This window comes from Equus quagga, chromosome 5 (assembly GCF_021613505.1).
Source record: "Equus quagga isolate Etosha38 chromosome 5, UCLA_HA_Equagga_1.0, whole genome shotgun sequence".
In the NCBI taxonomy this organism is placed as follows: Eukaryota; Metazoa; Chordata; class Mammalia; order Perissodactyla; family Equidae; genus Equus; species Equus quagga.
Genome location: NC_060271.1, coordinates 108,451,068 through 108,523,156, shown reverse-complemented (window position 1 = coordinate 108,523,156; position 72,089 = coordinate 108,451,068). Strand labels below are relative to the sequence as shown.

Below are 72,089 nucleotides of genomic sequence, written 5' to 3'. Positions count from 1 at the left end.
GCAGCTCTGGAAAAGAATATAGCAGTTCCTCAAAAAAACTGAAAATAGAATATGATCCAGCAATTCCACTTCTGGGTATATATCCAAAAGAATTGAAAACAGAGTCTTGAAGAGATATTTGTACACCCATGTTTGTAGCATCATAAGCCACCCAAATGTCCATCAATGGATGAATGGATAAACAAAAAGTGGTATAATGGAATACTATTCAATCTTGAAAAGGAAAGAAATTCTGACACAGGCAACTACATGGATGAACCTTGAGGACATAATGCTAAGTGAAATAAGCCAGTCACAAAAAGACAAATACAGTATGATTCCACTCTCATGAGGTGCCTAAAGTAGTCAATATAAAGACAGGAAGTAGAATGGTGGTTGCCAGGGGATGAAGGGAGGAGAGAATGGGGAGTTACTGTTTAATAGGTGCAGGGTTTCAGTTTTACCAGATGAAAGAGTCCTGGAGATAGATGGTGGTTATGGTTGCACAACAATGTGAATATACTTAATGCCACTGAACTGCACTCTTAAAAATGGTTAAGATGGTAAATTTTATGTTATGTGTGTTTTACCACAGTGAACAACAACAACAGACCAAGAAAATAAAAAATAAACTCAGGAATCTACATCAACTATTATGTTAATTAAAAGAAAAATGTAACATCAAATATGAAGGAAGGGTATAAGAATAAAGATGAGCCTTTTGATTAAATACAATTACCTTTTTAACAAAAAATATTTTTCATTAAGAAAAAATTTGCAACAAACTGAATAAGCATAGTCATGGATAGGCATTAATATGAAACTGGCATTTGGAAACTAATGATGTTAATTATATTAAAAAAGTGGAAGCAAAGGGAAAGAGGGCAATAACTAAAGAAAGTAGCAGGGACAAGGGAACATCATTGTCTGCCTGTTGTTATTTATTTTTTATTTTGTGGCATGGAAGATTGTCCCTGAACTAACATCTATGCCAATCGTCCTCTATTTTTTGTATGTGGGATGCCACCACAGCGTGGCTTGATGAGCAAGGTGTAGGTTTGCACCTGAGATCAGCACCTGCGAATCCCAGGCTGCTGAATGAGAGTGTGCGAACTTAAGCACTATGCCACCTGCCAGCCCATGCCTGTTGTTATTGGTTAGGCTGCACTATGACAGACTATGATGAGTCAAACATTTCTTCATATTTCTGGTAGGCACTGCTTTGAATAATCATAAGGTATTTGTTTTCAGACATTTAATATTTTATTGAGAACTTAGTATACTGCTAGGTCCCTGCTCTTGTAAGGATCATGTTATCAAAGTTTTCTACAAATGTGAAGTATATGCTAAAAGTGGTGTGTGTGTACTATAAAATAATAGTATTATGTAATGCGCTGCATAATTTAATAAAGATAAACATATGAAATACTAGCACTTAGAGATGTGTTTAATCAGGTTGTTAACTAGCTACTATACCATGTTTCCCTCATATTTGCTGTCTAAAAACCTTGAGTAACAATTTTTATCCTATATAAATGGCACACTCCTGAGTGTCATTTGGTTCCTGAGCCATTAGCTTATTTTCTGACTGCTGTTCATTTTCTCTAATCTGAGAGTAGAATTGAAAGAAGGGGACCATTTTCCCACAGAGTGGGATGATGATGCGCACTTCATCTATGGTCGCTTCCTTTTGCTCATCAAATTTCCTCCTGCCCCACATTCTAAAATTTTAGCTTTGCTTCTTCCTAATTTGAAGTATGGATCTAACCCTAGCCTATTAGAAGGATGTTCTTGGAGGATTAAACAAATATATTAGGAAAGGCAATTATTCTATCCCTTTTGCGTTCTTACAGATCTCTAAATTCAAACTTGAGTGTTCCCCATAATAGGTATGTGATTTACTGAGTGAGAACCACAGAAGATCAAGTTTTGGCCAGTGACAGAAGGGGATTAATCTTACTAAAATTGTATGCCGAGTAATTTAAGCTTCTTTCAAAAGGAAATTTGGGTATACTCTTGGCCTGCCGCTAATGATGAGCTCTGTTGAAACGCTTTTTCAAATTCTAAAATTGAAGGTGGATTAGTTCATCTATTTTATTATGCTCTGAACAATGGAGTATAGATAAACCATAGGGTTGAAAGGATTTTTTATGACCACAATCTGCACTGTCTTAGAATTACTAAAACATTTGAAATGCTTTGCTAATGTTTTTAGGCATATAAATAAAACAAACAGCATAAATTCATCCTAAATTTAAACCTAAATTTAAGCAAAAATAAAGAGGTATATATAGGAACATATGTGGTTTAAGGCTGAATTCAGGTTATGGTATTAAGTTGCAACTTTGTATTATTATTATTAGTAGCTATATGTGGCATAGTCAACTTGTTTTTTTAATGACCGTTGCTATTTTCTGTGAATTTGTGTCATTTTTGTTTGCTTTCTTAAGGTTCTATTTTTGAATCCTGTGGAAAGAGATTTTAGAGTCTTTCTTCCTCTTTCATTTGAGACTGCTGGGCCTAACCTGAATCTTAAAAACAAGAATTTTTTTTTGGTATGACTTGAAAATTACTCTTGCAATGATTGTTCTTTTATGAAAAGTCAGAAAGGGCTTAATTAACAGTCACGATTAATACTGCTTCAAGATTACAAAATCCAAAGAAAGAGTGCTTTTACAGTTACGTCTGATTACAGTCTGTGTAGCCTCATCAGTAGGAAAACATCACAAGTTCATATCATTAAAACATAGATAAATAGAATCTAATATCTTGGAAAATCCATAAATGACCCTCAAAACAAAAGACAACCAAGCACCTCATTCTTGACTTTGGAGTATATTAATTTACATTTTAGCATTTAAATTTTTTGGAAAAAAAATCACTTTTTCCCCTTCTAATCGATATGGTATTAAACATCTGATTAAAGGAGAGAAAGCAACACAAAAGGAATATTCTGCTTAAAACTTGAAAATAAAATAACTTCAAAGGTATTTGGTTTTACCTTCAGTAAAAGCTTACCTCAGAATATTAAAAATTAGATTTAACTAGCTACTTATATTTTCTCCTTTGAAACTGGAAAAGCCTGTAGGTTGGAGTCAAAGTACATTGCCTGCAGTTGACTTGGTTTTCCATGCCCCTGGACAGGTTACTTAACCTCCCTGTGCTTCAATTTTCTTATCATTAACAATAAGGATAATGACAATAGCTCTCATCATACTAGTATATAGAATTAGAGAGTCTTAAAAAACATATTATTGACACACTTAACCTCCTTGATCATATTTTTAACTTACACCACAAAAATTTAGCTGGTAACTTTGAATGGAAATAGTTCTTGAGCTAACAGCTTTTCAGCTTTCACATATTGTCATTAATATAGTCCAGAAATTGGTGCTTTGTCACCTTATCTGATCTTATAAGATGCAAAAAAAATTAATATAGACAGCATTTGTTGAGTAAAAAATCAAAATGTATATATCTATAAATATACATACATCCACTGTATATATATATACTCTCCGTAACAATGGGTTAATTGAAACTTCACATTACAGTCCGTTTTGGTATCGTGTAGATCAGAGCTGTCTGTTCTGTGAGCTGTAGAGAGAAGAAGTTTCTCTTTGGGTCTTCATCTCTTGATTCTCTCTGCCCTCATCTCCTTGAGAGGATTAAAATTCCGTACTACAGATTCATTTCTTTGGATCTTAAAGGCTTTTGGTCTTCGGAGCCTGCAGAGAAAAACTGATAAAAAAGCAGGACAAAATTAGTAAAGGAGTGAAAGGAATTTTGTTTGGAGGCAAGATTAGGGTTGGTAAAAGGAATTGGGGTTTATGGGGAATGTTCTCCTCCCTTCCCCTCCTCTGAGAGGAGAGTGAACTGTTATTCCAAAGCTGGGAAGGGAGAGGGCCGGAAAACCAGAGGAAAGATTTTCTCCTAACTTCTCCACCTTGACTTGACCTCTGATCTGGTGAAAGGAGTTGGGAAGATTTACAGGAAATCTGGATTCCTGCGATGTCTAGGGAATAGCGAAAGTCTGTACTGCAGAAGCAAACGTTTCACTTTTTCCTTGTTATTGAGAGTGGTGGCGGGCAGATCTGGGCAGGGATATAAGGTGGGCCTCTTGACGTTCTCCGTGGCTGTTAAAGGAACAAGGGGTAAGGTGTTTCAGTTTGAGGCTTGTGCAGGGGCAAAAAGTCACGGGAAAGATGGGACTTTGGAATCCAAGCTGCCTACTTCCTGGTTTGTCTAGGCCTGGCCTACTTTACCAATCTTTTTTTTACCATGACCCACAGGGCCTTACAAAATAACAACGTGGTTACTAATGTTATCATTAATCTGATTGTATGGTTTTGGTTGATGTATTTCTGAGGGTGTGTGATTAATGCAGTAGCTCTCGGCCCTGCTAGAATCACCTGGGGAGTTTTAAAGAAAACTGATGTCTAGGCCACATACCAGACTAATCATATCAGAACCTCTAGGGGTGGTACCCAGGCATCATTATTAAAAAAAAAAAAAAAAAAAGCTGGGCTGGCCTGGTGGTGCAGCAGTTAAGTTCACACGTTCTGCTTCAGCGGCCCAGGGTTCGCTGGTTCGGATCCCTGGTGCGGACATGGCACTGGCTGGCAAGTTGTGCTGTGGTAGGTGTCTCATATATAAAGTAGATGTTAGCTCAGGGCCAGTCCTCCTCAGCAAAAAGAGGAATATTGGCAGCAGATGTTAACTCAGGGCTAATCTTCCAAGCTTTAACACGGCCATTCTCAAATGTTTTGGTCTCAGGATTCCTTTATGTTAGTAACAATTATTGAATACCACAAATAGCTTTTGTTTATGTGGAGTAGATCTATTAATATTTATTGTATTGAAAATTAAAACAAGTATTTCATAAATATTTAATTATGGATTTATTTAAAAATCACAAAAGCATCACGTTAAATAATACATTTTTATGAAAAAAATTGCTACATTTTCCAAAACAAAAAGAATTTTGTGAAAAGATTAGCATTTTTGAACATTTACAAAAAACTCTTTAATGTCTGACTTATTAGAAAACAACTGGATTTGTTTATGCAATCTGCTGTGATGTGTTATTTTTTTTTAGATTGGCACCTGAGCTAACATCGTTGCCAATCTTCTTTTATTTTTATTTTTTATTTATTTATTTTCTTCTTCTCCCCAAAGCCCCCCAGTACATAGTTGTATATTCTAGTTGTAGGTCCTTCCAGTTCTGCTATGTGGGATGCTGCCTCAGTACGGCTTGATGAGTGATGCTAGGTCTGCGTCCAGGATCTGAACCGGTGAAACCCTGGGCTGCCAAAGTGGAGGGCACAAACTTAACCACTCAGCCATGGGGCTGGCCCCACGTGACGTGTTATTTTGGTTGAAGTGTATGAAGAAAATTCAGCCTCACACTGACATGTAGTAGGAAAAAGAAGGAGTATTTTAATAGCTTCTTCAGATAATTATGAATAATCCTATTTGTTGTTAAATCAACACATGGCAGGGGCTGGCCCGGTGGCACAGCTGTTAAGTGCACACGTTCCGCTTTGGTGGCCCGGGATTCACCGGCCCGGATCCCAGGTGTGGACATGGCACTGCTTGGCAAGCCATGCTGTGGTAGGCATCCCACATATAGAGGAAAGGAAGATGAGTACGGATGTTAGCTCAGAGCCAGTCTTCCCCAGCAAAAAGAGGAGGATTGGTGGCAGATGTTAGCTCAGGGCTAATCTTCCTCAAAAAAACCAAAACATGACAAATGGTAATGTCATAAAAGTTAGTTGCAATGCAGAATCTGAAACCATATAAATAAAATTTTTTATTCCATTACATTAAAATCCAATGGTCTCTCATATTTTGAATGAATCTTTTCTCTGTGATTGGGCATTGGGCATTGAGCATTTAGAAATATGGGTTCACTGAGTTATGCAGATATTCCAAATGTTAACCATTTCATTATATATTATAAAAAACTCACATTTGTTAAAATAACTGACCTTGTCAGAAAAGTTGTTACATATTAGGAAACTGTCAAGCTTATGGTAACAGATACAAGTTTTCCAAAATTCCAATTTTCACTTGAAAGATCCAGTTTCATCACTGGCAACAAATACTGTCAGTTATTTTCTTTGAAGGCATGGGCACACTTTATTCGTTTTCAAACAAATGTCTGCCAAATATCCAAGTCTGAATAATCATAGGTTATCAGTCAATTACTCTTTCAAATAAAACTAGGATTTTATGAAAAAAGCAGATGGTTCACCATGCATCTCAAACAATTGTACAAGCGCTTTTCCTTGACACAATTGTCCTTCAGTATGCAGCACAAGTACTTTATTTGTATCTCCCATATTGTCATGCAGAATATAAAAAGATTCATACTCTCAACTTCTGCTTTCAGTCAAGGTGGAGTAATAGGGACTAGATTTATCATCCCATCTTGGAAAAAATATATCAAACAATGATGTTCAAATATTGGAAAATAGGCATTACAGGAGAGTGATGAAAGGGAAACAAATGAGATGAGCTAGACACTTTCTCAGCTTTAGAGAGTTTCCAGGATACAGTACAGGTAGGAGGAATCCAAACAGAGCCAGGTGGTCTCTGTGAGATGAAAAAACAGAGTTGAGAACATGGGAAGGTCAGGTGGCTTGAATTTGCAGGACAGAGTATGGGAGGAAAGAGAGGGAGCTTCATGGAGAGAGCACTTCAGAGATCAGTAAAGGTTTTTCCAGATATCTTCAGCTGAGTGCAATCAGCATTTACATGTGAGGAAACTACCCAAGTGAGGGAGAGAACTTCCGAAAAGGAGGAGGCATAACAAGCTCCAGGGAACAGATAGGATCAGGAATATTTTATGTTTCCACCAGTAAGAGTGGAAAAACCTCAAAATACAAGGGACAAAAAGTAGAATACCCAGAGAGTACTGATTCAGTAGAAGGTCAAATTACACTTGGATTACAGGCTGCTCTGCTCCAGCCTAACAAAACTTAAAAGCAAGCCTCCAAAGGCTCAAACTATTTTCAACCTGTGTCTCAGAGTAAAGTTCAAGAATATTTAAAGGAATGCAAATATGCCCAGCACCCAAAAAAAGTAAAATTCACAACATTTGGTGTTTTTTTCTTTTTGTGAGGAAGTTTAGCCCTGAGCCAATGTCCACCACCAATCTTCCTCTTTTTGCTCAGTAAGATTGGCCCTGAGCTAACATCCATGCCCATCTTCCTCTACTGTATATGTAGAACACCCGCCACACAATGGCTGGATAAGCAGTGCATAGGTCAGCCCCTGTGATCCAAACTGGTGAACCCCAGGCTGCCAAAGTGGAGTGCACAAACTTAACCACTATGCCACCAGGCTGGTCCAACATTTGTTATTTAATAAAAAAATTATCAGATATGCAAAGAAGTAGGAACATAAAACCCCTAATGAGGAGAAAAATCAACCAATAGAAACAGACGCAGAAATGACACAGATGATAAATTAGCAGATAGGGATATTAAAACAGTTATCATAACTATATTACATCTGTTTAAGTAGGTAGAGGAAAGGTTGAGCATGTTAAGGAAAGACATGGATGGTTTAAAGAAAATCTAAATAAAACTTCTAGAGAAGGAAAAAAGCAATATCTAGGATGAAAAGTATGCTGGATGGAACTAACAACAGATTTAAGCACTGCAAAAGAAAAGATCAGTAAACTCGAAGACACAGAGATAGAAAATATGCAAATGAAATAGACAAAGAAAGAAACATAAAAATAAACAGAGCATTGATGAACTGTGGGAAAACTTCACAACTTAATATGTGTGTAATTGGAATCCCCAAAGGAGGAGGAGGGATAAAAATACTTGAAGAAATAATGGCTAAAAATTTTCCAAATTTGATGAAAACTTAAAACCCACTGATCTAAGAAACTCTATGAAAACCTAGCACAAGAACATAAAGAAATTTCCTCTCAATTAGTTTAAAAAATAAAAAAAGAAATTCCCAAGGCATATGATAATCAAATTGCTTATTAAAAACTATGATAAAGAGAAAATCTTAAGACAAACTGAGACAAGTTACTTGCAGAGGAACAAAGATTCAGATGATAGCCAATTTCATCAGAGATGAAGCAAGAAAATATTGGAGAAACATCTTTAAAGTCCTGAAAGAAAAATATCTGTCAATACAGAATTCTATACTCAGAGAAAATATCTTTCAAAAATGAACACAAAAGAAATTTTTTTTCAGCATACAGAAATTGCCACCATACATGCACTACAAGAAAAGTTAAAAGACATCCTTCAGGCAGAAGGGAAATGATACCAGATGGACGTATGTATCTACACAAAGGAAGGAAGAGTATCAGAAATGGTAAACGTGGGTCAATGAAAATGATTTTAGAAAATCTTATTTTAACCATCTCTTTGAAAGATAATTGCTTAATGCAAAGATAATAACAATGTATTGTGGGGTTAATAACATATTTAGAATTAAAATATCTGACAACAACAGCGCAAAGACTAAGGGGGGAGAAGAAGTACAGTATCGTAAGTTTCTAATGTAACTATACATTAAGTAATATAATAATTCTCGATGGGAGATGGTGATCCATTAAAGATGTATACTGTAAATCCTAAAACAACCACTAAAAATAAACCGGAGCTATAGCTGACAAGCTAACAAGGAAGACAAGTGAAATAATAATAAATAATCAATTAATTCAAGATAAATCAGAAAAAGTGGTAAAAATGAACAAAGAACAGATGGAACAAATAAAAAACAAATAGCAGAGTGGTACATTCAAATTTGACCATATCGATAATCATATTAAATATAAATAATCGAAACACCTTATTTAAAAGCCAGAGATTGTCCAATTGGACAAAAAAGCAAGACCTAACTATATGTTGCTTATAAGAAACCCATTTTATATGTAAATAAGAAAATAGTTTAAAAGTAAAAAGGATGGAAAAATCTATACCATGCTAAGAGTAATCAAAAGGAAGTTGGAGTGGCTATATTAATATTAGGAGAAAAGTAGATTTCAGAGCAAAGAATATTACCAAGTATAAAAGGGGTCATTTCATAATGATAAAGGGATCAATTTGTCAAAAGAATATTGCAATCCTAAACATTTATGTACTTAATAAGAAAGCTTAGAAATACATGATATAAAAATTAATAGAACCAAAAGAAGTAGGAAAATCCACACAGAGATTTCAACACCATTCTCTTAGTAATCAATAGAACAAGTAGAAAATCAGTTATTAGACGGGAGATTTTGGGAACACTATGAACTGCCTTGACCTAATTGACATTTATAGAACACTCGACCCAATAACAGCAGAATACACATTCTTTTCAGAGCAGAAGGAATATTTACCAAGATGGATCATATTCCCGGCTATAAAACAATTTGCAAAAATTTTTAAAGGATTCATCCATACCAAGTCCCTTTCCTGATCCTGATGGAATTAAATTTGAAATTAGTAACAAAAAGATGTCAGGGAAATCCTCACCCATTTGGAAACCAGCACAATCTAAATAACCCACGAGTGAAAGATGGATATGTTCATTCTCTTGATTGTGGTAATGGTTTTAAGGGTGTGAACATATGTTAAAAGGCATCCAAATGTATACTTTAAATATACTCAATTTAAAATATTTTAACTATATCTCAATAAAGCTGTTAGAAAAAGACGTGTACTCAGGGGTTGAGATTTAATAATAACCACAATTTTTATTGTTTCGTCAATGGTGATCTTAAGTGAGACTGACTCTTTTTCTTTTCTTTTTGTCTTTTTTCTTTTCTTTTACTGTGCACACAATGAAGAATTCAATGACTACGAGTACAGTTTTATGTTTTTTGATAGTGCGGTTTTGTGACCTGTCTCAGTAAGTGCTAAGGTGTCAGCGATTTTACTTACCACTGCTTTTGCAACACCAGCGCAAAGTTAATAGACTAAAAAAGCAAATCTTGCTTATAAAAATTGATTTGACCTTGCAGACCTCCAAAAGGGTCTCGGGGAATCCCCAGGGGTCTATGGATCACATTTTGAGAACTACTGTTTTAATAGAACTTTCTGGTCATTATTGCTTCAGTCAATGGTGTCACTTTAAAGATAGGACTAGGTGTATGAAGATCCTGCCATGGCAACTGCATGGGGAAGATCTTTTTTAGCAGTTGGGTCCTTGACACGCTTCAAATCGCAGTATGGTATGTGTACTATAGTAAAGATGAAAACCGCTCCACTTATAACTAGTACTATCAGTGCATACGCAACTAATTTTTTTTCCATGATGAAAAACAGAGACTGGAATTGCTTACTTATGGGTTTAGTCATGGATTATCTTCCATAGGAATAGTCAGAAGAAAGGAAAAGTCGCACTAAGGAAAAAAAAATAGCAGTTATAAGGGATTTCTGAAAGTTTCCAGAATGAAGGAGGGGAGAAAAGAAGAATGAGTGGAGGAAAGAGGAAGAAGGATATTTAGTGTATGCGGCGTGAGAACAGATACAAATAAAGAAGGGAGGGATACATCAATAGAAAGTAGTGTTGGAATTGTAGATTTATGGAAAATTGTCAGAAAAGCCAACACTTGTAAAAAAACCAATTTACTAAAATCAGCTTCACTTACTATGTAAAATGTTTTAGATTTGTACGAGATACATCACACGGATGCATTTGTCGTGGATAAAGAGACGCACTGATCAGATCCTTCAGGGAAGGACTTTTGCTCCAGCTGTTGGAGTGCTGTTGGCAGACATCTCTAGCTGTTAGCTCCTTTGGCTGCAGAGAGTTGCTTGCAGGAAGTCACCCCATGAGGTGGGGGCCTCAGCCATTTTGGCTCACTGTGGGACAACTCTGACAGGCGATTTCAGCTCCGGGGCTCCCCATGGGGTTGGGTGAGGCTGTTGTCGGGGAGTGGACTTCCCTGCTGACTTTTCCCTCTGCCTGGTCCTGTTCCTCCATCTCCTCCCCTCCCGGGTTGGTCCCAAGGGCACTCACTCCCTAATACACATCCTGCATGCTAAACTCTCTCAGGGTCTGCTTCCTGTAGATCCCAAACTGCAACGGCATCTTATTGAATTAAATATAACCCAAATGGGAGAAACCCAGGGAATAGAAAATCATCCTCAAATTATGTGTTAACATTGTAACTGAAGCGTTTCCTTATTTCTTATTTTGAATTGCTTATACTTAGCATGATATTATCTTTACCATTTTGTTTCATATAGGTTTGCTATTTTCACCTTCCCATTCTTATAGAAATCATACTGTGGAAAGAAAAAAAGATAATAGGGTAAGAAAAACAATTAGGTTGTTTCTTACCTGGCCACTCAGGAGACCCACTATTTCAAGGTTGGCCTACACAGCAAGACAGAAAATATATTGGGAGATGTGATAGCGGTTTTGTTCTGAATATTGTACCAATAGAAAGTTTTGAAGCGGTCCAATTATCAGAAGAACTGTCCATGAACGTAATAAAGAAGCTATTTAATTTTGGTTAAGTCTGAAGATTTAAATTGTCATTCAAAACTCTCAGACATGAATAGGATTAGTGATTTTGAACATCAGGAAAGTAGATATTTCCATCCTGTCTTCCTGGGTAGCTCCAGAGGAGGGCAGAACAGTGTATTCCCAGGCTAGCCCTCTCTCTTTTTAAATTCATTCTTACAGCCAAGCCTAAGAAGATAGAGTGGGTGAGCCTTCTGGTTGACTCCATTACCTTCAGACCTTTGCTCTCTGCCACGCCCTGATCCTCACCGGGGAAGAAGAAGAAGATGGTGGAAATAATTGTCCTGACAATTTAGACTAGAAACTAACAGACAAAATTGAGATATTCTTTTATCTTTTTCTAGGATTATCTCTCTAACAGCGATCTTTGATGCCGTACAAAGTAAATACAGTTGTGTTTAGCTTTTCATTTTAGGGACCTGCACTGGAGAAGATGATCACCTAAGGAGCCACTGTGAACATTTTAGATTTCATTTCTTTCAGATAATTACTTCAACCATACTTCTCAGTTTGGGAGTATGAAAGTCTGTCTCCTATAGGGCAAGGTCAAGAAAAAAGAGGAAAGATATGATGGGCTGTTAGAAAGGAAATATTCTGGGAGTTCCAGTTCAGGCTTTGTGCAAGCAAAGTCTCAGTTTCCTTATCTGTAAAATGGGATTAATGTCTACCTCACGCGGTTATGAAGATTAAATAAAGGAGTATCAGAAAAGCACCTAGGACAGTGGCTGGTGCAGAAGTATTGAGTAAATGTCGATTCCCTGTCCATCCCTTCTCACAGAGCTGTGGGAAAACACTTCATAACCCCACTGGGTCTGATGAACCCTCCCGCCCCTCTCTATCCGTGGTTACAGCTTTGGAGATCATAAAAATGTCTCTTCCATGTCTCTTCCTTCTTTCCTTTCTTCCTCTCCAAGACAAGGAAGTGGTCGTCTCTGTTCCCTTGGATTCAGAAGCTGTGCCTCCCAGGACAGCCCAGGGGAGGAGAGCAGTGGCTTCTGCCTGCGCAGCGCAGCGGGGAGGCGACCGGGAGGCGATGGGGAGGCGGGCGCAGTCGACCCAAGGGTGGAGAAGGGGGAAGGCGAAGGACGCGCGTTCCCGGGCTCGTGACCGCCAGCGGCCGGGGGAACCAGTTCCCAGACAGCTTCGGAGAGATGGCAGGCGGCGGGGACCGGTGCGTCGTGGGCACCCTACACCTGCTGCTGCTGGTGGCTGCCCTTCCCCGGGCGGCCTGGGGGGTCAGTCCAGGCGCCGTAGCCTGGACCCAGGAGAAGGTGAGGGGCTGCTGCTGCGTGGTTGTACCTGGGCGGCTCTTGCCGGGTGCGGGGACGGCGGGCCGGGAGAGCCCCACCTAGGCAGGATGGGAGGCGGGGCAGAGCCGCGATCCCTGGTCCAGGCAGCCGTGCCCGCATCAGGAGCCCGGAGGAATTCGGCTCTGCGTCCTCGCCACCGTGCCTCCTTGGCCTCGGGGCTGCTTTGGAGACGCCACGGGAGCTGGGTGATGTCACCGGCCTCCCCTGACTGTGGTCTGATGCGGGTACTGATAGGCGCAGGAAGTGTGCCTTGCTGGCGGCCGCCCAGCGGGGAGGCTAGGGCGCATCGCCGCGCAGCCGCCCACTCGGGACCCGCGAGGCCAGCGGTCTCAGCGCTCGGCGGCCGCCAGGGTGCGGGGCGCACCGTGGGGGCGGGGGGCGCACCGTGGGGGCGGGGGGGGGGGGGGGGGATGTGCCCACGGCTCCCCCACCGCTGCATCCAAGGACGCCCTTGAGACGTTGAAGTTTCCATGCAGTCTCTGGATGGACATGTAATTGTTTGTCTATTTTAGATTTTTAAGCGGAGCAGCTCAGAACGAAGGAACTTAACTGGAGGCCCGCTTTACTTTAAAATATATATATTTTTTTCTTAAAAAGGAGTAAAATGAAGTTGTCAGAGCAATGTATCTAGTTGTAGGTGAAAATTTCATATAAGGAACTTAGGATAAAAGTGATTTGCAAGTTCCCTGTGTATGACGGAAAGAGGTTCACGATTATTTCCCTTTCTTGTGTAACAGTTTTGAAATCATGACATTGCTAGGGACATATGCAAATTTAATGTTATTGGAGTAAAATGGTGTGCTTTTAAAGGTACTAAGAAAAGCAGCACAGTAAACGGATATAAACTCCGATAATGTTGAGCAGATCTTTTGAATGCTTGCAGTATGCCTCTATTTACTCACATGTTTCAAATACACAGCATGCTAGTAAATGCAGGGGCCTTGTGTTGGCTCACAAGCCCACTCTCATCCAGCCACACACGTTTATGAATAGCCAGCTTCAGTTCTCTGGGTTATGCTTAATTAGCTTCACCGTTCAGGGGCCACAGCATGCCCCCACTTACACACGGAGACCGCCAGCCACAGGCAACCTGGTGAGGATGAGGGAGGTAGACTCAAGAATAACTTCATTATAAGGAAAACAACTTCTTATGGGGGTTCAGTAGGAGTAACATTCATTGAGGAACATTGAGTTACATACTACTTAAATCCTCTCCTTCACTTGGCGGTGGGTACCTTCCTGGTCAGAAATTGGGAATGGGGCTTTAAGAACCAGAATGGGAGCCACGCCAAATCTGTCTTTACGATACATCTAAATGGATGGGAATGAGTGAGATGAGACCTGTTTGAAAGAACTGCTCTGAAGGGATCATTTGTAGGCAAGATGAATTTGTGGGTTGGAGAAGGTAATGGATTCTTAAAATGTTTTAAACTAATGAGAATTTAACTTTTGAGAAATGTCTTTTAAAGCACAAATCCCTTTTATTTTAAGAGGCTTCTATTCGCTATTGTCTTGGGAAATGATGCTTTCAAATGGTGTAAGCAAATGACACAATCAGCCACGACACTTCCCGATTTCTGGTCCTCTCCTCCCTTATTCTGTAGGACTTCATAAAATTTCCAGGTGGCCAGTACAAGTTTGCAGCCTGGGAAATGAATAAGTCCACTCTAAAATAAAGGCCTTCCTGTTCTATATGGCATTTAACATTTTAATCATGTGAGGTGTGCCCTTGGTGCACTGGTCTGGCGAGAGGTGAGGTGTGGTAAAGAAAGCATTGATTTTGAAATCCATTTTCTTTGCTTTGAAAAAAAAGTGTGTCTCTTCTAGTGGCATTTAGTATGTAAAAACAGTTCAACCTTAATTTATGGTTGTGTTCAGAAGATTGTGAGTTGGTTATTTGAAACCTGCAACCAACTTTTCCATGGAAGCAACAGTATAAATTGTTAGATTTGTGGGTGGGCCCACAGGTGTATATTAAGGAGCATTGGCATCTGGGTACCAGATAACCATCTCACAGGAATCTCACAGTGCCCCTGTGAGGAGGGTATGTCTTCCGCCAATTTATAGATGAGGAAACTTAACCACGATTACACTAGGGAACTGAAGAGCCCTCATCTTTCCTTTCTTCCTCCACTCTCTTCTTCAAGGTAGATAGATGAGTCTTGGCTGATGGCGCAGGGAACAGTGTCCAGGTAGTGAAGGAGTGTAGGGCTGTGGGGGAGGGTTGGAGGGTTGGAGGGCCAGAGCAAGGGATCGCTTCCCCTTTCTAGGTCAGGGTGGATCTTAAATGGAATTCCAAAATAGGTAGTTTGTTTTTGGAAACTTCTCTTCTCTCACTCCCTATTTCCCCTTTCTCTCATCTCCCTCATAGAGCTTAAATGTTGTTATTCTGGGGGTTCATCCATATTCCGAAATTACTTCTCTGAATCCTGCCCCCTGCCTCCTTGACTCCTAATCCTGTTCCTTTAGTACAAACTCATTCCTTTAGTACAGCATTGTCAACCAGCTGTTAAAAGGAATATCATTAAGTCAGTCCTCCCTTAGGTGGAGTGACTGATGGCTGTTAAGAGGGCTACATATGTTTTTAAAAAGGAAGCTATTAGCTCCAGTACATTAAAGTATGGCTTCTATTGAAGCCCTTCAATTATGAAGTTAACATGTGCTCATTTTAGAAAACTGGGAAAATACAGAAAAGTATACTAAAAAGAAAACTATAGTTCTCCCATAATTCCACATTCAGAGATAATTGCTGTTAACCATTTTGTTGTTTTTATTTCTAAATAAATTTGATGTTGGGGCTGGCCCGGTGACATAGTAGTTAAGTTCACGTGCTCTGCTTTGTCAGCCCGGAGTTCAAGGGTTCAGATGCCAGGCACAGACCTACCCACTGCTCGCCAAGCGACCGACGCTGTGGTGGCATCCCACATACAAAATAGAGGAAGTTTGGCACAGGTGTTAGCTCAGGGGTGATCTTCCTCAAGCAAAAAGAGGAAGATTGGCAAGAGATGTTAGCTCAGGACCAATCCTCCTCAAGCAAAAATAAATAAATAAATTTGATGTTTTAGTTCTGTCTCTCTCTCCATATATATGTGTATGTGTACATTTGCATTAATAGAGATGGATAATAATTATACCAATCTCACAGGTTTTTGTGAGAATTGAATGAGCTGTCCCTGTACAGACCTCGGCACAGTGGCTGGCATATAGTAAGTGCTCCATAAAGGTTAATTGTTTATTTTTAAAATAAACACATGAATATTTATTTCATACTAGAGATTGTGCTGTATATACAGTTTTATATCTTGCTATGTTGATTGACAGTATGAGTATTTCCTTGAGCCAATAACAGTCATTGAAAGCGTCATTTGATGATTGCAAAATCATCTTCATTCCATAATTTAACTGTCCCTTTATTGTTGATATTTAGGTTATTTCCAAACTTTCTCTATCATAAAGCTGGGACCCAATGTATTTTAATGGTAGAATTTTCGTTTATTGTAACAAAGGTGAAGTAGAAACATTTAAGTCATATTGGGGATACAGGGGCAGATTTTTTGAACAGAGGAACCACATATAGGAGAGCTGGTCTCACCTGGGAATCCTCCTCCAGGGTCAGCTCTGGCAAACAATTACTGCTGTCTTCAGCATTTCACATTCTTCTGCCCCCGGAGCCGTATGTATTCTAAAAGTCCTTAGTGTTCCCCTCTTCCATGGTTCTAAAAGTCCTTAACCATCCACCCCTCCACCCACCATGATTCTTATGGAAGCAGCAATGGAGACTCCAAGGCAGGGACAGGGAGGTCAGTGGTAGGCTGGGTGTTGGCAGGGGAAGAAAGACAAAAATGTGCCGTCTTTGAGCTTCTACATCGGCAGGTAAGTACTGTGACATCCATTTTACAGATAAGGAAGCTTTTCCTAGTCCCAACTAGTAAGTGAGGGAGCTGGGACCTGACCCTACAATGTAGTGTTCAAAGCCCGTACTGTTTTGCTTTTAGATAGAGGGCTGGTTGCATTGAAAGAAGACAGAACTTTATCTTATTCAGTTCCCAGCTCTTCCATAACTGCATTTGTAATGTCAGCGGCATCTGATACACAGAAGGAGTTCAGTAAATGCTGGCTGTGTTGGATTTGTAGATAGACACAGGTGTTAATCTGAATGCTGTCTGGGAGATGTTCATATAGGATGGAAACTGGAATTGCACTGGCTGCACTTCTGTAATGATCCCCCTTTAATTCAGTGGTTTGGGATCTCAAACCCCTCCACACGCTGAGCCAGCTCTACAAATTATGTAATTAAACTCCTCTTTGGCCAGGCACCGTGTGATTAACCTAGAGGAGATGCTTCAGGATATCTGGTTCACACTTTTTTAGCTGAAAGATTCTTGTCACCCAAAGCAGACTTTTTGTCCTTTCTGCCTGGATGAAAAGACAAGGCAGGGGCTGTAACAGAGACTCATTCCTCTGAGAATGCTTGTACCAATGGAAAGTTGTCTACGTGCCTTTTAACTGAAATGAACCTAGAATAATTTGAGGTTTGCATCTAACATCAGGCCCAACACATTTTTGCCTCATTTATTTTCCTTATGCCCAGTCCACACCTTCTTTCTAGGTTTCTCCTCTTACTCTTTCCTCCCCCCTCCATATAGATTTTTATGTTTATTGATCTCTGAGAGTGAGTCTCCATAAAAATCGAACGGATGCCATTTAGATTGGAAAAGTCAAATGCTTTTGCATACAGGGCTTTAATGAATAGAAAGGCTTAAGTAATTAACTGAGTGTGGTCGTTTCTCCCTCTCTGTTCTTCACTGACTGGGAAGCTTTTCTCTCCGCCATTTCACAGGAGCATCTTTACTCCCAGGAAGGTGAGGAGAGGGAGGGCTCTTTGCTGAAGTAAGTTAATTAAATGGTTGAGCCCAGGAGATTGAGGAGCAACATGTGTAAGTCTCTGTATTCAGGAGCATCAGTGGCCTGTCTGCTGAGCTTACCCTTTATCCATCCATTCAACGTTTTTTGGTGCTGTTTGTCAACTATGTTTCATCCACAATAACTGTTACAGCTAGAGATACTGGAAAGTTATTTATTTTGTCCCTGTTTTCTCTTAAATCGCTTAAGAACTCTTTCAAGCCTCCATAAATCGCACATTTAAACGTGAGCTTGATTTCCTTTCACTGTGGACATGAAGTGAAGCATCTCATCCACAGTGATCAGCCAGGCTCTGGGAAGGAGGAATGGACAGTAAATAGAAAAGGAGTCACTGGTCAAACAGCCTTCCTGACACAACAGTTCTTTTTTTTTTTTGAGGAAGATTAGCCCTGAGCCAACATCTGCCGCCAACCCTCCTCTTTTTGCTGAGGAAGACGGGCCCTGAGCTAACATCCATGCCCATCTTCCTCTACTTTATATGTGGCATGCCTACCACAGCGTGGTTTGCCAAGCGGTGCCATGTCTGTACCCGGGATCTGAACTGGCAGGCCCCGGGCCACCAAAGCAGAATGTGCACACTTAACCACTGCACCACCGGGCCAGCCCCAACACAACAGTTCTTGATTGTCACAGTGACTGCCCTGGGCCAATGCAACTCTAAATCATCACAAGCATCAACTGTCAGAAATTCAAAAAGAGCAAAGAGCACCAACACCGAGCTGCAGCCCTTCCTGGCCCTTTGCAGCACGTAGTTGCCTCTCTCTCCTGTCTTTATAATTGCTGGTACAGTCAACTGATTTGATATCTATGATGACTAAAATACCCATTTCACTTTATTATTATGTAAAGATAGTTTTAGAAGGATAGTTCATCTGTTGATTCCTTATTTGATTAATTCACCCAGTATTTTTCGAGTGTTCAATATAAGCTGGGCACTGTGTGGCTCTGGGGAGAACGTGGAAAATAAGAAAGAGAGTTCCTACCCTCATGGAGCTGACATCGTGTATGAAATCAGATGTTCAACAAGTAAACACACAGGAAGTGGCCTCCAAGTTGCAACATGAAATGAATAGGAGTTAGCTGGGTGAAGAGGAAGAGGAAAGCCTTCAAGCTGGAAGGCATTGCAGATGCAAAGGCCCAACAAGGCAGAGCCTCACGTTGCTTCAGGGCCTGGAAGGACACCAGGGTGACTGAAGCATGGTGAGCTGGGACAAGTGGCCCTGCTTGGAGCTCCTGAGGCAGGAGAGACCAGACAAGCTCCTGTTGGCTGGGTTAAATAATAATTAACCATGTAAGTCTTCTGACTTCTTGCCTCCATGTTCTTCTTTTCCCTTCCTATATTTCTGTTGTTTTGTCTTTTAGCTTCACCTTTCTTCTCAAAGTGCTGTTTGAGAGTTAACGTGAGGACTGAGATCCTGGAGGTACCAAGGAATTTAAAGGCAGCAGTGGCAAATTTATTAAGGAAATATATTTAAAAATGTATTACCAGTAAATAAACACAAATGTGAAGATGTTCAGGCATGGCATCAACATTCGGGAGTAAACTGGAAGTGTGTCTAGAGGAAGCAGGGAGGCAGAGCAGGACTGGCATGGGATTGGGAATGCACAGAACCGGCGTCTTTTTGTGGACCTACCCGTAAACTCTCCTACGCCCTCGGGAAAATCAGCTGATTTCTATGAACCTCAGTTTCCACTGATATACATCAAAAAGGGTGGACTAGGTCATCTCTAAGTGGCCTTTCCAGCTCTCAATTCTATATCTCTTTAGTGTTTGATAGAAGATAATAGAACTAAAACTTATTGAATATTTACCATGGGAGTTTACATAGATTACCTCCCTTATTACAATTATCCTAGGAAGTAGGTGTTATTACCTCCATTTTAGAGATGAGGAAATTGAGCCTTAATGAGGTTAAGTAACCTTGCCAGAGTTACAGCCAGTAAGTGATGAGGGCTGAACTGAGAGGGTCTGTCTGAACCCACAGCTCATGCTCTTTGCTTGGTAATACCGGAGAGTAATGATGAGGCATATCAAAGTGTAGATAAATATAAGTAATTAGGTGGTAAGTGTTCTCTAATTCCACAGTTTCTCACCAGCCTCACGGAGTGTTTCTTATGGAGTGAAAATACCTATGTGATTACTTAGACATACTCAACAGACACTGGTTCTTGAAAGAACTGTAAAATAGACAAGCTTCCTCCAATTTCTGTTTTGGCTTCCAAAGAACTTAAAACCCTTAAGTTACCTTCATTGTTCCCCTTAGGGAAGAGATCATCTCATCAACCACTCACTTCCTTGTGGAGAGGAGTAACGCATTTGTCACTGAGTGCCTGATAAACCTGTAATCAATGAATAATTCATCATTACTAGTATCATAAGAAAATACAGCATGTGTGAAGTAGTATCCAAAATGTATATTTGAATATTATATTTACTTAGCTGTTTAAGTTAAGGTTTACTTAATAATATATAAGTGTACCTAAGAGTTGGAGCATTAATAGAATATTAAAATAATTTTAACTGAAGATAAAAAGTGTACTATTTAATGGGTTATAGAAGCATTAAACTCTGGGTGAAAGGAATTGCAACAATCGTGTAGGTTAGAGCTGTTCAATAGAAATATATATTGAGAAGCACATATGTAACTTTAAATTTTCCTGTAGCCACGTTAAAAAAAGTGAAAAGCAATAGGTGAAATTAATTTTAACAATCTATTTTATGTAACATATCAAAAATTATCGTTTCGACATGTAATCACTATAAAAATTATTAATCTGCTGTGTATATTACACTTAAAGCACATCTCAATTTGGCTAGCTATATTTTAAGAGCTTAATAGTCGCATGTGGCTAACGGCTACCATATCGGACAGTGCAGATCTAGCTCAAACTCCTTTATTAGTTTTTTGAGAGAAATGAGAAGTTAAGGGAACTGTCCACGCTTATGCAACCTATAAATGGCAGCCAGCAGCTTTGAATCCACCTTGTCCGACCTCAAGACAGTGCTTATTCTGTAACACCACACTGCCTTTTATAAAACAGTTATGCGAACAAAATATATTGTTTTGTTGCCCGTTCTTTTTTTAAATAGTGGGTTTTCTTAAGAACAAGAGATCAATAGTTGTTTTTTTTGTTTTTGTTTTTGAGGAAGACTGGCCCTGAGCTAACATCCGTGCCCATCTTCCTCTACTTTCTATGTGGGACGCCTACCCCAGCATGGCTTGCCAAGTGGTGCCATGTCCCCACCCGGGATCCAAACCAGCGAACCCCGGTCTGCCGAAGCGGAACGTGCACACTTAACCACTGCACAACCGGGCCGGCCCCAATAATTGATATCTTTAAACCTTACTTTTACAAAGCAATTGTACCAAAAATCATTAAACGTTACACAGGAAATGTGATAAATATTAATTTTCAAGTTCTAAGAATTATGTTAATTTTATTTTTAAAATAAACTGCCAAAACAATTAGTTTAACTTTCTAGGTCTAAGAGACCAGTTTTAAAGTTGAGTAGTTTAAAGTACCTTGCGTGACATAAGAGCTATCCCTTTATTTTGAGATTCAAAGCAAATGTTTTTTAATTGCACATGTCTCAGGGTGAGTCTTAAACATGTTATGAAATGATAGCCAGTTCAATAATGTGATTCAATCCTCAGAATTATCACCGACCAGCCACTTTGAATTCCTCATCTCTTCGGCGCGTGGCAGAAGGCACCAATATTTCTGAAATGTGGCAAAATGACTTACGACCCTTGCTGATAGAGCGCTACCCGGGATCCCGAGGAAGCTACGCTGCTCGCCAGGTGAGAACACAGCACACAAACCTAAAGCTTGTTAAATAGTATTCGCTTTCACATGAGAGATAATATTATGTCCAAAGTGCTGAGTTGTCTAACATTCAGATATGTCATGTCATCTTATTATTCACCAAAATAAGCAACCCAGAAAAGCAAACAACTGGGAGGAAACATCTGTTCTGAATTAAGTGATGCGTATTAATCTAACTCAATTTCTGTGTGAAATCTCTCCCCGGGGTACAACAGCAGACAGGGTACTAAGTACTCAACTCTTGATCATTTCTATAACACACCCCCGGGGCACCCAACCAAGTTTTCTTGGACTCTTAAACACCCAACATTAACAGCCTTTTACAGTCCTTGCTTGGAGGTTCTGGGCCGAGAGTGAGGTATTGTCCTGTGAGGCCTTCATTCTCCATTGGGAAATTGTACTCATCCTGGAGGGAGAGTCAAGATCAGTAATAAGCTACTTTCTCCAGTGCAGTGCTTTTCAAACTTCTGATCCATGGTAAAAAAATACATTTTAAATTTTATCCACACAAACATAAAGATGAAGAAAAATAATAAAATCAATGGAAAATCACAAGAAACCAACCCAGGCATGACTACTAAGGGTCCTGACTCTTCACAAATGGAGGTTAGGGTTGTTCAACCAGGTGAAGGACCACAACCAGATAAGTTTGCTGAGAACAAAAGAAATATGAAATGGATAATGGAAGAATGTAGTTATAAAGACCAGCTATAAAAGGCTGACCAGCTGCAAAAACATGGATTTGATTGCTGTATTTCTTCCTTATTCAGTTATGAATAAGTTTGAGTGTGTCCATTTTATGTTAGTTAAATTTACATAAATGTAAAAAAATAAAAGATTGAGTGATATGTAAAAAAACATTTAACTGACGCAAAAATTTCATGAAAAAATACTCTTATTACCTACAGTTTACTCTGACACTGTTATTAATATCATATTAATATGTTAATATTACTCTGATATTAATTCTATTCTACTAGTTTAAAAAAAATGCTAATCATGACTCACTAAACTGATTTCAAGACCCACTGATTTTACCACTGCAGTTTGAAAGACACTGCCATTGAGGGGTGATTAGGCCATAAGCTGGGTCAGATTTTGAATCTCTATCTGCCTCCTTAGTGTCAGTCTTCTTATGCAATCTGAAACTTTGCCTCTGAATGACTGTTTTTTGTAAAACTAGCCCCATTTCATGGGGCAACTTGAGAAGGAGTGGGGAGAGACTGGCCCCTCATATCTAACTCTGAGAGTACTTCATCTGCCTAACTCTTCAGGCAAAGACCTTGGCACTCCACTGCTGTGACAGAGTGACAGCTGCAAGGCGCAGTGGCACAGGTGTTGGGCTCTTCTTTTCTGTCAGGTATATGGCTTCTGCCCCTCAAGGCTAACAGACAGCCACTGTCTGTCTCTCCATCAGCCTCTTGTCTTCCATCCAAACAGCTCCTGCTTCTCCTAAGGAATTAAATGGGGGAGATCCAAGGAGCGCCTTACTTCTTACCAACCTTTAGGCAGAGTAATGAATAATAACGATGATGGCTGACTTTCACTGAGCACTGTTTTTAGGTCAGGGACTTTATGGAGTTCCTTGCATGGATCATCTCATTCAGACCTCGCAGCAATGCTACCATGTAGGTACTATTTTTATCCCAGTGCTACAGATTTAAAAAGACCTGAGATTTAGGTGTATGAATTATCTTGTTCAAGGTTGTACATGTGGTAGTGATGAGGCCAGAACTTGGACCCAAATCTGCTTGACCTCTCCATCCTATCATTGGAAAGTGGTGGCTGGGCGGAACCAGCTGTATAGTGTATGCTCATAAAAGTCTCCAGCTCTGGATCTTCTCGTGCCCAAGTTGGAGAGTGAGACACATGCCATTCGGTTCAACGATATTCCCTGGGCCTCATCTCCTAAGCATTTTCTTCTCCCCCTTTTTTTTTTTTCTAAAGATTGGCGCTTGGGCTGACAACTGTTGCCAATCTTCTTCTTTTTTTTTTATTCTTCTCCCCAAAGCCCCCAACGCCCCAGTACATAGTTGTACGTTTTTTAGTTGTGGGTCCTTCTAGTTGTGGTATGTGGGACACCGCCTCAGCGTGGCCTGACGAGCGGTGCCATGTCCACGCCCAGAATCCAGACCAGTGAAATCCTGAGCCGCCGAAGCAGAGCGTGTGAGCTTAACTACTGGGTCACGGGGTCGGCCACGGGGCCGGCCCCATCCTAAGCATGTTCTTAATAGAAGTGTAGGGCACTTACTGGGGCTTTCCAAAATCCTCAGTTCCTCATTAGAAAAAGATCTAGGTGTATAATACTCACTCAACTGACCCTTTTTCATTTCCCCATACCATTTGATCGGAAGGCCGTATATACCCAGAAACATATGTGTACTTCAGACCTGAGGTTCCTTGCCTATGGGCCTCTAGAAGTCCATAAACACAGTATTGCTATTTTGATCTTTATTTAGCTTTAACAGAATATATATCATAAATAATATACATAGACACTGTTGTGATTAAAAAATACGTATTCATTGAAAAGTGTTACTGAACCCATAAAAACATTTTCCATGTCATAGGCGGGTGGAGGCAAATGAGAAATTTACTGACAGTATTTTGGGACGTGTTGAGAACTGCTCCTGGGTTGCCCATGCATGGTCTACCTGACCTGGCAGTAATCCTTACAGGATGTTAGAAATCTCACTTAAGAGATTCAACTTTATAATTTTTTGAGAAGAAAATCACCATGAATTTTTAGAGAGCTGTCCCCTGAGCTGTGGAAGATAAAGGGTTTCTGCTCTTGAAGATGACATGGATGACACTTGAGTTCTTATGAGGGTGCTAGACTAACGGCCTTAAGTGAGTAAGATTAGTACCTTTCACTCAGAACTAAGTTTAAAAAAGATTGGTGGAAAAACTTTTTCCTGAGCCCTTTTTGAGCACTAGATCAGATGTTTTATAATTTATAGAGTTCCAGGGTTGTAACTAGAGAAAACTCTCAAATCTAAAAAAAGTGGACTTGATATAAAGTTGATTGTTGAATTAAGTTTTGCAGTTGTCAATAAAGATGCGCATTGCTATGGATTCTCTTTCAGAGAATATTATAGGAACAATATCCATTGGTCTGCGTTTTTACTGTCTCTGATCAATGAGCCTAGAGGTGCCTATTGGATTTTTAGAATATCTTTATTTGAGGAGATAATTTATTTGTAAAATAAATAATTTGAAGGCATGAAATTTTGAGGTATTTCAGTGACTTCTATCTGATATAGGAATAAAAAATAGATTAAAAAATTAAGATGATAAAGTCTCACTAAGGTGCAAGCCAGAAACTTTGTCTAAAAGAAGCAACCTGGAAACTTCATGGTTAAAATCCCCTATAGCTGCACAGAGCATCTGAGAAGCTGAAGCTGGCCCACTTCAGCAAAAGGCGTGTATATCCCTGAGTGGAGGGCCCAGACGGAGAGCCTCAGCTCGGAGCCCAGGAGACTAGTATGTGGTACATCCAAGAAGGAAGAGGTCCTTGACATCTCTAGCGGCGAGATTCAGCATCCTGACAATGGTCTGTGCAGATTGGTGCAAATACTGCAGAATCTGCTTCCTTCAAACAAATCTGGTCTACTAATGTCATTGATTCTCAGAACCTGGAGATGAGAATTTAAGTTTAATTAAATTAGACCCAGGATCATTCACTAATGTTAACCTAAAATCCCCTGGGCCTTCCCCCTCTGGAAGTAGAATGTTATATTTACCTTTATCTTTCTCTCTCTTCCTCGCTCACTCTCTGTCCCTCCTTGTCTCCACCTCTATCTCTGTATTCATTTCTTTTTTTCTCTACTCAATCTCCATCTATCTCTGTCTTCATCTCTCTCTGTCTCCATCTCTCTTTCTCCCTTCCCCACTTTAAAAAATAGATGTATAGTGATCCAAAATGCAGCCTGTCTTCTAAATTGCACTTTAGCATCCCTGGTGGACCCAGGCTTTTGCTACCGGTGTAGGGAAGTGCAGCTGCTTTTGACTCCCTCCCACAGCCAAGCACTTCCTGCCTAGGGGCGTTTTAGTGAGAAGGGCAGTAGTTTTTGACGCCTACTCTAGAGAATTGTGGTGGGAACTTGCAGACTAAGCCCGAGACCAAAAGCACATCAACAAGGGATATTGGCAATCTAATTAGATTATGCAGCCAGTTTGATTGTTTATAAAGAAATTAGTTGCTAAGATAAATAAAAAACATTTATACTGAATAAAAAAGGTTACTTCAGGGAGAACTCTTTTGAGGGCATATATTGATGCTTTTGTGGAATTTAGTGTCAACATAGACATCAGAAATTATGGCCAAGACCTGTTTAGTAGTTGGGAAATGAGTTTGTGTGTGAGGTTTCAGCCGAGTAAAGCTAACAGATATGTTTTTAAAATCCCAATTCACTTTGTAAGCACGCAGGCTATTGGTGCTGAAGACATTTTATGGAGCTGTTCATCATCTGGATACCAGATGTTCTGGAGTATATGGTTTTTTTTTTTTTAGATGACCCCTTTTATGGAAAAACTTCTATTCCCCAAAGTCTGGGGATAACTTATTTTCATATTCTGTGGAAAGCTTATCTTAGATGCACAGTGATTTCTCTCTGTTCAAACTGCTAATGTTCTACATTATGTAATTTTATATATTCTCACTGAGAATAACTTCTTAGTTACAATCAGCCCATATTTATTGATAGCCTACTGTGAGCAATGCCTAGTACTAAGAATTGTGGAGGTTAACAAAGTAAGTGAGAGAGGGATGATGATTTCAAAAAGTTTATAAACATTTTTTTTTATTATATGAAAAGACAACTTGTAAACTTGTAATAGGAAAGGCAAGGTATTGGGCCATAGGCTATTTAGGCCAAAGTCCACCTCTCTACAGAAAGCAAGGGGTGACTAGCTGGCGAATCACGCATTTATTTGGCTTTTGCAGGATTGACTGTGGAATCACTGTCCTCCTCTCTGGTTTAGTTCTGTTCTTCCTGGAAGCTTCCTGCCACAGTTTTCCCAAAGCCCCAGCCTACGTGTCATGTCATGTTAGTTAGGGCAAGCTGCATGAGACTTGGCTGGGCTAGAAAGTCTTGTATTTCCTTAAGGAGAAAACTCTCCCATTTTTTCCAGTTATTATAAGTTACTGGTTTATCATCTCAAGGTCCATCCCCACTGGATGTTAATTCTGGAACAAATTGCCAGTTATGTTGATGGTTAGTTCATTGTTTGATTAAAAAAAAATTCTTCAAGGCAACTTACAAAAACGTTTATAATATTTCAAAATAAAATAAATGGAACCTAGAGAGAAAATGAGGCAAAGGGAAAATAAAGATAAAAGATAAATGGAACAGCAATGAATTTACTCATAACTTCTCACACCACAAATTCTAGATTCTTAAAGAAGACACTTTCAGTCCCTTTTCCATCTGTTTCTTTTCCATCTGCTGCTTTCTCCTATCAATCACCATATTGCTCATATGGGCTAAGGTGACCAGGAGAGATGGAAAAATCAATTCTTTTTTATTTTTTTACCAGCATTTGCAGTGGCTCTAGACTTGCCTTGGGTGCAGAAGGAAAGCTACTTGATATGTCATTATGGTTCATAATTCCGTATCGATTCTTAGAGTGGACAGGACCTCAAATATCCCCCAACCACCCCCTTGTTATTGGACTCTCTCTACATTATCCTTAGCAGGTGAGCATCAGTATATTTTGTTAGTGTTTGTTACGTTATGAAATATTTGCTGGACTTGGGGCACATGTTATGAACTTGGGACAAAAAGAGCTACTGTTTGCAGCTCTTGCCCTCAAAGAGTGGGGCTTCCACTCTAAGAGTGGAAGCTGAGACCTGTAGGACCTTGGTATATCTGATTTCTCAAACATGCCTTCCTAGCCTCCTAGAGATATTGAGAACGGACTTTAGTAAGTATTGAACTGGATCTCTATCTCCTGACATGTAGAAATGTCCATGAAATATTGTTAAGTAAGAAGAACAAGGGGGCAGAGTAATGTGTAAAGTAGGATTCTATTTATATAAAAACATACGTGGCCAAATATATGTGTTTGTGTGCTAGTATATATTCGTATAAACAAGAAGGGTGTGGAAAGATACACATCAGACTGTTAACGTTGGTAATAATCACAATTGGTTGGGATTGACTGGCAGCGGGAAGGTTAGGGGAGAGGGAGAGGATTAGTTTTTCCTTTAAACATCCTTACTATTAATACAATAAGTGTGTATTGCATTTTTAACTTGAAAGGCATCACATACAATTTTAAAAATATACTTCAATGAAAAGTGTCTAGATCTGGACTTTCGGTTTTTGTTTTGACCAGCACATCATGCAGAGAATTCAGAGACTTCAAGCTGACTGGGTCTTGGAAGTGGACACCTTCTTGAGTTGGACACCCTATGGATACCGGTCTTTCTCAAATATCATCAGCACCCTCAACCCCACTGCTAAACGTCACCTGGTCCTCGCCTGTCACTATGACTCCAAATATTTTCCCGAATGGAACAACAGGGTGTTTGTGGGAGCTACTGATTCAGCCGTGCCATGTGCCATGATGTTGGAACTTGCCCGTGCCTTAGACAAGCAACTCCTTTCCTTGAAGGTATCTGTTTCATTCTTGTAGATTCCTGGGATAAAACACATTAGCAGTAACTCAGAGAGAAGTCTAGAATCCTTGGGGGAGTGAGAAGCCTGTTTAGAAAGGTAGACTTTCAGCACGTTTTGCACTAATTTGTTGCAAAATGAGATGAGGTTGAATGAGTATTAATTGGAAGATTACATTATTTGGAATGTCAACCGTGGGCAATAAACCTAAGATACACGACAATGAATTCGTTAATTGGCACCTAATTTCTTAGTTTTGAATACACATTAAGTTAAATACAACATTTCTTTGCGAAAAACAAAGAAGGTGGAAGGTTGGTGCAGGCATATGTATGGGAACTGTGTTTATTTCTTCTTGTTTATATAGCCATGAAACATCACAGCCTTCTAATCTGAGACGTGGTAGCTCTTGAGTGGAGGGGAGGGAGTTGCTGCAAAGTGGTTCCAAAGTAGAGGGTGGGTAATTCAGATATAGCGAGATGAAAAGCATGAAGTAGAAATGCATTATTGTTATTATCTGTCAATCTCGGCTCAATTTTATGTAGCATAACAGAGCTTTTGTTACGTTTCAGCTCAAAATACTTCTGGGACTCTCAGATGTTATTTCAGTCTCTGTGTTCTTAAAGGTATATTGGAAAAAAGGGCTAAACGAGATGAAGACGTTTTGTTCAGATATCACTCATAACCAAGTAAACATAACAAAGCAAAGACAAGAAACTTTGTTCACAGGCAACACATGTCTTTTTTTTCCCTCAGAGCTTTATGAAGGGGCTAGCCTTTGATACAATGAGGGTAAAGAAGTAAAATGTTTATCTTGTAATGGAAGCAATAGGGAGATTTGGTTCTGTTTTTGCCGGATATGGTATACTTGAAGAAAACAAGAATTATTTATAACCTCTTGGTATCCTTTTCACTGTTTTCTCATTTGGTTTTGTTTTCTGAACCTTCTGTAATATCTTTGTCCCATGCTCTGCCCTACTTTTAACTAGCACCCTTCCCCAGCAATTGGGTGATGCAGTTCAGAAGCTGATATAAAAGTTTAATTTTTCCTATTTGCATTCTAGTGTAAGGACATGAAATGAAATGACCCTCATACACTATTGGTGGGAATGCAAGTTGGTGCAGCTACTATGGAGAATAGTATGGAGGTTCCTCACAAAATTTAAAATGGAACCACCATATTATCCAGCAATCCCATTTCTGGGTGTTGATCCATATTAAAAAAACTGGTTTAGAATGCAAACTTTGAGAGTATTGGATTTATTCTTTCAGTTGTACTTTAACTGTATTTGTATTAAGGAGTTATTTCAAGTTCTTCAGCTGTCATGGATTGGGAAGGTAGGTGGTGGTGGAATGTGACCTGGGAGAGCACTGGATGGTAGGCTGGATTATCGTTCCAACTCTTTGTGGCCCTTCACCTTCCAGTAATAAGATTAGACTTATACATTTACATTTTTGCCTTGTAACTTTGCTGTGGCCTCCCACAGTAGCAGGTTGTACTTTCTCATTCTTTGACTCTGGACTTGTTGTTTGACTTGTCTTGGCTAATGGATGCTAGTAGATGTGACACAGGCAGAGGCTGGAAATGTGCTTATGCAATAGGGCGTGCTCTCTCATGCTTTGCCATCATGATGAGAAGGGCATGCCTTGGCTTGCCTGTCAGTCTGAGAAGGAGAAGAGATGTGTGGAGCAGAACCAACCTTGATAACTGCAGGGTGACGCAGAGATCCTCTAGCCAAACCCTGTCCCTCAGCTAATCTACAGACCCAGGAAGACACATGATTGTTGTTTTAAGCCACTGAGTTTGGGGTGGTTTTACACACCTTATTATTGTGGCATTAGCTGATAACAACCTTGGCTGAGGAGCGACTGAAGATAATTCACTGACTATGTTAACACTGGTAACTAGGCATTTATTGTATTACAATGAAGAAGGATCGGAAGACCTTCACAAATCAGGCTACACAGATTTTCCTCACTCCAAGGTACTAGGCTGAGTTACTAGAAATTGAGGGCCACAGTTATTTTCCTGCCAGTCCTGAAAAGAAGTAAAAAGAGCAAGTTGCGTCATAGATCTCAGGATCATTGTCCACAACAGTCTCGCCTGTCTAAATGAACTGATGCTAAGAGAACAGCATGAAGGTAAATTATTGCATGATCAATGGAGTCCCTCAGCTGACGTTTCAGTGAGGCACATGAACCTTCAAGCCTGCAGAATGTGGAAACTACCTCCTTTTGCTTCTGCTCTTGGCATGAGCAGAAAGTCTGTGGTCCCAAGCAGTCTCATTCTGCCTTGGTGTTCCATGATTATGCTGTTTGATTTAGAGCTAGAACTTGGGGCCAGTAAAGGCCCTTGAAACAACTGGAAACTCAGAATGTCTCACTGAAGTATGCACCTTGAACCTTTTGCCATTGAAAAAATCTGTTTAATTACTTAATTCTTATTAAACTCTGAGTGCATATGTATTATACAGACAAACACCTCCTCTACCTAATGCTGTCAGTAGTTATGAGAGATTCAAAGTATAATGGTAAACTGTCCTTTTCCTGTTGTCTAATTAAGGAGCAATATTAGGACAATTGAAATGATCAGCATACAAAATAACTTAGTTTTTAGATGATAAAAACATTTTTCTCCTTCTTGTGAAATCACCCTAAAACAATCAGGAAAACTCCATCTTTGAAGGAACTAGGGAACATCTGTTAATGGGAACCATGATATGAAGACAGAAGGTGAATGGACATAGGGCAAATGACATAGCAGAATAGAGAGGTCACATTCCCCCTGGGAGAGGAGGAAATGGAAGAAGCTGGTGGTTTTCTGGCAAAATCTTGGAATGGCTCAGAAACTGGAGGGAGGAATGAGGAAGGCAAAAGTGAGGCAGGAGGCTGGGAAGGAGTGTTATTAATCTGTAAAAGGAGCACTTAGGTAAATAGATTCCCACCCCGCATCTAGCAGATATGTGAGTACCTCACCTGTACTCTTGGAGGAGATGATAGAACATTTTTCTGGAGAAATTGAATCAGGGAGGTTCTGGATATGGGGACACTAGATATAGAGAAAGGCAGTAATAAGCTGCCTCGTGGAAATCAAGATAGGTGAAAGTCTACACATTGAACAGTGAAATTCCCCAGCCTTTTCCCCAGTTCCAGCCTGAAAAAGCGAGCAGCCAGCTTATGCCCAGTAGCCAGGAAACTGGAGGATCCTTCTCCAGAGAACATGAGCCATCTCAGAGAAAAGACCCACAGACAGTGACAGTTGGGGATCCTCAGTGAAAACACCAACTGCGCACGAGATTGCCCTGCAGTGAAGCCAACCAATCTGTGTGTCTAATCAGTGTTTCAGTAGCTTATTCTTTAATGTGACTGAACACAAAGGACGACCAGACATTTGAGGACAGTCTCCAGCATGAAAGCAAGCAAGCAAAACAAGTAATAGAAATTGAAAAATGAACCCAGAGGAAATAGAGTACAGGAGCAGAAGATAACTTAAAGGACACTATTGTTAACATCCTTGGGAAGATAGAGAAGTTATATCCATAACAGATTAAAGAAACATCAGATTCAGTTTGGTCCAATGGGAGCACGTTCTCCCTGTACTGTACTGTGGCAGAGAGAGCAAATGCTTGTATATTTTTCTCAGCCGGGTTCAGCTGCATGAGTGTAGGCACAAAGTAGGCAGAGAGTTGGACGTAAGGTTATGTTTTTGCCATGTGAGTTTGAGCAAGGCAGGAAGAGGCAAGGGAGTTGAGCGTGTATGCAAGGGAGCATTTAGAATGATTGACTCTGGAATTGAAGCAGAATATGGAGTGAAGTGAGGACATCATGGGAATGAAGGACTGAAAAGATGAATGATTCAATAGATTAGGGATTCCTGGGATTGTGGGAGTCAGAGTACCAGAAGGACTAATCTGAAAGGTGAGAGTTTGACTATGGAAAGTATAAAATCTATCAGAATCCTACTGACCCTTCTAAGTTCCACTCAAATACTGTCACCGTCATAAAGTCTTCCTTGAGGTCTGGCGGATTCAACCTCTCACTCTATCCAATTCCCAGAGGGATGTTGTGTTACATTTGTGAACTTGGCATGTTTGGCCATGCTCCTGTATTCAGTTTATCTTTCTCTCACCCAACTAAGGTGTAGGTTCCTTCAAGGGAGAGGCTATAATTATCATTCCTTGTGTCCCTGTTGCATTCCTAGGACAGATCTTTGAACTTAGACTCAATAAAAAAATTGCAGACTTAAATAAGGTGAGAAGCAAGAAAGATTTGCAGTGCTTTCAGGTTGTTCCCTGGGATGTACACTGTTGTGGAGTTTAGCATTTGGGTCATTTATTAGGGAGTGGCCTTGGCTCAACACCAGTGGCAGGGAGGGAAGAAAAATGGGATTAGGCAGAGGGAGAAGTCGAGCTGCCGTGCAGTTTCCACAACAGCCTCAGCCAACCCCTGGGGGCTCTGGAGGTAGAATGGCCCTTTAGAAAGCCCTTGGGACCAGCTTAGGTCAGTCATTGGGTGAAGAACACCCATATGGCTGAGGCAGTTCCTAAAGGGGCTAACAGTTGAAGGCCTTCTGCTGACAGCTGTCCCGGCAGCAGGGGCAACACATTCTTCTGAAAGGGAACTAGGTGATGTGTCACGATGTCCGTCATAGCAGTTCCACAGTTTCACACTTCTCTTTATATGGGCGAAGACTGTGGGAGGTGTGATGATTTTCAGAGAGGAAGTGGTATGAAATAAGCTTTGGCAATATTTTCATTTGCTTTGGTATTTTCCTTTTCTTCATGGCATATTTATCTTTTTTTTTTTTTCCCATTAATGGGAAAGCATGCTGTTTTTTAATCCTCGCAGCGTTTTTGCTGTCTTCTTACTGTTCTTTTTACCAGAGGATTCCAAACTCCCAGCCAGATCTTTCACTCCAGCTGATTTTCTTTGATGGGGAAGAGGCTTTTCTTCACTGGTCTCCTCAAGATTCTCTGTACGGGTCTCAGCACTTAGCTCGGAAGATGGCATCGACCCCACACCCACCTGGAGCAACAGACACCAACCAGTTGCATGGCATGGTGAGTCCTGGTAATTTCCATGGTGCTGCAACTGCAGGCTCTGCCTCAAAGGAGCTAAAGCTAAAGCCAATTAAAGACCTAAAAATGCCATGGCGTCTTTGGAACAGAGTGTTTATGATAGAGCATTCCTTGGCAGGCATTGGGTTTTTGAGGAATCCCAGAGCTAAAAAGAATGATTCTGGGTTAGAAGTTATGTTTGATGGAGCTTAATTAAAATGGTGTGAAAAATCAGATAAAGGAAACATCAAATTCAGTTCAGTACAGTGGGAGCACATTCCCCGGGGACTGTACAGAGAGCAAATCCCTTCTTTGAGGCCTCTAGAAAGCCTGAGGAGGCTGGGGTCTTGGGAAATGGAGTCAGAGTGGGACACAGTGTGGGGATGTGAGTGAAGAATTTCCTCAATGGCTTCAAAGCATCATCATGCCTCCAAGTGTGTGTATGACATTTTGTCGTGTCAGTTTTGATGTGGTCTTTTTGACATGGAGGTGGAGACATTTTGATGCTGCCTTAAAACCCTGTTCTTATCACCAAGCAATGGGTGCAACACATGACCCCATTTTCATCCTCATTCCTGGGCCCATACTCCTTCCCTAGTTCCTCACCCTACCCTTGAATTCTCTCCCTATTCTGACTGTCTTCTCATATTTGACCTTGACTCAGTACTTGAATCCTCACTACCCCAGCTTGGAACCCCACGCTACCCTTGAGACCTCATTCTTCCCTGTGCCTTCATCCAATCTGCCTTCACCCTCTCTGTGACCTGAAAACCTATTCCTGACTGCCTCCACTCTTCCCTGTCCTTTGTCCTATCACTAGCCTTTACCCTGTGAGTCCAAATGGCCATGTTAAATGTCGTCTGTGACTCTAACACGTCTCATATTGACATTCTCTTCTTCCCATTGTCCGTTGGGAAGTCTTATGGGATCAGGAGAGTATGGTTGACACCTCATCCAGTCACTTGTGCACAAGTGGGTAAAAAGGGTTCAGAAGAGGAGAGATCTTGTTGATCAGTAGGAGGAACAATGTTATTTATTTATTTATCAGTCCATCCAAATACATGAATCCATAGTGATGATTAAGACCATTTTTTCCCCCAGGAACAAACTCTTAGTAGCCTATCCAATACTCCTCTTTCAAACAAGCCTATTTTTTCCCAGGAAATATATTTAATCATCATTCATGGGTTAATAGATACTATGTCTTTAGAATCATAAACTCTGCAAATATTTATCTACTGTGTGTCAGGATCTGTTAGGTATTTACCCACAAATTATCTCACTTATATAAATGAGGAATTCTTAATCTGGGGGGGTATTCTTCAGGGAGTCCTCAAGCTTACTAATGTTTTATTGGCTCAAACAAGTTAAGAAACACTGGTTTAATTATAGAGGCTTATAGCCAGAGTGGACCGTTAGAGATTAGCAAGTTTGAACTTCTTGTTTGATAGAAAAGGAAATGGAGAGCCAGAGATGTAAGGTCATAGTGCTCCTTGTCAGGGAATTTTTCTTACATGCTGCTTTGAGGAATAAGTAGTTATTATCCACTGCTCTCCTATAGGCAGTTGTATCATTACAGACTAAGGATAAAATGGCTAATTAGAGTGGAATAGAAGATCAGACAGGCGTGTACTCCCACCCGAAAATAAAGTAAATATATTCTTTTTTAATATATAAAATATTTATCTAACTGTGGCTATTCTTCTGAGGTTACAGACACAGAGGACATCCACTGCCATTTGTCCACATTGCGTAAGCAAGATTTAAAAAGTTCCTCAAAGCATTAGCTTACAATGTTATTAAACTTTCTGTTCATTTATACAGCTCCCTGTATTACTCTCAATTATGAAAATGAAGTTAGTTTGGACTGATTGTTTTTTTCTTTTTTTTCTGAGGAAGATTGGCCCTGAGCTAACATCTGAGCCCATCTTCCTCTACTTTATATGTGGGACGCCTACCACAGCGTGGCTTGGCAAGCGCTGCCATGTCCGCACCTGGGATCTGAACCTGCGAACCCTGGGCCGCTGAAGCGGAATGTGCACACTTAACTGCTGTGCCACCAGGCTGGCCCCTGATTGTTTTTTTCTATTGATGAATGTAAAATGTGTTTTGGTGACAGCGATTAAACAATCTTTTTTCTCCTTTAGGATTTGTTGGTCTTGCTGGATTTAATTGGAGCTCCAAACCCAACATTTCCCAATTTTTTTCCAAATACTGCCAGATGGTTTGATAGACTTCGAGCAATTGGTAAGCACCGTTGTCATTAAAAAGTCAAACCTGGTTTCTTCCTGCTGACAAACACTATGCTTTAAAATTCAAAATTTGATTTAAATTAGGATTTGAATATATAATATACTTTACTGTCTTTTTTCTTGCTTTATTGATTATTATTCTTATTTATCTCTTTTAGTAGGCCCACTTTATTTGCCTACATGAAACTGCATTTTGAAATGGAAACATAAAACACTACATTTAATATTTGCATATCCTAAGAAATGGTTTGAAAGTATTTTTCCAGAGTCCCGTTTGAAGCATATGGAATGCATTTCCAGGGAAACCTTTACTCAGCCAAGCATGTTGGCTAGTGATGAACGCTGTGTTCTTATAATGACACCAAAAGATATTCTTTAATTTTTCTTTCTTTTCCATCTCTGTCTTCGTCATCTTCTATTTTCTGCGTTATCCAGGCATGATTTTCCTTTTAATCTAATATAAACTCTGCCTATTTTCCGAAGGAGTAAGAGATTGGGATGCAAGAGAAAGCCAAGATCCTTCAAGAGTCATTTAAGAGAAGGTTTAGTGTCAGATAAATGAGCGGGTCAGGCCAGGCCAGGCCAGGCAAAGAAACAAGGATATCTGTGACTCAAGAGAGAGGATTGGGGCATGGAGAAAGAAAAGGAGAATAACTTCTTTCCTTCATACCTCTACTTCTCCACCCCCTAAACATCCCCCCTCCACCCCCAAAAAACCAATTGGCTTCATCTGGGAGAGATGAAAATGAGATGGACTTTTATTATAGAATTCAGGCCAGGAAGCCTGCTTCTGAGGCAAGAACTTGCAGGCTAGGAATTCCTTACTAGCCACATAAACTTCTTGGAGCAGGATAGAATTGTATTACTTGTAAGCAGTGGGAAAGCACTGCCATCTCAACACATGCTTTTGCCATGAGTTCAGAATTTGCCAATATCCAGATCTAGAATATACAAGAGAAACTTCTACCTGAACCTCAGATGCTTATCTTTAGCAAATTTCAATTCCGGGTTTGGAAGAATTCCTATCATGGCGTTAATACTAATATAAACTTTTTGGGCCTCTTTCTCGCGTCATATTTTCCTTACTTTGATGGTAGCCTCAAGAAATTGGGTTTGGCCTTCTTTCAAGGATTTTGTGCACTTTTCTTATTTTCTCTACCAGAATGAACTTATATCAGTAACTTACACTTTAATGCAATTTTAACCCATTGTGCCGTCCTTCCTAGTGGTATTTATGCTTCAAACCATATCTCTAATTATACAAGGAAAAATTGTATCCTAAGGTAAAGGAATTATAAATATCAATAAACAGATAGGAATATTGTTATGGTGGTGGCAAGGGCTTTCTCGATGTTCCCCAAATTGTATTACATATGCGTGCTTACCGCTTGGTCTAGTTTTACCCTTTAAATTTAGCAATCAAAAAAACCCACAGCTATCCTATGAAGTTTCATTCCGTTTTCTTAATCCTCTTCTTGTGATCTCTTATCATCTTATAACATAGAACTCATGTTATACGTAACACATGGGTTCTGTTACAAGATGACAAGAGTGATGGAGGAGCTGGCCCTGTGGCCGAGTGGTTAAGTTTGCGTGCTCCGCTTCGCCAGCCCAGGGCTTGGATCCTGGGCATGGACATGGCACTGCTCATAAGGCCATGTTGAGGTGGCGTCTCACGTGCCACAACTAGAAGGACCCACAACTAAAATAATATACAACTATGTACTGGGGGGATTTGGGGAGAAAAAAGCAGGGGGAAAAGAAAACAAGTGTGATGGAATGCAGGCCCATGGTTCTCAAACTGTAGTGTGCATCAAAATTACCTGGAGGGCTTGTTACGCCACAGGTCACTGGGCTGCATCCCCAGGATTTGTGATTCAGTAAATTTGAGGTGGGACCAGATTTGTATTTCTAACAAGTTCCCAGGTGATGCTGATGCCCTGGTCAGAGACCGCAATTTGAGACCCACTAGTGCAGGTCATGATAGGTATCCTTTCCCATAGAGTGGCCACTCAGTATACTTCAGCCCTGTTCTGTTTGACTATTCCCCTTTCAAGCCCCACGTCTCCTCTTAAGGCGTTCTTCATCCAAGATCTAGGATCTGTAAGTATCTACGCCTGTGTTTTTTCCTCCGTTTTCCTCATTCCATCCCTCCATTGTTCTACTGAGTTTCTACCTCTAAGGAGATTCTCACCTGCAAGGCTAGAGCCGCGTGAGACTCTGCTCTCTTCAGAACTGCTCCAAAATGTACACGCCCCATTTCAGCTCAGATGTCTTGTCACAGGTGTGGCTGTGCTCCCTGCTGCATAATGTTTTAAGAACCATTGCCAGGTTTGCTAAGATTTCAAACTGCTTATGCGTTCTGAGTATTGATCAGATAAAAATAGATACACATCTGTTGTCTAATTGTCATCTACAGAACATGAACTTCATGAATTAGGTTTGCTTAAGGATCACTCTTATGAGAGGCCGTATTTCCACAGCAATGGTTATGGAAATGTGATCCAGGACGACCATATTCCATTTTTAAACAAAGGTAACGTGTGTGTGTGTATGTATAGCGTATGTATGCGTGCATGCACATGTGCATTTTTTACCTATTGTATTTATTATGTTTTACGTGCATTTGCAGCAATCCAGAAGTGTGAAGAACCATTACATTTAATTAATTAATTAAATCATTCACTAATCATCTCATGGCTTCCGTTTTTTCATGAAAGTCATTTCAAATGCTTGAGGACACCTTTATATTTTTTCCCACACCTAGAATATTTATGAAAGCTCATATTCCACTGTCTGTGCCTTCCCTTTCATGGAGTTTGATTGTATTCTTACACTTTGTGTAACTCTGGTGTTTTCTAATTAATAAGGAAGCAATATCCTTGATGTTCCTGGTGGAAATCTAAATCAACCCAAGGACTCTTGCAGTAACCTCTCAATTGGTCTCCAGCTTTTGTTCTTGCTTCCCTATGCTTTACATAGGAGTAAGAGCTATCTTCTAAAAATGTAAATCAAATTATGTTACTTCCCTGCTTTAAAGCTCCGTTGGCTTGCCGTCATGTGGAATAAGACCCAGAGTCTTTACCATGACCTACAAGGACCTCTATTTTCTGACTCTGCTCTCCCTCTCAAATATCAGTTCCTACCTCTTTCTCCAATGATTGCTCTGATGCAGCCACATTGGTTCCTTGCTGTTTCTCAAGCAGGCCAAGCATGCTTCTACCTCAGGACCTTTGCACTTACAACCAGTGCTGCCTGGAATGCTCATCTCCACATCTTACACAGCTTGCTTTCTCCTTATTGCATGTCTCTATTTAAATGTTAGCTTCTCAAAGAGGCCTTTCATGACTTTAAATACCCCTTTCTTGGCCCTACTGTCTGCCTCTCATTCTCTATTCCCTTACCTTGCTTTATTATTCTTCATAAGCCTCATCATTTTCCAAAATTATCTTTTATATTTGTTTACTTGCTTCTTTCTCTACTGGAATGTAAGCCCCATCTGAGCAGGGCTTGGGCTTTTCATTGATGAAAACTCAACTCCTAGAATAGGGACTGATACATAGAAGCTGCTTTATAATTATTTACTGAATTAATTAACATTTGTTAATGAATGAATGACTTAGGAGTACAAGGGTGAGATACAAAGAGGTACACAGAATATGATGAATTATCAGCTGTTTTTATAAGGTACAGAGCTCCCAGAATTCTGCTTGAAGAATGACAGTTGCTAATTCACTCACCGGAAATGTGCACTTGATTACAAGTCGGTTCTTTCTTGTTAGGCGTTCCAGTTTTGCATCTGATATCGTCTCCTTTCCCTGAAGTCTGGCACACCATGGATGACAATGAAGAAAATTTGGACGAAACCACCATCGACAATCTAAACAAGATCATACAAGTCTTTGTGTTAGAATATCTTCATTTGGTGCCGGCCCGGTGGCGCAGAGGTTAAGTTCGCACATTCCGCTTCTCTGTGGCCTGGGGTTCACCAGTTCAGATCCCGGGTGTGGACATGGCACCGCTTGGCAAACACCATGCTGTGGTAGGCATCCCACGTATAAAGTAGAGGAAGATGGGCATGTATGTTAGTTCAGGGCCGGTCTTCTGCAGCAAAAAGAGGAGGATTGGCGGTGGTTAGCTCAGGGTTAATCTTCCTCAAAAAAACAAAAAAAAAGAATATCTTTATTTGTAATATTCTGATTTAGTTTATGATAATTGCATCTAGTATTTCATTCAAAAGTCAAGGCACAATTTAAACTAATCTGACTCTAGGCAAATGCTGTGTGGAAACTTCTATCCTATAGATTCATTCTGTATATGTCATTGAATATGTGATCAATAAATCCTAGATTTGCATCATGTCCTAAATTGCTCATTATTTTCATCTAGAGATAAAGAAAGAGAAATGTCAGGAAAACAGAAAATAAGTGTCTTTTAAAAACTCCTTTGGGTAAGAAACTGTGAATCTAAATCAGATTCATCTAGCTAGTATCATGGTCTTCTAAATAGTACTTAAGTGTGAGGATGGTGTGCAATATGTAGACTGTTTCAAGATTTTTTACACTTGGGAATCGTTGCATATAATACAAAATAGAGATGGAGTTTGAAGGCTCTCCAATTTCTTTGAGAAATCTTTGTAGGGTTTATTTCATGGAAATTAAATCAGAATTAAATGCCATGTTGTGAATTTCTTTTTTATATAAATAGAAAATTGTATAATTGATAGTTCAATTTTTTGTTTTCAAAGATTGGCACCTGAGCTAACAACCATTGCCAATCTTTTTTTTTTTTTTTTTTTCTGCTTTATCTCCCCAAATTCCTCCGGTACATAGTTGTATATCTTAGTTGCAGGTCCTTCTAGTTGTGGCATGTGGGACGCCGCCTCAATGTGGCCTGAGAAGCAGTGCCATGTCCGAGCCTGGGATCCGAACCCGTGAAACCCCGGGCTGCGGCAGCAGAGCACGTGAACTTAACCACTTGGCCATGGGGCTGGCCCCTGATAGTTCAATTTTTATAGTTTTGCATATTTAACATTTTTCTTGTTAAAATAATATAGCCGGTAACAAAAAAAAGCAGAAAATTAGAAAGCTATAATCCCATTATATTAACAGAATCACCATTCACTCTTCAGTGTTTCCTCACTTAGTATCTTTTTTCTTTTTTCTTTATTTTTATTATTTATTTATTTTTTTGGTGAGGAAGATTCGCCCTGAGCTAATATCTGTTGCCAATCTTCCTCTTTTTTTGCTAGGGGAAGATTAGCCCTGAGCTAACATCTGTTGCCAATCTTCCTCTATTTTGTCTGTGGGTTGCTGCCACAGCGTGGCTGACAAGTGATGTAGGTCCATGCCTGGGATCTGAACTTGCAAACCCAGGCCGCTGAAATGGAATGCGCTGAACTTAACCACTGTGCCACAGGGCTGGCCCCTCCTCACAAATTTTCAATGAAGATTTTTTTGTGTAGTTGTAATCAAATTGTATCTACAATTTTTTGGGGTTTTTTTTCTGGTAAAGTCTATAATTATCAGACATTTGTTAGCTGTTTTGATCTTGGGTTGAGATGAAGAAAGGAAGAAACGGTTGAGTGTGTCCTCTAGGGTTAATATTAAGATAACACAGTAGTAGCACAGTGGTTATGATAATTTTGTGTAGGTAAATTATATGGTGTTCAAGTTTACTTAATTACTTGTAGTGTATTTCTTTCAGAAGATTCGTGGGAGCAAAATTGTTTGGGCTGGAAATACATAGGAATCCATGGATTTTTCTTTAGCTACAGGAACAGTTATCTAGAAATACAAACTTGATCAATTAAACAATTAGGAAATAGATCCTGCCATATAGACGAAATTAGTCGGGGCCACTGTATTTCATGTGCTCCCTGTTCTGAGCAGAGATCTAATAAATAATCACTGAATTAATGTGTGAGCTGGGTAGGGCACGAGACACACAAGCTGGTGAGGAATGACAGGTTTAAGTTCAGTGACAAAGGAAGTCATTGGGAAAGGAATTTACTTACTAAAACATGCTTTCCAGGTAAAAAAAATATGATTTTGTCTGTATGACTATATATGATTATATAAAAGAATAGCCAGAATTACATATAATATGTATGTACGTGTAAATACATACAGACATACATTGTCTGTCTGTAATTTCATGTTGGTAAATCTTACAGAATTAAATTTTTCTGGGGTTTCTTTTTATTTTACAAATCCATTTCTAAAATTATATAAAGGGATGTTGTGCCTTTGTGAGTTAAATAATAAGAGCTAACGATTGTTGAGTACTAACTCTGTGTCAGTGTCACAAGTGTTTTTATGTTTTTATCAACTTAATGCTCACGACAATCTTAAGGGGTAGATGGTGTTCTTAACCCCATTTTATGATGCTCAGAGTGGCTAAGTGCCTTCTTCAAGACCACGCAGCTAGTAAATGGCAATGATGGATTTGAACCCAAGGATTGTGGCTCTAAAGCTTATGCTCTGAACCACCGTAGAGTACTACTTCTTTACAAGAAAAGAACTTGACAGGATATTCTTAATCCCGAATGCAAAGAGCAAATCTTGAAACTTTCATAGGTCCTTCACCCAGTCTGGGAGAGCATTCTTTAATCACTATGGCTGTGATTCACCCGACAATGTTAGGTTTCAGAGGCACATCATTTGCATGCAGAACTATTTCTTTGGCATAGCAAAGGCTGTTTTTGCATCAGCGTGGGTATAACATAAATCAACACGAGAAGGTCCAGGGCTAAAGAATCTAAGCCACAAAGCAGGATTAAAGGAAGTTGAGTTTTCTGGATTCACTTTTGCATGAGAGAAAACATTTGAAAGGGGTTCAGAGAAAATACATTCATTTTTTTTTAACATCCGAAAAGAAATCATTTAACTGATGATATTAAAAGAGAATGGAAAGAAGTTTTAAGAAGGATCCTAAACATTAGTTGACAGTACTAGTATATAATTATAAACCTATATAAATTTCTTTTGAGGCAGAATGAAATTAATAGGAGGGCTGCTATAATCTGTTGAGTTGGCATTAGTTGAACTACTTTTAGAGGAGGAAGTCGGAGGATATGTTAAAATGAGATGAGAGGAAAAATAAAAACATAAGCAGCTTAATCCAATGAAATTTTCCTTCCTTCCAAATGGCACATCCTAAAATTCTATTCACTAAGAGTTTGCACTAATATGAGAAAAGCAATCATAATGCTGTAAAGGGAGACATTTTAAGGTATTAATCTTGATACTAATCTCTGAAATATGTTCTATATAATACATGCCAGTCAGAAATATTGCTTTTCAAAAATTATAGCTGCAAAGGCAGTGCTCCATAAACATTTTGTTGTATTTGGAATTGCGCATTTTGGAGCATTTTACTGCCTCTAAGAGAACAATTGGTATGTTTTGTCTATTACTATCAACCCTGCAAGGCATAGGGCTATTTTTCTTCTCCAAGAGAAATGAGTTCAAAGGAAAATATTCATAAAAGAGTACTCATAACCCTGGCACCTAAAAAAAATCATGAGTCTGTTATTGTAGCTTGAGGGTTGTGGCTGGAAGAGAAAAGACAGATCCTTCAAAATGGAGAAATGTTTTAGATGGTGAAGCCGTTGTTGTAAGAACAAAGCAGCCCACGTTTCTAGCTCCGACTCCAAATCTTTAAATTATTTACTTCATGGATCTTCTTCCTTCTATCAAAGAGATACGTTCATTATGGCGCTGCAGCAAAATCACGTGAAAACCGAACATTTGCTCCATCAACTTGGCCCAGCTGAAGGTGATTACTTCTTATAAAGGAAGGATGAACAAGACACTTCCATGTCTCTAATGTACAGACAGCCCCACGTGAGGCTTGGCCATGGTATATTCTGTTGAAAAGAAAAACTCAGTTTCTTTGCAAGTCCTAAATCTGAGAAATGAAGAGTGCAGGAGGATAGAGGACATTAGAGAAGATGAGAAAGACTATTTATGGCAGCCGCAGTAATTTAAAGTGAAGCGAACGTAGGAAATTTGGGGAAATTACTTAAATTTGCTCTTCATGAATGTATGGGGTTGGGCTTTCACAGTCAGCCTTCCTACCAACTTTTGGCTTCTAAGATGAATGTACGAAAGATTGAGGTTTCACTCTGAGTTTTAAGGCCACTTTCTACGCAGTCTGAAATTCTAAAAGTAGTTTTGAAGTGGTTTAACTGCCTCCCCTTACTTCTTCCTTCTATCTCACTTCTCTGACTTCTATGATACAGCTCTCTCAGCCTTCAAATAGCTAAACTACTTCTTTGTTGAAAGGGGCAGAAACCGCCATGTTTCACAGAAGGGCTGAGGTGGAGAGGGCAGTCATTAGCTGGTTGAGCTGGTATGCTGGTATAGGATACCCCTCAAGTCCTCCTGAACATGAAAATTGGCCTAAGTATCCTGGCACTACATCCAGCAGCAATAATTTATGGCAGCTTTGAGGAAAGCTAGGATGAAAGGACTGTCTGTGTCGTGGCTGTAGCCTTCGGCCTGAATTTGGTTGGTGTGCTCACGCAATGTGAAGTCATGTTATTGTGCTCATATTTCAAAGGCAACACATGGAATGTAGCCCACTCTCCTGACATATCCAAATTTGCCAGTGGAGAGTTTAGACCATTTACTTTAGAATTAATATTAAGAGCACAAAATTCCCGAGAAGAGAAAAAGGCATGGTTTAAAGCAAAGGAAAAAAAAAAAAAAGAAATCACAAAGCAACATACAAAATAGATTTCAAAACTGATAAATTATAAACCGCACTAAAAACTTTATTCTCTTACATTTACAGAGCACTCTGGGGTAGAAGAGGTCTTTGGCATTCAAGGATTTAACATTTGTGGTTTTGGCTAACAAAGAATGACGTAGTAAATTATTTGAGTGAAGAGATTGGCATGGAGAAGTGAAAGAGCTAGCTGAATGCCAGCCATCAATTTCACTGTTGTTCTCCAGTCATCCTTGCAGTAACTCTTGGAAAGTAATAAAATCCATTTGTTTGTAAAAAATGAATACCCCCTGCTTCCCATCTCCTAAGCCAATTGCTCTTACTGGAGATGTAATTAAAGATGTCTAGAAAAATGATGGTGACACAGAGTAGCTTTAGAAATGGTTTTAAATCTTTATTGATAGTAGAATTAAAAGCATGAAAAGATCAGTTTAAAATTTAAGGGTTTTTTAAATTGCTTTTTATGAGACAAATGATAAACCATAATGGTATTCAGAAGTTTTTAGGATATTTCCCTTGAGAATGTTAAGGATCGATTTTAGGTTATGCTACAGTTATTTCATATGAGTAATTTACTGCGATAATCCTTTGATAGGTTTACCCATATAGCTGTGTCTTAGTGTCTTAATTTTAAAAATAAGTGAACACAGTTGATAGTAAGACTAGACTCTAGGGAGCTTGACTTCTGGTACATGACATGGCTAATTTCAGATTGGTTAGGAGAGGTCTTAGAGATTTTCTAGTTTATTTGTTCTAAACTGGGTATCCCTCATGCCCCAGGGGTCATTTGGAAATGTGTGTGTGTGCGCGCGTGCGCGTGTGTATATGTGTCTAGTGAGATAGGTGGTGGGTTTTTTGTTGTCATAATAACTGAGGAGTGCTTCTGGCATTTTGTGGACAGGAGCCAAAACACATCTTCAGAACAGTTTGCACCGTAAAGAATTGTCCCACCAAGTGCCATTAGTGCCTCCCTGACAAACCCTGGCTATTTTTCCACATCCTCATTCTAAAGGTTCAGATATCAAGATCTAGAGAGAATGGATCATTTAAGATTCTTTTGGTTGCAAGTGACTGAAAACCCAATTCAAACTTACCCAAGCAAAAAAGGATATTTATTTCCTGTTTATGGTTTCAGGCACAGCTGAGTCCTGAACTGTGTCTCTTCTTAATCCCTCTGCTCTGCCATCCTCTGAGTAGGTCTCAAACTTAGGTAAGCTTTTTGTCTTGGGAGCAGGATGGATGCTAGTAACTCCAGGCTCATATCCCCATAACTCTGATTTTGGTGAAAGGAGGGTATCCATTTCCTGTCCAACAGTTCCATGAAGTCCTAGGCCTGATTGCCATTGACCCAAGTGGAGTTCTGGATCCATTCCTGACTCAGTCTCTGGGCTGGGGATGGAACGCATTAATTAACTTTGTCCTCTGGCTCATGCCCATTCCTATAACTTGGAGGAGGGTTAGCCCCACCAAACCACAGAGGCAGGGGTGGTTCTCCAGAGGAAGGCCTAGGGAAAGGATGCTATACAGACAAGAGCAATAAATGTCCACCACAGCGACCAAGTGAGTTATGTGGCTTATGCACAATCCTAATGCATGGTGCCATGCTGCCTTCATTCTTATCTTACACAGAATGTGGCATTGTAATGTCCTCTTAGAATGGAGACCTATTTGATCTTCCATCAAGGTCTTAAAATAGAGGGTCCAAATCTTGGAAGGGGAGCACAGGAGTTATAAGAGTAGATTATGCCTCAGGCTTTACGAACTTGGATTAGGAGATTCCTAAATCTAGCTGCTCATGCTTCCACTCCCTGCAGTTGGATCCTGGTGTTGGAAATGAGAGTTTGTCAAAGGAAAACAAAGTTGCTTCCCCCAAGCTCAGATTTTCTTCAGGATCATTGTGTTTCCCTGGACCTACATTGCAAGTTGATAGAGCTTAGAATATTACACTCAAGTACCTACACTTGTTAACATTTCCTTTTGGCAGAAGGCAGAGAGATTACAGCATCTGAGGAACCAAAAAATGTTGAAGATACTTAGAAATTGACTCGGAAAGGTAAATGGCTCCGCTACAGGAGCCAGGAGTCATGGATGAGACCTTGTCCAGACACCACCTGAGGCCAGACAGCCTGTGAAGCTGATGAGGATAGGGTGGCAGGAGAAGGAAGGGTTTGTTGACTCACCAAACATTTCAGTTCAACAGCTCTCAAAATCAAAGAGTTCAAGGCAGCACATTGATTAAGTAGATGTTTCTTCTACCACTCCTCAAAGGCCCATAAGTGTTATCAAGCCCATGAATGAAGCCCAGCCAGGTCATAGTCTCCAACAAGGTCATTATCAGACCAGAGCATGGGTGGAGTCTGAACTGAGATTGTTGTTAAGGGGCTGAGACCAAGAGACTAGAATCCAAGTGTTTTAGAGCTGAAAAGCCCTTAGAAATCATCTACTCTGCGGTTTTCGCCCTCAGCTTTAGATTTTTCCTGGAGGTGGTGCTGCAGAGAAAGATCCTCTCTGCATTCTTGCCCCCTTTCCCAGTGGTAGAATGTGTTCTAACAGTTTTCAAAATTTTGTGTTTTAAGTAGTAGAGCCCTTTCTTTGGAGGAAATCTCACATGGAACCCCAAAGCTAAAAGAGGACAGACCTGGTTGAAGCAGGGAGAGAGGCCTGGAACCTTGTCGGCTAGCCTTATTCAAACTACCCATCCCCTTATCTGCCCTTATCCACTCCCATAAGGACTCCAGGAAACCCAGGGCTCTGCAGAACATAGCCTGGAACTCTGATTTAATTTTCAGTCTCCTTTTACTCAGTTCTCAGCAGAGACAATGACTCAACTGTAGAGACTCTATAGTTGAGTCATTGTCGATCACTCACTATTTTGGGTTCTGGACCCACTTTCAGTGTGGCAGAGGTTTTCCCAAATATCCAAGCAATGCTTTGGATACCAGCTGGGTGTCCTACAACTCAACTCAATTCTGACACTATCTGTTTGGAGGTAGCGTCAGATCCCACAGGAAAATGTGTTCAGTCTCACAAGATTGTCTTCCTTCCCCCACTTCAGGCACCAGTCACAAGCCCAGGTTATCGCCTGTACTTCTGACCCACCAGCTATACATGGGAGGTTCCAACAACCTCCTCCGACTCAGGATGCCAATCACAAGTCCAGGTTGTTGCCTGTACTTCTGACCAACTGGTTATAAATCACATGGTTTCCATGACCCCCTCCTTGGGTTTGATCAATTTGCTAAAGTGGCTCATAGAACTCAGAGAAACATTTCACTTATTAGGTTACTGGTTTACTATTAAAGGATATAACTCAAGAACAGCCAGATGGAAGAGATGCATAGAGCAAGGTATGTGGGAAGGGACACAGAGCTTCTGTGCCCTCTCCAGGTGCGCCATTGTCCTCACAATCTCAACGTGTTTACCAACCCGGAAGCTTTCAGGACCCTGTCCTTTTGTTTTTTATGGAGGTTTCAGTACATAGGCATGATTAATTAAATTATTGGCCATTGGCAATTGATTCAACCTCCAGCCCTTCTTCCCTCTCTGGAGGTATATGGATAGGACTGAAATTTCTAACCCTCTAATCACGTGGTTGAATACTCTGGCAACCATCCCCGATCCTTTGGTCAGCTAGGTCTTTCCAAAAGTCACAACATTAACATAAATCCAGTTGTGGTAGAAAGGGGCTTGTTATGAATAACAAGACACTCCTTTCACCTTTCTGGCTCTGAAGCTATTTCAGGAACTGAGGACAAGAGACCAAACATCATGACAAAAGATGCTCCCATTGTTCTTATTGCTCAGGAAATTCCAAGGGTTTTGGGAGCTGTGAGCCAAGAACTGTGCATGAAGACTACATATATAAGAGGTATATTTTGGTCATCTGAATGACCAAATAAGTATTTCTTATAAATCACAATACCACATTCACTCATTGGCTTCTAGGTCACCACTTTTTCTTGGTTGTCCTACCTCTCCAGTCTCTCGTGTCTTCTTTGCTGCATCCTCCTCATTTTCCTGACTCCTAAAAATCAGAATATTCTGGATCTTAGTTCTTGGACCTCTTCTCCAGCTATACTTACTTCCAAGACGATCTCATCCAGCCTCACAGCTCTAAAATTATGTGCAGACTTTCAAATTTGTATCTCCAGTCCCAATCTCCCCTTGAACTCCAGACATCTCCACTGGGATGTCCCAAAGCCACCTCAGATGAAGATGTGCAAAACTGAACTGATGGTTCCATGCGTTCTGCCAAATCTCCTCCTTCCCATCTTAGTTAACGGAAATTTTTTGACACAGTTACTGACTCCTCTCTCTCAGTTCAGGACATAGCAAATTCTGTTAACTCTCCTTTGTACTATGTCTCGAATCTGTCCACCTTTAAGCACTGTTCCCACTCTGGGTCAAGCCCCATCATCTCTCTCTTACTTGGCCTCCCTGTTCCATCCTTGCTTCCTTAGTCTCCTCTCCACACAGGAGCCAGACCTATCCTTTTAAATTTCAATCAGGTCATATTACTGCTCTGCTCAAAACTCTCCAATGTCTTCTCATTTCACTTGAAATAGAATCCAGTGCCTTCACCATGGCTGTCCAGGCCCCCCATGATCTGGCCTCTTTACCTTTCTGATCTCACTACCACTCTCTTCCCCACTATCACTCTCTCTCTCTCTACCATTCTCTTCCTCACTCACTTCATCCCAGACACAACGAGCTCCTGGCTTTTCCCAAACAAGCTGAGTGTATTCCTCAATCACCTGGGTAGCAGATGCAGCTATAGATCAAAGCTTATGAGCCAGGAGCCTGATGCTGGGTTGTGAGCTGTCTGCGTCTGGCCTTATTTCCCAGGGCCAGGTAAAGAGAGGCTCTGGACTCAAGGCTAGGGTTCTGGCCATAAGTTTCCAGCAGATTCTGAGAGTGCTGCCCTGAACTGACTTAGAAGCAGAGTAGCAACAAGGTTCAATGGGTCCAGAGGACTCCTTAGGTCTGCCTCTTGCCTCCTCTCATCTCTCTTCCTTAAAAGAAGGACATTTTTAGGAAAGCCCAAGGAAGAAAGATGAGAAATATTCTCACCGGTGCATTCCCTAAGAAGCTCAAAGGAAGTCTAAAAGTGCTTAACCCTCCCTCAAGGTTGTTTTTCAGAGCTATGTCTGGAAGAGATACCAGTGTCGACCAGCCTGAACCAGATCAAGCCCCACTGCAAGGGCAACACCTGGCAGATGACCTGAAGATGACCAGAAGATGTCCTTTTCCTCATGTTAATACTATAACCTGTACCCTAGAGGGAGCCTAGATCTTACTAGCCTAACGTGTGATGTATGTGAGAGCATGTTTTCAGACTGCACCTGCTCCAGCTAATCCCTGCCTCTACATGTGATGACAAAACTTTTTTTTTAAATATTCGTTCCCCGTCTGAAATAAAAGGACTTGCTTCGCTTTGTTCGGGGAGTGCCATGACTTTGGAAATGATTCCACGTGGCCTCCGATTTGCTGCTATATATTTTAGTTTGCTTGACAACTACTTCTGGTGGAAAATCTGATTTAAACTTGCCAGGAAGTGAACTCATTTGGGTTCAGTAACAATATGGGGTATAAATAAAGCAGAATGAAGAGTCACAGTACTGAGTACTTTTCAGCATTGGGTAAAGTTTTGGGGTGAGATGTAGACTTTGGTGGAGAGCAAAAGGCCAGAAGAAGTTGACAAAGGAGGGAGAAGAAGGGAGGGAGAGTTGAGGCTTCTTTAGGCTGTGAGAACATGCCCTCAGACCCTCAGAAGAGTCACACTGGATCTCCTCTAGGCTTCTGTGTACCAGCAGGGCCTATGGGTTTAGGCTGTTTCCTTTGTGGTGGCAAAGAAGACCCAAGAAAATTTGCATAAGCAGCTCTAAAGCATCAACTGAAGAGTTTCTGACTCATCCCCATGACTCCCTCCTACATCTGTCAACAGGGGAAACTCCAGGTGGTGAGGTTCCGTTTCCTATCTCCCTATTCTGGACCATTTTGCTCCTTGCAGGTGGGGTGGGGTGGAATTCTCTATCTTCATGTTTCCATGCCTTCTCTCTTCTTGTTCCTCTCTATCAAACTCTATATTTCCATTTTGAGCTGAGAGTGATGGATAGTAGAGCTTATTAAAAACATTTTTTAATTAAGAGATTAAACTCTGATAACAGTGGAATTTCATACAAGTCAGTATACAAATCAGATTGTAGAGTTGAAGCTTTGAAGATATTTCCCTGTTCTCAGAACCGCAGAAATTAATTCTTAGACGTTTCCTCTTAGGGCAACTTCAGAAAGTTGCCTACAAGGATGTAGGGCAGGACCCTTGCAGGGGCAATAGGCTACAAGTCTCAAGTTATAGGATACTCTGGGCCCCTGTCTCTATCTGTCTTTTTCTTAGGGTTCAGTGCATCATCTTCTATATGCTGCTGAGCTCCCACAAGCTGCATGACAGCCTGTCGGTGTGCCCTAGACAGCTAGCTTGAGCATTCTCTCCTTTTGTGTTTTGACAGTGTTGGGTAGGGCACAATCTGTGTGGGATCTGTTTGGATTGGCAGTTTCCTGTCTGGGCACGGAGTTGATCTAAGCAGGAGACAGCCTGACTGTCTGAGCCATTTTCCTGATATAAGGGCTACTGGTCTAGCTGCTACCAGACCTACACAGTAATCATGGGGAGAGGGCTTGAAATGGTTGGGCATAAAGTGCAAAGGAAAAAGCACTCAGACACGTGGAATTTGTTTGCATTGATTCAAGAAACCAAAGAAAAACATTGGGGAATAGAATATTCCTGGCTGGTGTGCCCACTGAAATTCAAGTCTATCTTACTGCACTTTCCCAGTTCTCCTTCAACTCACTGGTGCCTCTTTCTCAGGTGTTATTTTTTGCCAATTTCTCTTCGTCTTCAGGTTGGTTAATGTTGAAGAGCCCCAGGGCTCAGTCCTTGGTCCTCTTCTCTTCTCTGTCTCACTTAGTCTATTGTTGGCCTCATCCAGCTTCAAGCCTTTAAATACCACCTATATATTGATGAATCTCAGGGTTCTCAACTGCCCTCCAGTCTTGTGTATCCAACTGCCTACTGAACAGCTCCACTTGGAGGTCACACTCAACATGTCCCCGGTGAAATTCAGATCTTCTCCCCACACAGCTGCTCATCTAAGGTCTTCATCTCAGTTGATGGTTGCTTCATTCTTCCTGTAGCTCAGCCAAAAACACTGGAGTCACTCTTGACTCCTCACCTTCTTTCACATCCCACATCCAATTGGTCAGAAAACAGCCAGATCAAGTTTGTTTTCACAATACATCCATAATCCAATCACTTCTTATCACTTCCATTGCCACCAAACTGGTCCAAGCCATTATTAGCCCCTGCCTCGATTACTGTGAGAGCCCCTTATCCTCTGATCAAGTCTTCCTGCTTCTGTCCTAGCCCCTTCAGTCTACTCTTAATGCAGCAGCAAGAGTGACCCTTTAAGAAAGTAGGTCAGATCTTGTCACTCTTCTGCTCAAAACCCTACAATGGTTTTTTAATTTCACTCAGTAAATGCCAACACCCTTATGGCGACCTGCTTGACCCCCTGTGATCTGTCCCCTAACACCACTCTGACCTCATCTCTGACCAATCTCCCCCATTTCACTCAATCTGTTCCAGCAACACTGGCCTCCTTGCTGCTGCTGGAGAGTGGATCCTACCTTAGGACCTTTAGACAGGCTGTCGTTCTGCCTGGAGTACTTTCCCCCAGATACCTTTATGGCCAATTAATTTCTTTATCTTCTCCAATTCTTGCTAAAATGTAACTTTTCAAAGAAGTCTTCCTTGACACCCCCCCCCCCATTTAAAATTTTAATCTTGATCTCTTACTTGGTTCTACTTTTTCTTTCATCACCCTCTAGCATACTGTACATTTACTTATTTAATATATTTGCTTTTTATCAATCTGCTTTCCTCTTTTAAAATGTAAGCTCTGACTAGGCAGGGATCTTTGTTTTGTTCATTCAAACAGTGACCGGCATATGGTGAGATTGTTGAATGAATGAATGAATGAATAGCAATGGGATCAAGGACAGTCTTACAAGGCAGCCAAATGAAAGGTGGGCAGGAGAAGCCACAGAGCACAGGAGTCTAAGTTGTGACCATGTATGATCGAGGACCAGAGAGATTTGAGGTTACAATAGGAGCCAATACTGTGAACCAGAATGGTTAATTCAGTAGCCTTCTGGAGCTGATTATTATTGATAATAAGTGAATCTGATTAAAGAAAAATCAGTCATGCTACTAGTTAGACCCCATGTAGAGGCATGACTTCTGGATCAATCTCTTTTTCTTCACTTTGGTTTTTGGGAGGCTACATCATACTTCATGATGCAAAAGAACGTAACATGGTTCTTGATTAAGATATGGAAAGGGATACTTGATTATGTTTCTCCTCTTTCATGCAGACATACAAAATGGAAGGGAAAGTGAAAGTTTCGGGGGGAAATGCTATAATCATAGAATTGGAGCTGGAGTGAGTTAAATGGGGAATTTTTTTGCAGTGGCTTCTATGCTCAGACATATTTGGTGTATAAGCTGACTTTTAATTTCTTGTGATCTCTGCATATACTCCAGCCACTTCTATCACTGCTTATGGGCTAAGGCACAGCACCAGGGAAGTGACCCTTAGGTACTGATGAAGAGCAAATCATTTGACTAGCTTCTCTGTCAACTTGGTGCTACTGACAATGGCTTTACCTTATGGATACGGTGACTATAATCATTAGTAGCATCCCCTTTCACTCTCAACGGTCCTAGTTAAGATGATAAATTTTAGGGGGCTTCCTACAAGTAGGGCTCACCTTGGCTGATGACCTTGGAGCCCTCCTACTGGTGGCCTTCCTGCCCCAACCTCCTTCCTTCCCACTGGCCTTGGTTGTGGTGAAGACTTGATTGTGTGGAAGTTCACTTTCCCCAGAAGTTCAAAGTTCACAGAGTATGTAATTTGGCCATTGAATAACAGGGTGGATCTGAAAGTTTCTGGTTACCAGCAATAGAGAAGTGGTGCTAAATGAGAATAGAAACCCCAGCCCACTCTGTGGGTTTGAGTGACCAGGAACCACATTGGCTGACAGATTGTGCAGAGGATCTTAGTGTCCTGTGAAGTGTAGTTTGTGGCGTTTCTTGTTGGTTGTATGAGCAAATCGTGTCCCCTCTCTAGGCCTTGGTGTCCTCATCTACAAACTACAGGAATTCAACCTAATGATCTGTTGGATTCCTTTGAGTGATGAGATTCTATGCAGTATTGGAGCATAGTGTTTAAGAGCCTGGCCTTTTGAGACAGAACTGAGTTGAAATCCTGGCTCTGTAATGTAAAAAATGTTTGATTTTTGAGCAGGTTGTTAACTCAGTTTTCTCATTGGTAAGACGGAAATTATACTCACACGTAGGTTTTTTATGATGATTAAAAGAAATAAGATGTAAGAAATACCTTGTGAAGTGTCCAGCATATAATCACTCAATGAAGGATGTTGGCTACTATGACCTCGCGTGTGATTTGCATCACATCTCCGCTGAATCTCACAACTGTGGGAGGTCAGTTGGGTGGCTGTTATCTTTATTTTGCCAATGAGAAGAGTGAAGCTCAGAGAAGTCACATGATTTCACAGAGCTGGTGTGTGATAGAGCCAGGGCCTTGCCAGATACAGTGGGAGAAGCAAGAGGTGCACAGTCAGACATTCATTGAGGAGATATAGCTGTACTCACCTCCCCAACAGGGCAGACCTTTAACTGTAGTCATTTAAAGAAGAAAATTCTCTAGAGATAATACAAAAGAAGAGCCACTTGCAAGAGTCCGATAATTTGGCCAGGGAGAATAAAACACCTTCTAGTTCTCAGACAATGAAGTAGCCTCGTTCTTTTGTTCTATTGTTCCACTGTCCTGAGGTCTTGCAGTATCAGATGCTGCTGACGTCATCTGGGGATCAGACTGTTTCTCATCAGCCTCCCTGATCATAGTTGCTGAGATCTGAGTCTCAACTAGTCACCTCTGATCTTCACCACTATTCCGTCAGTATCTATTCTGGGGCTCTGTTGTCTCTTAAAGTGACACTGAGATTCTTTTTCTTTTTTTAAAAAATACTTTTTTAGGAAAGTAGATCTTAAACGTTCTCACCACACACACACAAATCATGATTATATGAGATGATGGAAGTGTTAACTAACCTTATTGTGATTATTTTGGAATATATATATGTATAAAATTATCAAGTTGTACCTCAAACTCACACAATGTTATATGTCAATCATATCTCAATAAAGCTGGAAAAATTGATTCCCTAGCTTTCTATTCACTAAGGTAACAAACACAGGCCTATTGCAGAAATGTTGAAAAATACGGAAATATATAAAGAAGAAAATACATCTCAGGAATCACCACTATTAACATTTTCTACAGTTCATTCCAGGTTTCTTTCTATGAATGTATGCATACATGAATTTTACTTAATCGTTATCCAATACATATTTGTTTCCATAACCTCTGTTTTGCACTGAAAATCTTTCTTTCTTTTTTTTGGGAAGATTAGCCCTGAGCTAACACTGCCAATCCTTATCTTTTTGCTGAGGAAGACTGGCCCTGAGCTAACATCCGTGCCCATCTTCCTCTACTTTATATGTGGCTTGCCTACCACAGCATGGCTTGCCAAGCGGTGCACTGAAAATCTTTATGTGAGTATTTTCTCATCTTATCAAAATGATTTGAAAGCATAGCGTTGAATAGGTGATTGATAGTCCGTTATATGCATGTACCAAAATTTAACCCATTTCCCGCTGTTGGACACTGTCTTTCTGACATTTCACTTTTATAAATAATACCTGATGAAAACTTTTGCTTGTAACTCTTTGTCCACATGTCTGATTATTTTCTTGGTGACAACCTTTCCTATGTAGGAGGGTAGCAGGACGAACAGCAAGGATTTGACCACGTTGGAAGCAGCTGAGCCACAGAAATGCCTTTGCAGGGACCTCATACTGCCAGTAGGTGTCACCTTTGTCTCATGGTTGCTCCTCTCACCTGTTTTCCTCAGGATTGTTTTTGGAGGCCAGGAATAGAGTAAATTTGTGGGTCAATGGGGTTCAGCTCCAAATATTCAAGTCTCCCACAAGGGACACAAACGAACAGTGCCTGCAGGCTGCAGACCTGAGTATCTTGCTTTCTCTGTTGGGTCGATTTCGTCCAACTGAGCAGCGTGTTTGCTGTTGACCTGATTCTGAGAAAAAGCATTCAATCTGGATTGCTGGCAAAACTCCATCCTTTCAGACTCTCTAGGAAAAAGACACACAAAAGTGTGAAAAAAAGTGCTATTGCTTATTGAGCGCTTTCTCAAATCATAGAGTAATTCAAAATTTACAACATTTAAAAAGGCAAGTATTATTATCAACACCCTTTTCTAGATAGGGAAACTGAGGCTCAGAGATGCTAACTTGGCCAAGGTGCCACAATGCATTAGTGGCATAAGGCAGCATTCAAACCCAGGTACATTTATCTCCAAAGCCTGTGATTTTAACAATTTTTCAATGCTTGTTAAAAATATAGATTCTGAGGCCCTGCCCCAGGCTTATTAGACCAGAATATTGGGCATGGGGCCCTAGAATTTACATTTAAACCATCTTCTAGGGAGATTTGTATGTGCACTTAAAGGAGACACCCATTTCATCTGTTCTATGACCAACTGAACCAAATAGACATCACGACTAGAGAGGCTGGGCTGACCTTGGGGTCTGGATCTTGGGTCTCTTCTCCAGTCCCCATTTTATGTCAGCAGCAAAGGTCTTGAAATCCTCTAAATCTGGCTTGGCAGAGAGCATATAATATGTTTTGAAATTGAATCTGGCTTGGCAGAGAGCATATAATATGTTTTGAAATTGACAGCTTTGTTGTCTGAGCAACAGCTCTCCTTTCTTTTGCTAAAAAAAAAAATTCTCTGAAACTCTTTTCATTCCTTTGCAGAGCAGCCGTGTGGCTTACGGACCCACCTGTGTTGTCGAGTCCGAAAGACCTGGATCTGAATTCTGGCTGTGCTACTTGCCGTCTGCCTTATCCTGGCCAGGTTACTTAAGCTTGGAGCTCAGTATCTTCCTCTGAAAGATGGGTGCCATTACACTCACTTCACAGTGTTGACGTAAATGTTAAATAAATTACTGACAGTCAAAGTGAGATATCCAGGCAATTAGGAAATGACAGGAAAAAAAAACCCGTTTGATTAAATTAACAGGGAGAAAAAAAGGTCATTTTAAACATAAATAATTGTCTTTTTTTCTAGCTATTTTAAAACAGCTTTATGGAGGTATGCCATTTACACATACCATACCACATACCATACCATTAAGCTGACCCATTTTAAGTGTACAGTTGGGTGATTTTTAGTAAATTTGCTGAGCTGTGCAACCATCATCATAATCCAGTTTCAGAACACTTTCCTCGCCCCAAAGCGTTCCCTCTTTTCTTTTGGCAGTTACTCATCATTTATCCTCAGCCCCCAGGCAGCTACTGATCTGCTTTCTGTCTCCATAGATTTTCCTTTTCTGCACATTACATATAAATGAGATCATACCATATGTAGTCTTTAATGTCTGGTTTCTTTACTTAGCATAATGTTTTTGAGGTTTATCCATGTTGCAGCGTGTGTCAGTAGGTCTTTCCTTTTTATTACCAGGTAATATTCTATTGCATGGATATACTACATTTTGTTTCTCCATTCATGACTCTAATATTTCTCCAAAATCTCACCAATATTTGTTAATGTCTTTTTCTTTTTGATTATAGCTATGCTAGTGGGTGTGGAGGTATTACATTGCGGTTTTAATTTCCATTTCTCTAATGACTAAATGATATTGATTATTTTTTCATGTGTTTTTTAGCCATTTAACATTTCTTTAACAAAATGTTCATTCAAATCTTTTGCCCAGGAGCAGGCCCAGTGGTGCAGCGGTTAAGTGTGCAAGTTCTGCTTTGGTGGCCCAGGGTTTGCCAGTTCGGATCCTTGGTGCAGACATGGCACCACTCATCAAGCCATGCTGTGGCAGGCATCCCACATATAAAGTAGAGGAAGATGGGCATGGATATTAGCTCAGGGCCAGTCTTCCTCAGCAAAAAAGAGGAAGATTGGTGGTGGATGTTAGCTCAGGGCTAATCTTCCTCAAAAAAAAAAAAATCTTTTGCCCATTTTAAACTGGGGCTATTTGACTTATTATTGAGTTGTAAGAGTTCTCTATATATCCTAGACACAAATCCTCTACCAGATATATGATTTGCAAATATACCCCCCCTGCCCCCCAGTTTGTGGCTTTATTAATAAAGTGTCTTGAAGGAGCAAATGTTTAAAAATTTTAAATGCTGAGAAACTTTGTTTATATAAATAAGTAGAAGGGAATGAATTAAGTATAGTTATATCAATGTCACTCAATTGTTTGAACTCTTCCCCATGTGTAGGCTATTGTTTGAATTATTATTAAAAATATTTTGAATTTTTTATCAACTGACAACTTGATTAAGTTCTTTAACTTCTTAAATAGTATTATTAAGATACGATTCACATACTATAAATTCATCATTTTAAAGTGTACAATTCAGTGGTTTTTAATTTATTCACAGAGTTGTGTAACCATCACCACTACCTAATTTTAGAAAATTTTCATCAGCACAAAAGGAAATCCTAGCAGTCATTCCACATCCCCTCTCCCCCAGCGCTTGACAACCACAAATTTAGTTTTTGACTCTATGGATTTGTCTATTCTGGACATTTCATATAAATGGAATAATACAGTATGTGGCTTTTTGTGACTAGCTTCTTTCACTTACTATAACATTTTTAATGTGCATTCACGTTATACTGTTTATCAGTACTTCATTCCTTTTTGTGGCTAGAAAATATCCCACTATAGGGATACTCCATTTTTTGCTTATCTATTCATCAGTTGATGGACATTTGGATTGCTTCTACTTTTCGGTTACTATGAATAATGTTGTTATGAACATTTGGGTACAAGATTTCATGTGGACACATGTTTTCAGTTCTCTTGGTATATACCTTGGAGCAGAATTGCCAGGTAATGTAGTAACTATATTTAACTTTTTGAGGAATTGCCAAACTGTTTCAGAAGCAGCTGCATGATTTTACATTCCCATCAGAAATATAAGAGGGTTCCTATTTTTCCACATTCTACCAACGTTTGTTATTAACTGTCTTTTTGGTTATAGCCGTCCTAACAGGGGAGAAACAATATCTCATTGTGGTTTTGAATGGCATTTTACTAATGACTAATGATGTTGTGCATCTTCATGCGCTTATTGGCCACATATATACATATCTTTGGAACAGTGTCTATTCAGATCTTTTGCCTACTTTTTAATTGGGTTATGTGTCTTTTTTTTTTTAAAGGAAGATTAGCCCTGAGCTAACATCTGATGCCAATCCTCCTCTTTTTGCTGAGGAAGACTGGCCCTGAGCTAACATCCGTGACCATCTTCCTCTATTTTATGTTTGGGATGCCTGCCACAGCATGGCTTGATCAGTGCTGTGTATGTCCCTGCCTGGGATCCGAACCCGTGAACCCCAGGCCAGCCAAGCGGAACGTGTGAACTTAACTGTGGTGCCACCGGGCTGGCCCCTCTTTTTATTATTGAGTTGCAAGAGTTCCTTAGGTATTCTGAGTCCAAGTTCCTTACCTGATATATGATTTGGAAATGTTTTCCTTCATTTGTTGAGTTGTCTTTTCACTTATTCATTTATTGTTTTGTATAACCAACTTTTATTCATTTGGCATAACATTCACTAAGATATTTTGCAGGCATGTCAGTAATACAACTTGCCAATTTTATAATTTCAAAATTGTAATTTACACAGGAATATCATTTAACATGACTAAATTTTTTTAAAGATTGGCACCTGAACTAACATCTGTTGCCAATCTTCTTTTTTTTCCCTCCTTCTTCTTCTCCCCAACGCCCCCAGCACATAGTTGTATATTCTAGTTGTGAGTACCTCTGGCTGTGCTGTGTGGGATGCCACCTCAGCATGGCTTGATGAGCGGTGCCATGTCTGCACCCAGGATCCGAACCAGCAAAATGGGCCACTGAAGTTAACCACTCGGCCATGGGGCCGGCCCCTAATCCAAATTTTTCTCTTTTTTATTTCCAGCTTTATTGAGATATAATTGATATGTAGTATTGTGTAAGTTTAAGGTATACAATGTGATGGTTTGATATATGCATATATTGCAAAATATTTACCACAATAAGGTCATTTAACACATTAAAATTCCTAGAAGAAAACATATGGAGTAAGCTCCTTGACATCATTCTTGGCAATGATTTTTCTTTTTTTAAAAAAAATTTGTCAAGCTAGTTTACAGATTAGAGAAAGCTGTTTTTTGTTTTATTGGGGTTTTTTTTTTTTTATAGCTCGCCAGCCTTTTTTGTTTTTTTCAGGGAAAGATTTGCCATGAGCTAACATCTGTTGCCAATCTTCCTCTTTTTATTTCCTTCCCAAAGCCTTCCCTAGTTGTAAGTCGTTCTAGTTCTTCTGTGTGAGCCACTGCCACAGCATCACTGCTGACAGAGGGATGCTGTGGTTCTGTGACCAGGAAGCGAACCCTGGGCTGCCGAAGTGGTGAGCACAAAACTTTGAACACTAGGGTATCAGGGCTGGCTCTTGGCAATGAGTTTTCTGATTTGACACCAAAAACAAAGGTAACAAAAGCAAAAACCAAGAAGTGAAACTACATCAAACTAAAAAGCTTCTGTACAGCAAAGCAAATCATCAAAAAATGAAAAGGCAACCCACGGAATGGGAGAAAATATTTGCAAATCGTATATCCAATAAGGGGTTAATATCCAAAATATAGAAAGCATTCATACAACTCAATAGTAAAAAGCCCAATCAATCCAATTAAAAAATGGTTAGAGGATCTGAATAGACATTTTTCTAAAGAAGATATAAAAATGGCCAACAGGTACATGAAAAGGTGCTCAACATCGCTAATCATTAGGGAAATGCAAATTAAAACCACAATAAGATATCCTCATACCTGTCAGAACAGCTATAATCAAAAAGACAAGGGCCGGCCTGGTGGCGCAGCGGTTAAGTTCACAGGTCCTGCTTCTTGGTGGCCCAGGGTTCGCCGGTTTGGATCCCAGGTGTGGACATGGCACTGCTTGGCATGTCCCATATATAAAGTAGAGGAAGATGGCACGACGTTAGCTCAAGGCCAGTCTTCCTCAGCAAAAAGAGGAGGACTGGCAGTAGTTAGCTCAGGGCTAACCTTCTTCTTCAAAAAAAAAAAAAAGACAAGAAATAACAAGTGTTAGTGAAGACGTGGAGAAAAGGAACCCTTGTGCACTGTTTGTGGGAATGTAAATTGGTGCAGCCACTATGAAAAACTGTATGGAGTTTCCTCAAAAAATTAAAATAAAAGTACCACGTGGTTCAGCAATTCCACTTCTGGGCATTTATCTGAAGGAAACAAAATCACTATCTTGAAAATGTTCATTGCAGTATTATTATAATAGCCAAGATATGGAAACAATCTAAGTGTCTATCAATAAATGAATGGATAAAGAAAATGGGACACACACACAAAATAGAATATTATTCAGCCATAACAAAAGAGAAAATCCTGCCATTTGTGACAATGTGGATGGAGCTAAGGGCATTCTGCTAAGTGATATAAGTCAGACAGACAAAGACAAATACTGTATGACTTCACTTTACATGGAATCTAAAAAAAAGAAGAACTTATAGATATAGTGAACAGCTTGGTGGTTGCCAGAGGCAGAGGGTGAGAGGTGGGTGAAATGGGTAAGGATGGTCAATAGGTACAAACTTCGAGTTATAAGATAAATAAGTCCTGGGGATGTAATGTACAGCATGGTGACTATAGTTCACAATACCATACATTGTCCCCTGATATCTGTGGGGAATTGGTTCCGGGATCCCCAGGATACCAAAACCCGCGGATGCTCAAGTCCTTTAGTCAGCCCTCCACATCCTTGGGTTCCGTATCCGTGCATTCAAACAGCCACAGATGCGGAGCCCAAGGGTACCAAAGGCTGACTGTATTGTATATATGAAAGTTGCTAAGAGACTAGATCTTGAAAGTTCTCATCACAAGAAAAAAAATTTTTGTAACGATGTGTGCTGATGGATATTAGCTAAACTTGTGGTAATCACTTGGCAATACATATATACATATATGAAATCATTACACTGTACACCTAAAACTAATACAATGTTATATGTCAATTATATCTTAATAAAAAAAGATTAGTTACATCCTTCACCTCGTGTAATTACCATTTTGTTGTTGTTATGATAAACATTTAGAATCTACTCTCACAACAAAACGTTCATGTATACAGTATGTGTTGTTAGCTATAGTCACCAAGCTGTACATTAGGTCCTCAGAATTTGTTCATTTCAGAACTGGAAATTTGTACCCTTTGACCAACATCTCCTCATCTTAGCCACCCCCTAGCCCCTGGCAACCACCGTTTTACTCTCTGCTTTTATTAGTTTGGTGTTTTTAGATTTCACATAGAAGTGAAATAATACAGTCTTTGGCTTTCTCTTCTGACATTTCACTTAGCATAATACCCTCAAAGTCCACCCATGTTGTCACAAATGGCAGGATTTCCTTTTTTTTAATGGCTGAATAATATTCCACTGTATATATATACCACACCTTCTTTATCCATTCATCAGTTGGTGGACACTCAGGTTGCCTCCATGTCTTGGCCATTGCGAATCATGCTGCAATGAACATGGGAGTGCAGATATCTTGTCAATGTGCTATTTTCATTTCCTTTGGATGGATATCCAGCCATGGGATTGCTGGATCCTATGGTAGTTCTCTTTTTAATTTTTTGAGGAACCTCCATGCTATTTTCCATAGTGGCTGCACCAATTTACATTCCTACCAGCAAGAAAAAGTTTCCCTTTTTTCTGCATACTCGCCAGCATTAGTTATCTCTTGTCTTTTAGATAACAGCCATTTTATTTTCAAGCCTGCCTAACCTCTTTTTTACTCTATCACAATTTCAGAATTGTTCACTTCATTAAACATTTTTAACATAATTTGTATTTTATATTTTGTATCTATAATACCTATATTAATTGCAGATATGAAGTAGTGGTTTGTTTTTCTATCAACTCCTAACCATATTGGGTTGTTTTCTTGGTTTATTTTTATTTTTACATTTGTTGGTGATTTTTAAATATGAGCTCGTGTCCTGGAGGACTTTTATCTGTGAAAATTCTTTGAGCACTACATTATGTTGTGTTCTTTTTGGGAGGATTTCTATTTGGTTATTCTATGTGACAATTGGCACTACCAATCTGGGACTACTTTAAACTAGATTTTCAACTTGGAGGTTTTTTTGCCACATGCATACTATAAATTCCAATCCTAGACCCAACTGGGGATCAGCTTATAGATATAAATTCTCAGAGAATATGCTTTTTCGCTTTAGATCCATAAGTAGGAGTCAAGGTTCTTTGTGGTCTATCTCTATGAGTTATTACTTTTTCTTTCTCTGAGGATATCATCTTATGGTGGTCCAGCCTTTATCAGGAGTCCTTCATCTGGCATCTCATCTTCCTGAGGATATAGGCTTTGTTGCTTATGGCTCATTGAAACTCAAGTTCTAGGTTATCAGGATCAGAAGACCCTTGGGGGCAGCTGTTGGCTTCAATGTTTAGTTATCTTGCTGGATTGGTGCTTTTTTTTTTTTTTTAAATAACTTTGACTATGAAGGATTTCCATTACTTTCTTGCCAGCTCAGCTGCTAGGCATTTAAAGAAATGCTTTGCATATTTTTTTTCAGCATTGTTAAGTGTCTTTTATTAGAACAAGTTTTCATGATACTTAGTTGTATTGGCAGAAAGAGTTTTGGAGGGTTTCTTTGAATTTTTAATATACAAGGAAAGTGAATTTGATTTTAGATTTGAATCTCTTTGGGGTTTTCTGTTTTTAAGTCTTAAATTTGTAAAGGGATTTAATTTGAGGATTTTAATTTCTCTCTTGGAACTTCATAGTAAGCAAGCTTAAACTTATACATTGGGCCTCTAGCATATAATCATTGAAGTGTTTTTATGATGTTATTTTGGTTTTTTGCAGAACTGCTGATAAAATATTTTGGACAATGTGGACAGATTAATTTGAAGTGGAAAATAGAATAGGGAGTGAATATCCAACCTTGGATGAGGAGTGGCATTGGGATCAATTGAACTGATGAACTCCTAGCATCTATGTGAGAGCCTCCTGGGGGCAAAATTGTCACTGTTCAACATGGCCTTTATTAATAATAGAGGTGCTAATACGCCCTTCATCTGTCTTACTCCTTTGTCTGTCTCCATAAATTCAGAACTCTGGCATAGGAGAAAGTGTGAATTACTGGGTCTCCTCAAACCCCCATAATTTTTTTCATAAAAGTATGTTACCTAACAATATAATAACATTGGATAAGAATAAGTCCCTGTTTACTATTTAGTTGGTATCCAATGCCCAGGACATTTAAAATGACTTCCTCCTCATCTCACCCACCATTTCCCAGCCCCATGTGGAAATAATTAAACCGAGAGAACATCTTTAGCACTCCAAGTCAATGGCTCATTCCTTCCAGAAACGTCTAGTAGTATCCTTACAATAAAATAAAATACAGTAGTCCCCCTTATCTGTGGTTTCAATTACCCGTGGTCAACCGCAGTCTGAAAATATTAAATGGAATATTCCAGAAATAAACAAATCAACAAGTGTTAAATTGCCAGCCATCCTGAGTAGTGTGATTGAAATCTCCTGCTCTCCCACTCCGTCCGGCCCTGGATGTGAATCATCCCTTTGTCAAGCGTATCCACGCTGTATATGCTACCTGCCGACTAGTCACTTAGTAGCCCTCTTGGTTATCGGATTGACTGTCGTGGTACCACAGTGTTCGTGTTCAAGTGACGCTTATTTTACTTAATAATGGCCCCAAAGTGCAAGAGTCGTGATGCTGGCAATTCGAATATACCAAAGAGAAGTCGTAAATCGTTCCTTTAAGTGAAAAGGTGAAGGTTCTCGAATTAAGGAAAGAAAAAAAATCCTGTGCTAAAGTTATAAAATCCACGGTAAGAACAAATCCCTTATCTGTGAAATTGTGAAGAAGGAAAAAGAAATCTGTGCTAGTTCTGCTGTTGTACCTTAAATATATATGTTCAGGAAAAAAAATACTATATATGGGGTTCAGTACTATCCACAGTTTCAGGCATCCATTGTGGGTCGTGGAAAATATTCCCACCGATAATGGGGCACTACTGTAAGATCAAAAGTGTAATCAGTTTGGAGGGTGACATCAGCAATAATGAGGTCAGTCTTCAACTCAGCAGAGGAGTTCAAGGATGTCTCTTTTGCTAGCAGAGGAGATTCTGGATGCCCCTCTTCTCGCAGCCCCCCTCTAATGCTCCCTCTAGCAAGCATTTCCTTATCTGAGGCTGATAAGGGAAAAAGTGAGAATGGGCTAATCCATTGCTTAATGATTTTTTCTTTATCTGATTTGCCAGGTAGGAAAGAAGATTTAACGGAGTAACTAGGATTACTGAAAAGGCAGTTTGATGTCTTTTCTGTGATCTGGTGGAATGAGGAGGTCTTTCTTCCTGACAGTATGGGAATGGTGAAGCCGATTGGCATTGTCTGTGCTGTCTTGGAATCCTGTCTCTGGGACCTAATTTCTGGCTGACTCTGTGGGGATAGTTATCATAATTACTGTTCATAGATGAGGAAACAGATCCTGAGAGTTGGATGGGATAATGTCTGTAGGGTACTTATCAACCACTCAGTAAATCGGAGCAGCAATAAAGACTTATTACTCCACAGTGTAACGTCTCATCAAGTAAGTCCAATACCAATGGTCTTACTGGTATCTGGAAAAGACCCATACTGAATCCAGAAGGATGTACAAAGAGATATTTATACAGGGTTTTGTGTGGCATGTTCCAAATACTACGAATTCGCTGTTTGTGAGTGTATTAAGGAATTAAAATTAAGAAATGACTCTCAGCATTCTTGACTCATCCTGCTCATCTCAACCCTGGTTTGTCTAACACGAGAGCCTTAACTGGTATATTTCCTCCTAATGTACGGCTATTTTACTATTATTTCTATTTGTGCAGATCCACATCACTCTGAAATGTAAGGTTTGCTGTTCTTCAATATATTATTGGCTGCAAATATTTGTTATCTGTTGGGGAAATCTCTGTTCTAACTGTCTCTGTACTTGCTAACCTGCTAACTTGCCTGATGATGGTGGGAAAGGTTTTCATAAGTGAGAGAAGAGTAATAGGGTCTGAAAAGGATTCCCCATAGCCCAGTTCTATGACACCTCTCAAATATCTTGGAACATCCTTTTGTTATTGCTGAGGTAATTCAGGATCTTACTGTTTACCTATATCATATGCACCATTATGTAAGCTAGTGGTGTCCAGAGTGAGGCTTTCAAGACGGTCTGTGTGAAAACAAAGGCACTATTATTTATATTTAGTTTAAAATTTCATCCTTTAAAAATTCCAAGTTTAATATATCTTAATGTACCATATACAACTATATATTTTATAAATAATGTACATATGCAGTGAGTACCTACACAATTTTTTTTTTTTTACTGATGGGAGAGTAATTAAAACAATTTGGAGACCATTGGTATAGATTATATTTGCAGATTTAATAATTATCAACTCTAGTCTATTGTTAATAAAGACAAAACAAACCTTTAGTAATAAGGTTATCCAAAGTTTACATATCATTTATATCCAGTAATAGCTAAACTTCTATTACTTAAACTTAAAAATTTTGTTTTTTGTAAAATTATGTCCAAAACATGTCTAAATTCTTTGGTGGGAATACTGAATAAAACACGAGTAGAAAGGAGACAGGACTAAATCACTTCAGAGATATTAGTTAGCTAAGTTCCTAAGGCAGAAATACAACATTTGGCTTATTGAGACTTGTTCCCTCAAATAACGTATCCCAAGGTGGGATGGAAGGTGTTTCTAAGAGCTTCACATAGAACTTTCAAAGACGTCATCTCCTAATTGAAAAACAGAGTTTCATTTAAAAATCTACCTTGATTTTCAATATGAAAAAGAGGGATTCTCTCAGATGGCTTTTAACGGGAGTGGGAGGGTAGGCCCCAAGGGAGACTGGAAGTGACTCTGCGGAGAGAAAAGATAGGTCATTAGGATTAGGAGGGAAAAGTCAGCCACAAAAGAAAGGAAAAGAACTGAGGTTCAACCCTTCTTATGAAGTTTTAAAGGGCTCTGTAAGTAGTCTGAGGTATGCAAGAAAATTCAAAATGGCTGCTACATTAATAGTTTCCTAGGCTGCTGTACCACAAGCGGAGTGGCTTAAAACAACTGAAATTCATTCTGTCAAAGTTCTGGAGGCTGGAAGTCCAAAATCAAGGTCTTGGTAGAGCCATGCTCCCTCCAAACCCTCCAGAGGGAAATTCTTCATTGTCTCTTGCAGCTTCTGGTAGCCCCAGCTGTTCCTTGGCTCGTGACAGCATCACTCCAAGCTTTGCCTCTGTTGCTGTCTTCCCTCTGTGTCTCTTCAAATCTCACTCTTTGTTTTTTTTTAAAAGATTGGCACTATCGAACTAACATCTGTTGCCAATCTTCTTTTGTTTTCTTCTTCTCCCCAAAGCTCTCCAGTACATAGTCGTATATTCTAGTTGTGAGTGCCTCTGGTTGTGCTGTGTGGGATGCCACCTCAGTATGGCCTGATGAGCAGTGTTGTGTCCACGCCCAGGATCCAAACTGATGAAATCCCCAGCCACTGAAGTGGAGCTGCCGAACTTAACCGCTTGGCCACGGGGCTGGCCCCAAATTTCTTATAAAGATACCAGTCACATTGGATTAGGGGCCCACTCTACTCTAGTATGACCTCATCTTAACTAATTACATCTGTAATGACCCTATTTCCAAATAAGGTCATTCTGAGGTACTGGGGGTTAGGACTTCAGTGTATCTCTTTGGAGGTACACAATTCAATCCATAATAGCTATTGAGTGTACTGCCCTTTCTTAGGAGGAGAGGAGAGATCATGAAGTGATTCTACATTTCCAGGGTGGATGGGAGGTAGAGTATAAAGCATGAGAATGGAGTGGGGATGACAATCCTTAGACATTCTAAGTCAGGACATGAATTTGAAGACCTGGAAAAATACTGTGGAGAATTAGGGAAGAGACAATTTGCCCACTTCTCGTACTAGTCATCATGTTGATATTAAACTGGGTATTTGTGTCAGTTAAACTTGTAGACTCCTGGAAATTGTGTTTGCAAGTGGGTGAGTGGGGCCTGCTGTTCACCAGTGCCCCCCACACAGCCACACTGGCTCCCCATGGCTGCCACCCAGTCTGTTAGGTGTGTACTCCATTCTAATTAATGCCATTTCAGTTGTTAAATCTTTTAAACACCACCCATGAGAATAGCTATTTAAATAAATCATTTCTTGAAGTAATGAGGAAGAGGAGTCAGCATAGATACATTTTTGGAAAAATTGGTGGTAAAAGAAAGGTTATAGTAGTTTGACGGGAGAGCACGTTTAATTTATTTTATTTTTAAATTTTATTAATACTTTTTATTTTACTTTTTAAAGATGTGATTTTAATGTATTTATTGTCCAACAAAAGGGCTTGAGGCCCTGCTGTGGGCAGGAGAGTTTGGGATCAGGCACATCCATTCTGGGTTAACACCAAAAGGGGCCTAAGTGTTCCTATTTGGGAAATTATTTTACTCCAGGCCTGACCTTTCTCAGAGTGTGTTCCAGGCTCTGAGTCAGGGTAGCTGGGATGAGGCCCTAACTCATGGATGTTTTCTTAGTTTGGAATCTTTTTTGGCTATCTGGCAGGTGAAGATAAGGCTTTCCTCTCATGGGAACCATGGCACTTAGGCACACACACATATGCCACTGCCAGAGGCAAGCCACATAGGAGAGACCAGGACCATTCTTGATTTTATTTCTTTTTTCCTATTATTTAATGGCAAACTGACCTAATTTCCAATAGGAAAAAGACCCATTGACTTGTTTTAATAATATTTTTATCAGTATAATTTCATTTAAGAGTTTCATGCTTCTGGGTTAGTGGAATTTATTTTAAAATTACAGCTACTTCCTTCTACTAACCTTGAGCTTAGCTTGTTCTTTGTTTTCTAGTTCTTTGAAGTGTAAAGTTAAGTTGTTTATTTGAGATATTTTTCTTATTGTAGACACTTATTGCTATAAACTTCCCTCTTTTGCTGCATCCCATAAGTTTTGATATGTTGTGTTTCCATTTTCATTTGGATCAAGATATTTTTTTATTTTCCTGTTGACTTCTTCTTTGACGCATTGATTGTTCAGGAGCATGCTGTTTAATCTGTGCATACTTGTGAATTTTCTAGTTTTATCTTAGAATTGATTCTAGTTTCATACCATTGTTAGTTTCTGGCCTTCTCTCAGAGGGAATTGCACCATGTGTAGTTGTACACTTGGTGGGTCCTTGGGAAGAGGGAAGTTCAGGAGCTTCCTATGTTGTCATTTTGTTCCTGCTAACTTCTGAACTTATATTTATTATTTTTTATTATGAAATTAAAATGTTTCAATTGGAGAAATTTTTGAAGATTAAAAAATAGAAAAAATTACTCCAAGTATTACTAGCCAGAGAAAACAATAGTTAATAGTTTGGTATATTTCTTGCCAAACTCTTTTCTTTGCATTGTTAACATAGTTTTGATTATACTGCATACACAAAAATTCTTCCTGCCTTATAAGCTTTGTTATAGTGTAAGCACTTTCTATGTTATAGCAAGTTCTTTATAAACATTTTAATGGCTGCATAATATTCCATCATGTGAGTATGTAGTAGTTTATATAACCACTTACCTATTATTGCCATCGAACAAATTTGTGAAGACTTGCAAGGACATCTTTGTGCAGTGCCAATGGGATAGTTGGAGAACTTGATTACAATATATGCATCTGTGTTGAGAGGCAATATCCTCTAAGGGATGTACCAACTTGGGGACGGAGCCCAAGTATTGAAGGCTAGTTCCTTAATTCTTCCCAAGTTAATGTCTCATAGAGCTCTGATCATGCTTGAAAAGGGATCTGTGGATGGGTTAGTGTGGGAGATAGCAAAGAGGCATTAAAGGCTGTTTGCTAGTTAACATTTTCTTACAGTTTTACTTGGGGCCACATAACACACACTGTGTTTTGTGGCTCTTGTACTCAGAAGGCTGGAGGTAAGATTTCACTGGCCTTCAATTTTCCTCATGATTCTTTATAGAGAAGCTAGACTTCCAATCTCTCCCTCTAACAGTGAAGTGTCTTGGACTGATAAAAGACATTGAACACAACACAAATAAATGCAAAGATACCTCATATTCATGGATCAGAAGAGTTAATGTTGTGAAAATGTCCATACTACCCAAAGCCATCTACAGATTCAGTGCAATCCCAATAAAAATTCCAATGGCACTTTTCACAGAAATAGAAACAATAGTCCTAAAATTTGTATGGAACCAGAAAAAGACTCTGAATAGCCAAAGCAACCTTGAGAAAGAAGAACAAAGCTGGAAGCATTACACTTTCTGATTTCAAACTATATTACAACGCTATAGTAATCAAACCAGTATGGTATTGGCATAAAAACAGACACATAAACCAATGGAACAGAATTGAGAGCCCAGAAATAAACCCATGCATGTATAGTCAACTAACATTTGACAAAGGAGCCAAAAATATTCAATGAAGAAAGGATAGTCTCTTCAATAAATGGTGTCGGGAACACTGGATATTCTAATTCAGAAGAATGAAACTAGACCTCTATGTTACACCATGCACAAAAATCAACTCAAAATGGATTAAAGATTTGACGCAACACCTGGGATGGTAAACCTCCTAGAGCAAAACATAGAGAAGAATCTCCTTAACATTGCATTGTTACTCACAATAGCCAAGACATAGAAACAACTTAAATGTCCATTGATGGATGATGGATATAAGAAGATGTGATACACACACACACACACACACACCCTGGAATATTATTCAGCCATAAAAAAGGAGGAAATCCTGCTATTAGTGACAACATGATGAACCTTGAGTGCATTATGCTAAGTGAAATAAGCCAGAAAGAGAAAGACAAATACTGTATCATCTCACTTATATGTGGAATCTAAAAACATTGAACTCATAGAAACAGAGAGTAGAAAGGTGGTTGCCTGTGGCTGTGGGGTAGAGGGAATAGGGGGATGGTGGTCAAGGTGTACAAACTTTGTGTTATTAGATGAGTAAGTTCCGGGCATCTAATGTACAGCATGGTGCCTATAATTAACAATACTGTATTATGTACCTGAAAGTTGCTATGACAGTAGAGCTTTAATGTTCTCAGCATAACAACCACAACAAAATGGTAATTATGTGAGGTGAAGGATGTGTTAACTAACCTTATTGTGGTAAACATTTTACAATATATGTGTGTATCAAATCATAACATTGTACACCTTAAACTTACACAATGTTATGTATGTTATATCTCAATAAAGCTGGGAAAAAACCCCAACCAACCAACCAAATGAAAATCCAGTCAAGCCTCGTGGTGTGTTGCCCAGCCTACCCTAGAAGTCTGAATGACTCTCGCAGTTTCTCCCTGACTCTGTCTGAAGGAGGAGCTTTCAGAGTATTCTGAGAGCTGACCACTAGGAGATGCACAAGATTCAAGGAAGTTAGAGCAGAGCTTGGTGATTTTTGTTCCACGTTTATCTGAGCTTTTCAGGTTTCTTTTGTTATAAATCCATTGAGGATTGAGGGCAAAATGTTCACTTCTCAGATCCCATTGGTAACCCAAAGTGAAAAACAGGTAATTTTGCCCTTCTTTTCACCAAGTGAAATGGACTGAAGGAACGGGCAAACCAGACTCCCCGTGATAAGGCTGATAATGAGTGTAGCACTTGATCCCTTTCAGGGAGATGGGAGCCCTGTTTCACCAGGAGGTGGTGATGATGGCAGTGCAAATGGTTAACATTTATTGTATTTTTACTTTGCACCATGCTAACGACCTTATAGTCTTTATCACATTTAATTCCCACGTACATTGTTTCAGTTCACTGACACAACAATGTTACTACCCTCATTTTGCAGATGAGGAAAATGAAGCATAGAGAGGTCAAGGTACTTATCCAAGGTTACCCACCTAGTAAGTGGATGAACTGAGATTTAAACGCAAGATTTATGACCCCAGAGCTGCATGTTTAACCCCTTAACTATAAAGGGGTTAAACTATAAACTATGCTGCCTGGTTATTATCCTAACTTGACAGATTAGGATCCATCTGACAGAGGTCAGACCAGTTAAGGGACTTGTCCTGGGCCCCAGCTGACCCGGGAAGAAGCCTAGATTAGGCGTTCCTTCTCCTGGTCTAGCGTGTCTCCTTTCTTTATCTTGCAGGTTCAGCATCTGCAAAAGGCCATGAGGAAGAAAGAGGAAGAGGTGGGGCTCATTGATGGGGACAAGTTGAGGGAATCTTAACACAGAGGAAACAGTAGAAGGCTGCTTGGTGGCAGACCCTCCTACCACCAGGTCCTGATGGGCTGTGGCCACCTTGACACTGGCTTGGGTCATGGGGATGATTGGAGATCACCTACATACTGGGTACTGGGTACAGCAAGCTGGGGTGGATGGGGCAGCTGGAACGAAAACACCATGCAACCCTCTTTGAGTCATCCAGGCTTTGGAACTGTGTGGTCAGCTCTGTCAACAAGGGGGTGGCAGCAATCCCTTCCTTGAAGAGACAGGTGCTTTTGGCTCCTTTCTGCCACCCCTGCTTAGTTTTGTCATGGCAGCATCGGAATACAAAG

The 72,089-nt window shown here is 40.0% G+C and overlaps 1 protein-coding gene across 1 annotated transcript; it reads left to right on the top strand.

Annotated features, from left to right (window-relative positions):
- Nucleotides 1-12,570: 12,570 nt before the first annotated feature.
- Nucleotides 12,571-39,479, top strand: QPCT (glutaminyl-peptide cyclotransferase). The gene is made up of 7 exons (XM_046660163.1): nt 12,571-12,743; nt 21,362-21,508; nt 27,873-28,151; nt 33,037-33,213; nt 35,358-35,457; nt 37,882-37,998; nt 39,245-39,479. Exons 1-7 carry the CDS (start codon nt 12,624-12,626, stop codon nt 39,412-39,414), a joined length of 1,110 nt encoding a protein of 369 aa, XP_046516119.1. The 5' UTR covers nt 12,571-12,623; the 3' UTR covers nt 39,415-39,479.
- Nucleotides 39,480-72,089: the final 32,610 nt, after the last annotated feature.

Excerpts from the sequence above, each read along its gene's own strand:
- QPCT (XM_046660163.1), top strand. The coding sequence starts at position 12,624 with ATGGCAGGCGGCGGGGACCGGTGCGTCGTGGGCACCCTACACCTGCTG. Across the intron at positions 28,152-33,036 it reads AGCAACTCCTTTCCTTGAAG|AGGATTCCAAACTCCCAGCC; the intron begins GTATCTGTTTCA and ends TCTTTTTACCAG. Across the intron at positions 37,999-39,244 it reads TATTCCATTTTTAAACAAAG|GCGTTCCAGTTTTGCATCTG; the intron begins GTAACGTGTGTG and ends CTTTCTTGTTAG.